General features: G+C 43.4%; 2 protein-coding genes across 3 annotated transcripts; one reads left to right on the forward strand and one right to left on the reverse strand.

Moving 5' to 3' along the window:
* The first annotated feature begins 6,591 nt into the window (after positions 1–6,591).
* TMEM243 (transmembrane protein 243) lies at positions 6,592–13,178 on the forward strand. The gene is made up of 4 exons (XM_042872305.1): positions 6,592–6,723; positions 9,639–9,689; positions 10,655–10,759; positions 12,660–13,178. Exons 1-4 carry the CDS (start codon positions 6,646–6,648, stop codon positions 12,780–12,782), a joined length of 357 nt encoding a protein of 118 aa, XP_042728239.1. The 5' UTR covers positions 6,592–6,645; the 3' UTR covers positions 12,783–13,178.
* DMTF1 (cyclin D binding myb like transcription factor 1) lies at positions 13,170–41,150 on the reverse strand. Of its 2 annotated transcripts, XM_042872304.1 has the most exons (18): positions 41,033–41,150; positions 36,759–36,900; positions 36,099–36,215; positions 35,469–35,588; positions 34,544–34,638; positions 33,671–33,785; positions 30,728–30,804; positions 29,367–29,524; positions 28,538–28,570; positions 27,280–27,389; positions 26,107–26,335; positions 24,273–24,424; positions 22,531–22,746; positions 19,905–19,990; positions 19,080–19,238; positions 18,042–18,428; positions 15,295–15,442; positions 13,170–14,482 (listed from the first exon to the last, which is right to left on the reverse strand). In XM_042872304.1, exons 3-18 carry the CDS (start codon positions 36,205–36,207, stop codon positions 14,373–14,375), a joined length of 2,304 nt encoding a protein of 767 aa, XP_042728238.1. In that variant the 5' UTR covers positions 36,208–36,215; positions 36,759–36,900; positions 41,033–41,150; the 3' UTR covers positions 13,170–14,372. The 2 variants fall into 2 exon arrangements, with proteins under 2 accessions (XP_042728238.1, XP_042728237.1); XM_042872303.1 differs by lacking the exon at positions 36,759–36,900.
* Between the last annotated feature and the right edge of the window lie 30,713 nt (positions 41,151–71,863).

Consider the following 71,863-nt stretch of genomic DNA (forward strand, 5'->3'; position numbering starts at 1 on the left):
TCAGTTGAGATTTCATGATGGGAAGAAGCAGATGGCAAAGCCAGCGAGGGATGCCATGGGATGGGGCTGCGTGCTGGATCTGTGAGCCCACGTCTCCCTCTGCTGACTGCCTCCTGGCTCCTGCAGCCCCTTCCTTTATTGTAGAGGATAAAAAAGCGGTGATTTTTGTTACTGTTTTTTCTATTGCTGACGGATGAACGCCCTCCCCACATCCCAGCTGCTGACCACAGCACATGTGCAGAAAGGAGCTCCTCACATCAGCCTGCAGCACCGGGTGCCAGTGTGTGTCACCTTAGCAATGCTGAGCTCACTTTGGATCTCAGTGCACTGGATCTTTCCATTCACCGTGAAACAATGCATGAATCCTCAGCTACAGCAAGATGTCCACTTACAGTAAGGAAGAGACTCAAGGCAAGCTGCTATAAGCCAGGGGAAGCAAGAAAGAACCCTTTGCTGGGTTATTGCATTTAAGATGGATTATGCTAGAAATGCCCATGCGGAATTTGGAATTTGTTTTCTTTTTCAGTCTGAAGGTGTCTGCGATTCCACTCAGCGCCAGTTTAGAGACCCCTCAGTCCTTACATGCATCCATGAGTGCAGCTAGCCCTGGTAACTGCTCTACAAAAAGGATCTAGCCCCTGCTTTTCCCCACAGCTAACCTTCAGAAACCCTCAGCAGGGCACTGTGCAGCACATGCAAAATCAAACGTACAGCCTCAACGTGGACAAAATCACATCCCTCACCATGCAGGGGACACCAGTGATGCTGCCAGCCCTTCTGCTGGTGGCAGAACCACAGAATCATGCAATGGCTCATCTTGGAAGGGACCTTAAAGCCCATCCAGCTCTGAGCACCAGCCAGGGGCTGGGTTGCCAACCACTATATCAAGCACCAGCTCAGGCTTGAGCACCTCCAGAGATGGAGTACCCACAGCTTCTTCGCATTTGGAGCACCAGGTTCCTTGGAAGGACCTGCAGAGACCACAGCTCAGTGATGAGTTCAGGACAGAACTATGCAGACATGGCACAGACCTCCGGCAGATGGGGTTGTGCAGGCAGCATCACTGATGAGGATATATAATTAGCCTTGGGATTTAATAAGATTTTCATGTGTGTGCTGAATGAAGTCTTCACCCAGAAAGGAGAAAAAGCCACACGATGGCCTTCAGAATAAATAAAACATTAAAGGAGAGATTATGCATACTATTTATGAATTTGCGGTGCTGATGTTCTGAACAGAATCCAAAGCTCTCTGTGATTTATGGGCCCAATCTATTTGTTGGGAGCAATGCCAGGGCTGTTTTTGAGCAAGGAGAGCTCAAGCGCAGTGAGTAAACCTTGAAACAGCGCAGGCACTTCGACACAGCCAGTTGTGATAGAACCATAGAATGGCCTGGGTTGGAACTTAAACCCAGCTCCAGCCCCTGCCATGGGCTGGGTGCCCCCACCAGCTCAGGCTGCCCAGGGCCCATCCAACCTGGCCTTGAGCACCTCCAGGGATGGGGCACCACAGCTCCTCTGGGCACCTGTGCCAGAGCCTCACTGCCTGATAGATGAGAGATGTAATGCATCCCAAACAGGAGCAAGGGAAGAGAAATTGCATCCAACTTGATCACAGCAAACCATGAGAAACCACCTGAGATGTCTTTTTGTATTATTTTACCATTAAAACACAGTCAGCCTTTTACTGCAGAGAAGCTTTCCTACTCTTCACTGAAAATTGATGTATGTTCTTTAAATTGTACAAAGCGGTGACTCAGTGTTATGGGGCAATGAAATTGTGGCAGTCACAAACATGCTTGTTTTGAACTTGATGGTGACAGTTTGTTTTTATTTTTTTTATATATTTGGCTTGATTCAGTTTTTGCAAATGGGACAAATCATTCAATGGCTGGACTAGATGACCTTAGTGGTCTTTTCCAACCTTAATGATTCTGTGATTCTATTATTTTATAGTTAGTTCTATTCTGCCATGTAGGGGTGCCCTGAGCTTAGAGATGTGACAAAAAATCTGAAACCACAGCTTTTCTGAGTGATGTTGCATCAGTGATCATTGGTGGAAATGCCCATGTTCATCATCATCCTACCACATCAGGTATGGGATACACACTAAGGGTATTTCTAGCATTTGTTCTGTGGATGAGGTGTATTTCGAGTGCTAACACAAATGTTAGGCTAGATTAAATGTTAAGGAGTTTAACCCCATATGCCAGTGCTGGAGGCATGATCCCACTTTCCAGGGGAGACTTCATGTTTGGCAGACATTGAAAGATGAGCTCAGAAGGTAAGGGTAGAGAGAAAACTAAACCCATAGCACAGGTTGAGCCTGCGCTCACATTCATGATGCCGGTGGGATCTGTGATGCTGGAGCTCTGGCTGTGGGAGTGAGGCCACACCAAATGCATTTAAGTGTGAGAGTATCTGCTGCCAAATCATCTTTTTGCTAAGCTTGGATTTGTGGAAAGCAGACTTATTGCTGAAAAGGACATCTGATTTCCAGTGCTGATTCTTACCTCATTTTATTTCTCATAAGCCAACCAAACTTCATCCTTTAAGCAGTTTTGTTTTCTGCTCCCACAGCTCCATCTGAAGGGCTGTCCTGAGCTTCCCTCCTTTGACAGGCTGAAATCTCCCAGTTTGAACATCATTCACAGCCATTTGCTTCCATGCCAGCAAAACCCATTAGCTTAAATATTTCGCTTGTTCCCTAGCATTTACTCCTTCTCATGTGTAGAATAAACCCACAAAATCTCTTCTTGGCTGCTCAGCAGCCAAACTGAGCTTTCCAGTCTTGTCATGTGAGACAGCCCCTGCCTGGTCATACACCCTGCTACCAACCAGTGTCCTCCCCTGCAGACTCCTGCTACAAAGAGTTATTTATCTCCAGCCTCCAGAGGGATTCAGCTGTGTGTGCAACTCGTGGATGGGGCCACGTGCAACAGCCCAGAGGTCCCACTGAGGTACATGCTGCCATGCTCCTGCAAAATCAGACTCACGGGACGTTGCTTGCGTAATGATCCAAACATGTCCTGTTGGGAAAGAAGACACAGCTCAGTGAGACGCTGCATTTGCCAAACAAGTGTTGCCATCCAGTGAAAGAGACGTAATTTATCATAGAATCACAACCATAGAGGCCCAGGGAGCCTTGAACTGAGCTGTACAAGTGAATCCAATGTTGAAACACCAGGTATCTACAGGGGGGCTATAAGGAAGAAGGGGACAGACTCTTTATCAGAGTCGGCTGGGACAGGATAAGGGGAAATGGTTTCAAACTAAAAGAGGGCAGAATTAGATATAAGAAAAAAGTTTTTTTACAATAAGGGTAGTGAAACACTGAAACAAGTTGCTCAGAGATGTGGTGGATGCCCCATCCCTGGAGGTACACAAGGTCAGGCTGGATGAGGCTCTGTGCACCCAATGGAGCTGTAGATGTGCCTGTTCGTTGCAGGGGAGTTGGACCAGATGACCTCTAAAGGACCTCTCCCAACTCAAAGAATTCCATGATTCCAAATGGTTGTACTGGTCTAATGAAACCAAACCACTGTAGAGTGAGCTTAAGTGCAATGGTTGGTGTCATCAGCATTTCAGATGCTATGCATGTTCAGTGAGGGTTGGTGCTTTCATCAGGTTGTGGCTGGATTTTCTATCTGTTCTTAATTATTAATATTTAATTGGGTGGCGGAGAAAGTTGTTCCCATTTTTAGCCATAACTCCACGACTAAATGCAGCACACAACACTGGGGCAGCCACAACCCCTGTCCTCCAGCAATGAGGTGCATCCCTGGCTCCAGCCAGACCTGCCCAACCCTTGGAACTGATCTGGGCAGAGCTCGGGCATACAGGCAAGAGCTGAAACACCAATGCAAAACTAACTGTAACATTTTCATAGGTCAAGAGTACTTGCTCAACCTATGGGATTTATCTTCTGAGCAGATCAAGATGACGTGAAGAGCCCTTCATGAGACCCTTCTTCACCAACCAGTGAGCGTGGGAGCAAACGCCTGAGGGCTGGAGGAGATTTTCTGACTTCCACCCAGCACTTCAGCAGGGACAAAGGCGGGCTCAGAGAACCCTTCATCATGTAATTGAACTTCTCTTTCATCTCTGAAGCTGGTCTTCAAATGCGGTGACTGGGAGAGGGGAGAGGCCAAGTGGGGATGAAGAGCACTTGGGCGCTGTGTACACAGTGCGTGCCCCAAAGCTGAGGGCCCAGCATCCCCTCCACCTCGCATAGCTGAGATATTTTGCAATAGAAGTGCCCGGTTCCCCGGGTAAGGAGCTGGGGAGCTCCCATGAGTGGTGACCTCTGGCCCAAAGGGGACTTGGGATGGTTGGGTTCATCCAAATTGGAGTCTCAAGCAAATGAATGCAAATCATTAGTGGGGGGGTTTGTTCATTTCTCATCTGCTATTGTTTTATTTTCATCCTAAAATGCAGTTGGAGAAATGCTGCCATGATGGTCTGGGGTAACCATGAGGAAACATATTTTGTGAGACAAACTGAGAGAGCTACAAACAGTAAGAAAAACAATCAGGATTTCATGCACCCAAACCCACTGTCAGAGGTGAAGAAGCTGCTGCAAATTATATGGTAAATGGGGCCGGGAAGGTCTGTGCTGGAGTTCAGCTGGCAAACATGAGAGATGCATAGAGCACAATGTTCCACTGCCACAAATCTCTGCTCTAGCAATAACCACTCCCTTGTAGCTATTTCATGTACTAAGCCCAGGGGAAAAGGAAAACCCCAACAGCTCATTTCCAAGCTCATCAGATGTTTTTAAAGAAACAATAATAAATGTTTTAATCTGTTGTAATCACAGTATCTGCTTCAGTAATGAGATCTGCTTAAAGAACAGGATCAGTGCAGTGACGTTCACCTGCACTGTGCTGCCAACCTGGGCAACGTGAGCTGAAAACTTTCAGAAAGGAGAACGATGAGTTGGGATGGGATGGGATGGGAAGGAATGGGATGGAATGGGATGAGGTGGAATGGAATAGGATAGGGTCCATATGGTGACATTCAGCTGCATTGTGCTGCCAAGTTGGGCAGGTTCCTTCTACAACACGAGCTGAAAACTTTCAGAAAAGAAAATGATAGGATGAGATGAGACAGAGTGGGATCGAATGAGATGAGATGAGATCATAGAATCATAGAATCACCAAGGTTGGAAAAGACCCACAGGATCACCCAGTCCAACCATCCCCCTATCACCAATAGTTCTCACAAACCCATGTCCCTCAATACAAAATCCAAATGTTCTTTGAACACCTCCAGGGTTGGTGACTCCACCACCTTTCTGGGCAGCCCATTCCACTGCCTGACCACTCTTTCAGAAAAGTAGTATTTCCTAACATCCAGCTTAAATCTCCCCTGGTGCAGCTCAAAGCCATTCCCTCTAGTTCTATCACCAGTTACACAAGAGGAGGCCAACCCCCAGCTCACTACAACCTCCCTTCAGGTAGTTATAGAGAGCAATAATGTCTCCCCTGAGCCTCCTCTTCTTCAGACTGAACAATCCCAGCTCCTTCAGCTGCTCCTCATAAGGCCTGTGCCCCAGACCCCTCACCAGATGATATGGGATGGGATGGGATGGGATGGGATGGGATGGGATGGGATGGGAGGGGGTGGGGTGGGGTGCAGGAAAAGAATTACATAACAGAAAACACTGGAATAGAATAGAATAGAATAGAATAGAATAGAATAGAATAGAATAGAATAGAATAGAATAGAACAGAGTAGAATAGAATATGAAGATGATCAGGGGACTGGAGCACCTCCCTTACGAAGACAGGCTGAGGGAGCTGGGCTTGTTCAGCCTGGAGGAAAGAAGGCTGCGGGTGACCTCATTGCAGCCTTTCAGTACCTAAAGGGAGCCTACAAACAGGAGGGGAATCAACACTTTGAAAAGGACAATACAAGGGAAAATGGTTTTAAGTTGAGGGAGGGAAGATTCAGGTTGGATGTCAGGGGGCAGTTCTTTACAGTGAGAGTGGTGAGGTGCTGGAACAGGCTGCCCAGAGAGGTTGTGGATGCCCCATCCCTGGAGGTGTTCAAGGCCAGGTTGGATGGGGCCCTGGGCAGCCTGGTCTGGTATTTAATGTGGAGGTTGGTGGCCCTGCCTGAGGCAGGGGGGTTGGAGATTCGTGATCCTTGAGGTCCCTTCCAACCCAGTGATTCTGTGATTCTGAGAACAGAACAGAACAGAAATGAAAGAAAAAAAAAAAAAAAAAAAAAGTAGAATAGAATAGGAATAAAATAGAATGGAGTGGAATGGAACAGAATGGAATAGAACAGTGATGTGAAACGAAATAAAAAAGAATAAAACAAATGGAATTATTTAAAAAATAACAAACCTGTAACACAACGGCGACAGTTCCTTCCCCTCCCCCCCCCCGCCCCTCCTCGTTCTTCCCCTCACCCTCCGGGCCCCGCGGTGGGGCCGTTCAGCACCTTCGCGTGTGTGTGTGCGTATATCTGTGTGTGTATCTGTGTGTGTGTGCGCAGAGCGGGGCCGGGCCGGCAGCGGGGGCGGCGCCGCGGGCGTCGGAGCGGAGCGGTGCGGAGCGGTGCGGGCGCGGAGCGGTGCGGCTTACGGAGCGCAGCATGAGGGCGCGCCCCCCCCGAGCTGCCCCAGCGCCCCCCCGCTATGGAGGGCTTCGCCGCCCGGAGTTACGGCACAGGAGGGCCGGACAACCGCCCGCTGTTCGGGGAGACCTCGACCAGGGTAAGGGTTGCGGCCGAGGAGGGGGGGGACGGGACGCGGATGGCTTTGCTGGAGGAGTACCTCGATAATGACGTCCCGCAGAGACAAACGGCCCCAACTAAGGGGGAGGATCTTCCCCCTGGCAGCCCCGGGACGGCAGCAGAAAGCAAAGAAATGACGGCGAAGCTGTCCGCAAAAGGAAGAAAAACAGAAAGACACTGCCGGATTGGGAGAAAAAAAACAGCAACACCCTTTGAATTTGTGGAATGGCAAAGCCAGTGTCCCTGCCAACGAAAATGCACTGCTCACACAGCAAAACCCCGACCCAGAAACTGATGTGTGGATGGACCCCAAAGCAAGGCTGCTCCCACTTGAAGAGGAGACTCTGGGCTCGCCCCTACAGCTCAAACTTCCACCTCTCCCTGTTCACTGCAGGGCAGTTGGACTGGATGGCCTTCAGAGGTCCCTTCCGACTCTAAGCTTCTATGATTCTGTGCGATGTTAACAGTGGGCACAGCCTGGCAGCACTGGGACACAGTGCAGTAGGACTGGGCAGGGCTTCTTCCAAATAGGCAACCCCCTAATTCATCATAGAATCATAGAGCCAAAGAACAGCTGGGGTTGGAAGGGACCTCAGCCCACCCAGCTCCAAGCCCTGCTGTGGGCTGGCTGCTCCATCCAGCCTGGCCTTGAGCATCTCCAGAGATGGGACACAACTCTCCATCCCTTGGCAGGCCTTTGTTCCCAGACTTCCCATCTGTCTCCTGTTGCTGCTCTGCGTGTGGTGGGGAGCAGTCAATAAGAACCACCAGGCGTTAATTTGAGTTCGTGTGCTGCACTGTGGATCCAGCACCCTGCACATCTCCCCCCTGCCCGTCTGCTGTGTTTGGTTTTTGGAAACCTGCGGCATGGGACAGGCAGAGGTCCACGTATCCGTGGCAGCGCCGGACAAAGGATCTCTGTGCTGGTGCTGAATGGTGCCTTGGGAATTCCCAGGGTTGCTTAGGAACAAATGCCGGAGGGGTCCGAGTGAGAGCTGACTGCGTCTCAAGATGGGAGCGGGTTTGGATGAGCACCAGGGCATGAATGGGGCTGGTGGGGATTTCTGGGTGGGTGGTGGGTGCCTGGATGTGCTGTAGAGATGGGGGTCAGGGCAGGGGAGGCCTTGGCAGTGATGGGACCTGAGGGAATGGCATGGAACTGCAGAAAGGAGGGGCAGGGGATGTTAGGAAAGGGTCTGCACCAAAGGGCGGTGGGCATGGAAAAAGCCTAGCCAGGGCAGCCTGAGCTCAGAGTTCACGGAGTGTTTGGCCAACGCTCGCAGGCATAGGGTTTGGATTTTGGGTGGGTGGCCCTGAGGAGCTGGGAGTTGGGCTTCATGATCCTAATGGGACACTTTCCAACCTGAGATGTTCTATAAATGTGGTGCTGCTGTGCTCTGGTGGGCTCAGAGCTGAGCTGGCGGAGCATCAGGGACCACGGAGGTCTGCAGAAAGGGCTTCGGGATGTGAGGGGCAGCCCCGAGGTGCAGCCATATGGAGGTTATCAGTATGGGGAGATGGAGATTCTGCTGCCGTTACTATGGCTGCAGCGCTGGGTAGCAAGCAGTGCAGAATGAAGGCAGGAGAGGCTATGTGACAATAGGCAAAGCATCACAGGTGTGGGATTTCTGGAGGATGAAGTTAAAAGTGGAAGCTGCTCATGTTGCTTTGTGGTGGGAACGTTTCAGTATAGCTGAGTGGGCACTAATTGCTGCGGGTGGGAGAAGAAAGCAGTAAGGAGGCTGAGCAGCACAGGGTGGTAATGAGGAGATGGTGAGGGCACAGCAGGCATGTGGCTGGAGGAGCTGAGCTTGGTTCCTGTAGTGTATAGGGTCACAGTGCGTGCAGTTCCGTGCAGTGTCACCTGGTTATAGGCTGAGGTGTCCTCTGTGGCTGCGGTAGGCTGCAGTCATGCTGGGAGTACTGCTGGCCATCTGGAGCTGTTGATGTGAGATGTGAAAATGGCTCTTCCATCATGCCTGCGGGTCACAGAATCATAGAACAGCTTGGGTTGGAAGGGACCTTAAACCCCACCCAGCTCCAACCCCTGCCATGGGTTGTTTGCCTCCCACCTGCTCAGGCTGCCCAGGGCCCATCCAACCTGACCTTGAGCACCTCCAGGGATGGGGCATCCCCTCATAAATGAGTCCCCATGTTCAGGCTGTGCTGGCACATGCAGTCTTGCAGTCTCATGGCTTGGATGTGCAAGTCTAATAATAAAGTGATGCAGATCCCGGAGCAAAGTCTCCCCAGGGCAGCGCATGGTGCTGCTTGTTGGAAATGGCCCATCACTGTCCCAGTCTGTGCTCTGGGACGTGGCCCAGAGGTGAAAGGCTCCATCATCTCCAATCCCCTTTAGCCGTCTCGGCCTCTGCTTGTGTATTTTTAACCTTTTTGCTGTGCTAAGCTGCCTGGAGCTGAAGTGGCTGCAGGGAACACAGCCTGTCAGTGCTCTGCCAAGCCTGGGATTTCAGGATCAGTGCCTCTAATCTCTGTAACCTGAAATACCTTGTTCCACCAGTGGCCTGCTTGGAAAATTTCAGCACTCACAGGAAACCCTGACCCACAGGGACTGGTGCCATGTGGCAGTGTTGTGCTGCTGGTGCCTGAATGCAGGTTCTGTTCCCCCTTTCCAACCTGAGACACTCAAGGTCAGGCTGGATGGAGCTCAGAGCAACCTGATGTAGCTGTGGATGTCCCTGTTCAGTGCAGGGGGTTGAACTAGATGGGCTTTAAGGGTCCCTCCCAACTTAAACAATTCTATGATCATGCTGTCACTCTCAGGCACTGAGGTTAAAGCACATTTTTTTGATAACAGGAATGCTCACTGATTCAGTGCTCTGTGTCTGGTTTATGTGCATTTGGTGTGTGCGTAATTCTCCTCTCTCTCTTTAGGACAGGATCATCAATCTAGTTGTTGGCAGCCTGACGTTCCTGTTGCTTGTAGTAAGTACCCCATGTCCTGTTCTGCATGTCTCCTGTAGGTGATCAGGTGAAAACGTGATGCCTCCCTTCTGCCAGTGCTGGTAATGCCCCCAGGAAACCCATCCTTGAGTTTTCGAGTGAAAGTGTCCCTTAGATGCCTGTGGCCTGGTTGCTACACAGCGTTCTGAACTTTTGCCAGCGTGACATTATAGGGCTGATTGTACTGAAGCAACCGCAGCTGATGATGCGGGAGCTTATGTCCGTGCCATGCCAACGTATGGAGGCCTTAATCCAGGAGATTGGTTGTCTTTACATCCTCCATGTACAGATACATACGTGTTTTCTCAAAGAAGTCACAAGGTCTCAAGCTGTGCCTTCCCCACACTTTCACGACAAACCAACCACCACCACAATTGGAGTGTTGGTTCTGTAGTGTATGAGAGGAGACAGGGATGGGCTGGGGAGAAACTATTAGAATGGCTTGCAGAACAAGGGGAAATGGTTTTAAGCTAAGGGAGGGGAGATTTAGGTTGGATGTCAGGGGGAAATTCTTTACAGTGAGAGTGGTGAGGTGCTGGAACAGGCTGCCCAGAGAGGTTGTGGATGTTGGGACCCCGTCCCTGGAGGTGTTCAAGGCCAGGTTGGATGGGGCCCTGGGCAGCCTGGTCTGGTATTAAATGTGGAGGTTGGTGGCCCTGCATGTGGCAGGGGGGTTGGAGATTCGTGATCCTTGAGGTCCCTTCAACCCTGTGATTCTGTGATGGGAAGGTTGGCTTCCACACATGGTCTGTGTGCACTGCTGTGCCCGCTGGCTTCCTTGGAGTTGACATCTCACCCTGGGGAGGCTGATGGTCTCTGGGTTTACAAGGGTTGATGAGAAACTGACAGGCAGCTGTGGTGCTCAGCCAATGTGGAGAACCTTGCATCTTCACAGAGATGAAGGTTGGAGAGATCAAACTTTTTCATCTGTGTTTTCCTCCTTACAGGTCACTCTGATCAGTGCTTTTGTCTTCCCACAACTACCTCCAAAACCTGTGAATATATTTTTTGCTATCTGCATCTTCTTGTGTTGCATTTCTGCTGGCATACTTGTAAGTACCTCATCTGCTCTGTATGCTTTCATGTGTCTCTGGGTGGAACATGAGTAAAAGCTTGTTTATGTGGTGCCTTTTACTTTCTTACACTCTTGAGAGACTGGTGGGATCTCACTGCCTCACAGGAAGCCTTGCTAATGCACCTTTTCCAAGGTCAGCTTTAGGTCACACTGCACAACCCAGATGTGTTTCCAGTTAATTTTCCACACTGCCCAGTTCCTCCTCCTACAAAGGGAAGAGGAGCAGAATGGGGACAGGCATGGACAGGTCACCTTTCCCCTTAAATTTGGATCTGTGTGTGTCAAAAACACCATTTCAGTCAGCCTCATTTTTTGGTAGCTTGAAGACCATTTATCCTTTTGCAGTCAGCTTACTGCCAGTTTTATTTTCAGTTTGCAGAACAAGTGCACTCCTGCTAATTAGCAGCTGCTTGAGGAAGGGCGCAGGCATGATCTGTAATTACTGTTGTGAAACTTTGGTGGCAGCTGTTTTTGTGAGTTGTGGCATTGCATCGTTAGCAATCTTACACTGCAGCAACATGGATTCTGCTATTCCTCGAATCAGTGTTGCTCAGCCCCAGATGACCGTCTGTATTTCTGTGGTCTTGAAAACAGCTTCTAGTTTGGGGAGGACCCTCCCTGTGAGTCATTCAGCAGAAAAATCCCCATGTAATTCACAAGATTTTCTGTAATACCACTGTAGGGAAAAGAAGGGAAGGACATTGAAATGCTTCGGTCTGTGGCTGGTTGTCACTCCAAAACAAATTGTGCTGGACGTAACCTTCCATTTGTCTTTGCTGACTTGGCTGCAGACAGGTGGGAGTGCCTAAAAACCAACCAACCAAACACTCTCAAGCAAGAAGAGGCTGGATATAAGGAAAAAGACTGGATGTAAGCAGAAAGTTTTTCACAGGAAGGGCATTGAAGCACTAGAACAGTTAGCTACTGAGGTGGTGGAGAATCCATCCAAGGAGATATCCAGGGTCAGGTTGGATGGGGCTCTGAACACCTGATCTAGCTGTAGGTGTTCCTGTACTTTCTAGGGGGGTTGGGCTAGATGACCTTTAAGCATCCTTTCCAACTCATACGATTTTATGATTCTGTGAAAACAAAATCTCTTCAAGAAATGTGAGAAGACAACCCATGTCTTCATAGAATCATAGAATGGCCTGGGCTGAAAAGGACCACAATGATCATCTGGTTTCAACTGCCCTGCTATGTGCAGGGTCACCAACCAGCAGACCAGGCTGCTCAGAGCCACATCCAGCCTGGCCTTGAATGCCTCCAGGGATGGGGCATCCACAGCCTCCTGGGGCAACATGTTCCAGTGCTTCACCACCCTCTGGGTGAAGAACTTCCTCCTAATATCCAACCTAAACCTCCCCTGTCTCAGTTTAAGACCATTCTCCCTTATCCTATCACTGTCTACACTTGTAATCAGCCGTTCCCCTCCTGTTTATGTGCTCCCTTCAAGTACTGGAAGGCCACAATGAGGTCTCCCTGGAGCCTTCTCTTCTCCAAGCTAAACAAGCCCAGTTCCCCCAACCTTTCCTCATAGGAGAGGTGCTCCAGCCCTCTGATCATCTCAGTGGCCCTCCTTCTGGACTCCTTCCAAGAGTTCATGGCCAACCTGATACCTCGGTTTCACTGACAGCCTTGTTTCGGAGGAAACCACCTTGCCAAATTCTTGTTTGCATATTCCATAAGTATTCAAGGAAAAGGAAAATGCTGCATCTTAACTATTTTCTCTGGTTGGATAAAGCTAGGTTGTTTAAGAAAAAAAACAAACAAAAAACAAAACCTACCCAATTCTAGAAGATGCCAGTTCAGTTTCTGCAGAAAGTTTCCTAGGAAGAAATACGACATTTTAGCTAATCTAAACTCATTCTTTCTTCTAGATCTACTGGTATCGACAGGGAGACCTGGAACCTAAATTCAGGAACCTAATTTACTATGTATTATTCTCTATTGTCATGTTATGTATATGTGCCAACCTGTACTTCCATGAAGTGGGCAAATGACAGTCATTGGGAATTCCAGCGATGACGCTGCTGTGTCAGACTGCTTTCAGCTCAGCTCTCGGCTCTGCCTGAGACATACAAACGAGTACAGTTAGCCTGAAAGAAGTGGATTGTGCAAGGACAAATCAGTACATGATTTTCATGTAAATGTATATGTAATGTCCCTCTTGTTGGGGAGAATTATTGCCATAAGATGTGACATCCTGCTTTTTTTTGAAGAGCTACTGTTGCACTTAATGAACATTCCAGTTGTACTGATGTTTCTGAATGGCACAAGCTTTTTCATTTTGGAAAAAAAAAAAAAAAGCATTTTTTATTACTGTACAAATAAACTGCAGCATTGCAAGGATCTGTAGCAGTATAAATAAATGGCATCTTACAGTTACATAAGACAAATACTCTTTATTTTGTTTAAACTGAATATACAATTACTTCTGTTCCCTAGGCAACCATTTGAAACTACAACTTATTTTTCACGTTAACAAAAACACAGACTGAAAAAGACCCACTCTTGATTATGAAGAGCTAATTACAGAAATAAATAAAATAATTTATACACGAGTCTTTAGTCTCTATAGCTTTTACTCTCAGTCCCTAGCTAACAGGCTGCTGCTCAGCCTAGTGTCTGTTGCAACCCTTGAGCGTAGGAATTAATTGGCTTCCTTTGCCTCAGGGCTCTGTGCCCAAATTCTCACAGACCTATTTCTCCACGACTTTGCCACCTCCACACCAACCTCCCATATACTCCCTTGCTGCATAAATCACCTCTAGAGGTGGCTGGTACTGTCATGTAAACAGTGAGACCAAATGTTCCAGCATACTCACAACAACCTTCAAAACAGTTCAGAGAGAGGCTGGCGGGTACCAGTAGCTTCCCTTTCTCATAGGCCTTCCCTTTTTATTCAGCTTAATGTAGTGATGAAGAAGGAAAACAAAAAAGATTTTCCACAAATGATCTGAGTTCCATCCGTTGCCAGCAACGGATGCTCAGAACAAGCAGACCCGACAAATCCCATAAGCACCTGTCTGAAGTCCTATGCTGTAGACACAGTAATGATGAGGTGGGAAGACAGACCATTTCTTTGTGATGCTACCCATGCTCCCTGAAGTCTTTGATGGAACACATTTCTTCCTGAAATGTAACAGTCTTGCTCCACATATTGCAAGAGTCAGTAAGTGCAGAAATCATCACCCATTCTTCATGAAACATGTGCAAACTATTTCTTGCTGTGGCACTAAGAGGCTACAGTCCGCAATCGCTGCCTTCTGTCCAGTTTTTGAGATGTGCAGTTCAACACAAGTCAGATCAGAATTGACCACGTGGCTCCTGGCAGTGAGCACTGCCAACAGGGAAACACTGGAACACCCTGGTTGGGTCATAGTACATCAGGCTTCTATTGGCTGCTCTGTAACCCTTCACAAATGAGGTAAATGGCCTGAGCAGAGAAAGTGCACCGTCGTCATTTCGAACTGTAAGTTTCTTTTTAAAGACATGGACTGACTGCTTTCTTTGGAAACGTGGCACAGGGTTGTAACTAATTTCACAATGCAAACACAGTCAATACAAAATGGACATGATTACTGCTTCTCTCAGTGACAGCTCACTAGATCTTCAACGTCTTTCGAATCTTCTGAGTCAGGACTGCCCAGTGATGAGCCAATAATGTGGGACCCATCTCCATGATGCTGTAGGATAGGATCTGCCAAGAGACACAGTAAATTACAACTCACCCATTATTTAGTGTTCCATTATAACAAAATGTTAAATACGACACAGAAAATGCACTCTGAGCTTTGGAACAATTTTAGGCAATGTTAACTCCAGTGCAACTAGTTCTCAATTTCTAGTTCCAAGCAAAGCCATGACTAATACAGACGCAACTAGCGTGACCCAGGTTTGGACTCCCCAGGTGTTAATGCACCAGGGCTAAGGCTGACCCTAAGATGGCTACGCAAGGAGATCCTTCCTCCAGAAAGGATTATTTGTTAGCTGCAGCACTGGGAGAATATTCCTATGCTGTTTCCAAGTATGAGATTACTGCTGGCACTGGAAAGTGTGGCATAAGCTACCAAGCCCTTCCAGGTGAGCACTGTGCAAACATCCCAAAGAGCCCAGCCTCTCACTATGAGAGGTAACAAGTGGCAAATTGCATTTCAGATGTCTCCAGTGTTCTCTCAAATGGGAAACCAATATAACTCTATCAGCAGGCATGAAGAAATGTGCAATAAACAGTTACTCATTAGCCTATGTGTACTAATTCAAGGCTCAAGGACAACGGGAACAGCTCAGCAAGTCAGGAAGCACCTGCAGTTCTACTGCTTTTCCCAGGAGGTTAAGTGAGACTTTCTTCCACTTATACTGATGTAAGTGTAATCAAATTGGTTAAAGTTTCATAGCAATAATAAGGAAAACAACTCTAGAGAAAATAAGGATCTGGATCTATGAAGCACGGTTTGAGGAACTCAAAAGTGCTATTCTGATGTAGTGAATCCTACAAAGGGACTGTCCTACCTGTTAGAGTTGTCAAGGGCAACACTGATTCACTGTCTATATCATCTGATGTCTGTATAAAACCATGGGAAGAAGGAACAATAAGCACAGTCTCATCATCTATTGTAGGCTGATCAACTTGTTCTTCTATTGTTGGAGAACCCAAGTCCTGAAAAACACAGAAGGAAAGGATGTGGGGTATTATTCTGGGTAGCAAAACAGAACAACTTGTTTTGGCCTGCCATACTTCAGAAGAAGGAACAGACTCCCCAGATGAATTTTATCTCTGTCAGTTGAAATGTCAACATCTGAGCTACTTACTTCAGCATTCGCAGGGTACATTTCATCCTAGGATAGGCATTCAAAAGAGAATTCTACCCTGTGAACAGCATCGAGGACATGGGGAGAGGAAATGAGAGACTGCACAGTAGTGATAAAACCTTCCCGTGTAAGTAACAAATTCTGTCTATTAACAGGAATAATTAATCCATTCCTCTACTTGCTCCCTAGATGTTCTGAGAGACTGAAGCAATACCTTTATAGCACGTCCCAACTCCACAGATGTGATAGGTTTACCTGAGCTTAATAACTTCGTCTCGTAACTCCTGCTTCTGTGACAAGTCTTAACCAATGGACACACAGCTCAGAAGACCAATTTTAAATGTTGTGCCTTGTCCTATAAGTCGCTGACTGAAGGGTGGCTCAGAACTTTTTTGGTTGAACCACATTATATCAAAATAATTGGCAACACACTCATTCCTTCCAGGTGCAAGCTGTCAATATCCCTACTTTCTTCTCGTCCCACAGCTGCTGTTGCTGCCTCTTTCCTGGTAGTGCTGGCACTGATAGGAAATAACACACTTGGCTTACTTGGTGTCACAGCACACTCCGGTGGACTCCTGGTTCTGCATGTGCACTGGAAGACATCCTAGTTAATACTGACAGAGTAACCAGACATTTGAATCCCAGTTTGTGTGTGCAACGTGCATAAGGTTCATTCTGCCTTCAGGAATTACTGATGCAGAATGACAGCAAATGTAGCTGGCAGAGTGAAAATACAGGGATTTATCCCTGTTTTCAGAGGGTACAGGAAATGTTTGTAGAGATAACTTTTCTGCTCAAGAAAATCTCCATGTTTGTTATAGGAAACCTGTTTCCTTATATAGTTTCCACAGTGTTTTTGCACAGGCAGCATCTTGTGCAGTCTTTGCACTGTGCAGCACCCTTTGTGTGGTGCTGCTGAAGATGAGCTGACTACCTGTGCTGCAGCTCAGTGATTTAAGCTCACCCCAGATGTGCACCCATTCATGCAAGGCACCGTGTGCCGGAGCTGCAAAAGTCAATTTCTGCAGAGAACACAGATAAAAACCCACCCATGAAAAGCATGATGTGGCGAAGCTTAAAACTGAGAAAAGGAGGTGTGAAAAAAACCTGGAAATGCCATTGTGACAAATGGGCACCTTTGTCACAATTTGTCATTTATCAGAAATAACAACTCTCTGCAGCACAACTGAGTACTTCCCACTGCCCATACTCACAGCAACAGCACAATGCTCACAAGTGCAGAAGAATAACACTGGCTTAAAGTAAGCAGAATTTAGATCTGTCTTTGTAGAGTAACATTTCATTTAGAAACCCACACTCTCTGCTTCCCGGAACTTATGCACACGCAAACTTGAATTTAATTAAAGGATAAAGCAAATAAGAATTATAAAGAAGAACAAATTTTATAACTGTTTCTACCATGAGACAAGAAAGAAGAACACAGAACAATAATCTCCACCTTTGGATGTAATAGCAGACCTTTGAGAAATACAAGGATCCTCCTCTTAGTGCGACCACAACGGATATGCAATGCCTATTCAGTTTTGCAAAGCCAAAGTCTAACAAAGTCCAGATATACTAACAATGGATTTTTCAACAGGGATATAAAGCAGAATTACAGCAACTGTAAAGCTTTCTGTTTTGGAGAACAGGAGGCAGTATTTGAGTCTAACTCATTGCTTGTCACTGTCTAACCTAATCCAGCTTCTAAAGACTTATTTTCTACCCACTAAATATCACTCTCTTTTTCTATGTCCACTCTCCTTCCCTTAGTCTCTGTGATAGGTTCAGTGAGAGATGGAAGAATTCTATATAAACACTCCAAATGCCTGAAATAATTTGGATACATTTGTTTTTACATCAGAGGCATCTGAGCTGAATGAGATGGAAGCAACAGACCTAGATGGTTTAAATGCTTCTCATTCCTACATAACAGATACTTAACTGGAGTACACTGTTTAAAGGAAGTCCTCAAAAATGGAAACCAAGCTAAGTGGTGCACATAGAAATACACTATTAAATTCATAGAGCAAAAGCTGTCTCTCTCTCATCTCCTTTGCTCAGCAGTCTACCTACCTGTAAAATACACACATCAAAATTTCACAGCCTGGTTTAAACAGCATCAAATGGTAATGAAGACAGCTGTTCCATGCCACTACCTTCTACAGTCACCACTCTAAAGTACCCTGAGTGGTGAAGCAACTCCACAGCTAGGGAAGTATTCAAGTCAAATTTAAGCCCAAGTTCCAAATTAAACCATACCACTTTCACATTCATAACATATTAATGATAGAGGATTTAAAAATAAAGCCCTCAGAATTACAATATGCACTAAATCACTGACATACTGATATGAATAGACTAGCATAAAGGTCAAAGACGCAAGGAAATCATTCTCAATATAGAAGCAGGGAAAAAAAATCAGGTATTATCCACTTGATTACCTCAGTGACGTATGTGCTGGGTAAATCAGAGTGAGAATCCTCTTCCTGCTTCAGACTGGCACCTGAAATCTCCTCTTCAGTTCTTACCATAACTCCATCCATCAGTTCACTACTATTCCTGCTGCTGAATTTTGAGGCATCATCTTCATTATACGCTGAATGCTCTTCATCACTCAGCTTGGACTGATGGATATCATCAGGGAAGCTGTTTGTTTCCAGGCTATCAGGTGGATCTGTCAGGTCAGCTGCCTGAATGTCTGAATCAACAGTAAGTTCTGCCTGAGTGACAGAGGAGGAGATATCTTCAGCAGCGACGGTGCGGATGATGACACTTGGTGTGTGGCACTGCACTGTGACGTTGTCACTTGTATTCAACAAGTGCTCTGGCTGTAAGGATATTTGGGGAAAAATAGAAAAGGAGACACAAAAACCTCTCAGGTATCTTCACATCTTTCAGCAAACAGAAAAGCAGCATTACTAATGTAACTGAGGTCTACACACACAGTGCATCAACACAGATCACATGCTGACCCTGTGCTAACTGTGTAAAGTACACACATATTACGAAACAAAAGCAACTGTTCAGGTGAGGATTGCCCCAGACTTTTAAAAGATTAGAGATTTTTTTCTTTTCCTGACTTTTACATTGCATTTGTTATTCAATTTTCAGTCTCTTCTCTTTCTCTCCCTCTAATAAAGACCAGAACTCCCGCTGTAAGTTTTGTGAACATGAGTATTTGCTTGTTAGAATAAATGAAACATCAGGAAACTGTCGTTCTGCTGGGACAAACCACTAGATGGAGACATCATGTTCAGCCACAGTAAGAACTTATCTAAGCCAAATTTTCAAGCAACATAAAGAGACTTAAAAGACAATACAAAAAGATACACACTCACATTTTAGTATTTTAAGTAAAGTAACTGTGCTATGTCTTAAGAACTGCTTTACAAATTTAACATGCAAATACACAGATGCCTGCACTGTTAAACTTCCCTCCCTGCCCACACTTCAGTCATTTCATTGCTCAGAATACGTACAGATAAGGCATGAACTATGATCTGTTCTGGGGAGGCTGGAGCAGCAGCAGCTGTTAGGGTCATGGTAGGACTAGTTGTCAGTGTTAAAGGAAGACCTTGGCTTGAGCTTGTCTGTAGCAAGTATGTACCTGGTGTTCCTGTAGGCTGGAGATGGAAAGACTAAAAGAGACAACACAAATTTAATGCCCAAACACACCGCCTTCCTGGGCCACACTCAGCACCCAAAGCATGCTTATTTACATCAACTAGTCTAACTGTAATGCCCCCTGAAAAAAGAAAACAACCCAAAACTAAACCAAACCCCAATCCCTGCTGCACCAACTGCTTTACTGTATTCAAGAAAGTAAAAACAATCTCATCTACAGCCTTAGGCTACAGAGACAAATATTAAGTCACGTAGAACTGTATTATGAGGTACAACAGCAGGTAGAAAGTGAATACATTCCACTTACTGTCAACACTGAAATGAGACAAAGTGCTACAAATCACAGCACAATGGAACTAAAAGAATCTCTACTTGCTGGGAGCTTCCTCTGCCTGTTATGTCAGATTTCGACAAGACATCAGCATAAAGAAAAACTTCATAGCATTAAAGCATTAAGATAGATTTAAAGCATGTAACTGTAATTCACACTGTGTCCATAGACCTAACAAATTAAAGCTCTGGAAATACACTTCGCTTACAACCTTCAGAAGTTTTATATCTGTTAAATTCCTCTTTCCATTTGAGACTTCTTTTTCTGAAAACACCAGTTCCAGTCTCAGAAATAGCTGTGCTGAAGAGAAAAAAAAACCCTAACTAACCACCAGTTCTCTGTTACTTACTGGAAGAATCTCAAAGGTCTGCAGTGTTCCACTGTTCAGTGTTATTGTCTCAGAGTCAACTGTAGCAGCAGGGGAATCTGTTGAGGCTGCAAAAGGAAGAAAAAAAAGGGTAAGTGTGTAAACCAAAATGTTTCAGTGCTGCAGAGTGCATTACACACTACAATTGCTACACAGCAGAAAATTGTTAATTCTAGTAATATGGCAAAGAAAACTGACTGTAATCCTAATGACAAGGCTCTCTAATTGGTACTTAAGATGCTATATCATGTACAGAAAGCTCCAAAGGAGCAAAATAAAGTATGCACAGTGATAAAAGTAAACACAGTACACCTGACATCATAGAATCACAGAATGGCCTGGGTTGAAAAGGACCACAATGATCAATCAGTTCCAAGCCCCTGCTGTGTGCAGGGTCACCAACCACCAAACCAGGCTGCCCAGAGCCACATCCAGCCTGGCCTTGAATGCCTCCAGGGATGGGGCATACACAGCCTCTTTGGGCAACCTGTTCCAGTGCTTCACTGCCCTCTGTCATCTATTTATTTAAACATCATCTAAGTACTTAAGATGTGTATGAAATTTTTAAGTTCTGGTGTAATGATATCTTAGGAATTGAGTATTGTTTTTTAAAACCACTGTCAGATGTAATATTGAGATGCTTATTTTTGTATTACTTTTTTATTTTCATTTTTGGTTTTAACTCTTTCTGCTCTCCACAGTACGTCAGCCACTGATGACAGATCAGACACTCCCAGAGGTATTTTGTGTGTTGTGACTGAAGTGTAGAAAAGCTACAGTAAGTATTCTCATCACTCTTACCATTCTTATCATGTCTTACCTTATGATTCTATCACTCTATGACTACAAGCATTTAAGTAATTACTTCCATTCGTGCTAGCAGTAGCTATGAAAAGCAAAACATATAGTTAATGTGTCAGACATTTAAGGATCACCATGCCTAAACAAATAGTACTCCAGACTTTGAAAGGTATCAAAAACTCTGCTTAGAACCAGAATTAAGAACTTTACTCTTGAAAAACTCAGAAGTTTCAGGTAGCTGCAGACAAATTGGTACTTTGTCTGAGATTATACAGTAATTCCATACTTACAGGGCAAAAGATATGACAACAGCAATGCTACAAGCACTGAAAGCTTAACCATCTCAGAGTCTGTGCTTTCAAAGTAGACTAATTTTGGTTGCTGACAGGAGCTCTGAGTTTGAATCTTTTATTACTGCAGTGGCACGCCAAGGTTTCCTGCTGCAGATTTCCTGGCACCCAGCAGCAGATAGCTGTGAGATGTGGCCTGTCTGTTACCTAGCCAGTTGTGTCTGAATTGCTTATAGGAATTACCCCTTTGAAACACTGAGCCTGCTATCATACACAGCTGCAATTGTCTAATAGGTTTATCTCTCATGGCATAGAGAAACAGAACAGACATGATAAAAAATTCACTTTGATTACACAAGCAAAACTCTTCTAGAAAGCAGATTAGCATGGGGAGGAGGCTTGTTAAGCAGAGAGGTGAGTGACATCACAAAATAATCACTACAGAACTCCGAGAAGGGTTACAGAATACCAGCTGCCTCATCAAAAACCAGTAGCTTTGACCAAGATGGGTAGAACTTACGACACTACTGATGTTGTACTACAGGTAAAACATTCTAAGCATGGTACTGCATAGCATTCTAAGAAATAAACTAAATAAAATGAAGATGGCACTTAAGTAGATTAAGACAGATTAATCTAATGAAATTATAAACAGAAAATTATTTACCAAAGGCCTGACTACTCATACTCTGAAGAATCAGTTCTTAGCCTAACTAACTAACTTTTTAATCAGTAAGCCAACTAAATTGAAGAATGGTAGCCAATGGAGATGACAGGCTGCTTAGGGGGTCACAGGATTGGAGTAACTAGAGTTACCTAATCCGATTAGCTACAAAAGCAAACAGTAAGAATGACCGTCAGGGTAGAGCTGGTAATAAACTTTTGCTAATGAGTAAAGCTCTTCCTTAAGAGGATGGGAAGCACCAATTTAAAAAAAATGGTTAGAGAAGATCATCAGCTGAACTCATGAGTGTGAATCAGCAGCTAACGCTTTCCAGAAATTCCACTGCCTAGAAATAACTGCATAAAATGGAGCAGGACTGGAAAAACTATTGCATACCTTCTTGTTTCAATGCTCCTTATCAGAAGTTAGGCACAGCAGTGTAACGTATTTCACAAAAGATCTTGTAGATTATATTCCATATTGTGGACAAGAGTTACCAGAAAAAACTTGAAGATTAAACATATCTACTGCATTTTCCTTAAGAGGCTTCTGCATGCTCTCAAAAGGCCTTTTCAAAAGACACTTTTCCAACTAACATGTTATACAGCACGCTCTTCTATCCATGAAGAGAGAGACCAAGTGTGCAGGCACTCCAATTGCCATGTCTAGCTCCTATTGTCACAGCTGTAGCTAAATATGCCTAACGAAGATAGAAATGGGTAAACGGAACCCAGGAATTCTTATCTGAAATTATGTCATGACCAAAGCAGAATTAACTCCTCTTTCACCTTCTTAACATAAGAAAGCTTTAGTTTCATTAGAGGACAGCAAGTCGTGCATTTCAGCTACTTACAGACATGTGTAATCTGGACTGGGATCTGCAAAGCTGTCACAGGGCCTGGTGTGTTCCCTGCATTCTCCTCCAAGCGAGCCACTCGAATCTGCACGTGCTGAACCCCTGAACTGGAGTTACTGTTTGGTAATCCACCTCCAGATTTGTTCTCTGAAAGCTGATGCCCTGGATTGTTTTTCTGGTTCTCATGCAGTTGTTTAAGACCCTTTATCAGCACTGAAAGAAAGAATATTCATGCTCGAGTATGTTGAAGAAGGGCATTTGAAATGCTGCATGTGACATTTATCGAAGATGAAAAAAAAACAGAACAAAACAACCAAATCCTTCTGAAGTTGGAACCTAAATCATTCAGAGAGATTTTAAACTAGAAAGTTAGCACATACATACAACTCATTTATAGTTACCTACTGGGGTAAGCCTGAATTTCTCAAGGAACCTAGATATTTTAGCATGCGTGGAAAAGGAAGAAATGCTCGTAATATTTTAGACCTCTTCAAAAGCTTTCACAGTACCTTGCCAAGTTACAGTTAAATGTTGTACCACTAGTTGGGCAATGTTTCTGTGAAGAAGTAAACCTCCAATCTTGCAAAAGATTGGATTGGATTTATTCATGTAGTTGACAGACCTGTCACTGGCAATAGGGATCATGAGTCAGAATTAATCTCTCAGCAGCTTCACTACAATCTGCATACAAAGTGGCCCATTACTCCAATAAAACCACCCACCTATCTTCCCTTACTATCACTGTGGTCCCTCTGCAGTTGACATAAACAAAGTGACAAAGCTGTGGTCTTTGTTTTTCTAGCATGCAACAGAGGGAAATGCTACTCATCTTCCATTCTTGACAGCACAAGCATTTTTCATCTAGGAAATAGGAATAGATCTTGTGGATTCAGTCATGTATTTATATTATCCACTATTTGATACAACTATCTACTAACATACGTTTTGTACCATACTAAGTGTAACAGGGACACCCTCTCAACTGCATCCTCCCATCATGTTACACCTTTCATTACAATATGACTAATTTCTATGTTTCTCTGACCTTCTTCTTCTCCCTGCAACAGAAAAGAAGGACAGAAGGGAAGTTCACAGCAACTGAGATATGCTTTGGCGCTAGTTTCTTTGACCAAGAGTGAAAGTGATGAGTGAGACATTTAGAGAGCTTTATAATTCCAATTCTTCCACTCTTCACAGAATCGTGGGGGTTGGAAGGGACCTCCAGAGATCATCGAGACCAACCTTGACGAGCCTTTCTCACTGTACAGCTAGTAACTGATTTGCCTTTCGCTGCAGTCAACACAGAGCCAACATTTAACCTCACACAGATTACCTTTAAAATGACAAACGCAACAGACCTAATCTGAGGTGACACTGCTAGGCTGCAAATCTATATCCTCCTGAAACTGAAGGGGCCGCTGCCCTACATACCAAAGACTGTCATCAGCTGTGACCTGCCAGCTGATCTGCTCATCTATGTGCTCTCACTTAAAACGAAGATAAGGGACTTGGCAAAATCTACAGTTGTATACAACTATTTGGCTTGTTTCAACAGAAACACTCAAGGGACTGGATGTGGATGCAATTTAGCCAGTAGATGGCAAGGAGCTGGTAACTTCCAGCTTAAAAAGCAATGTGCTCTTCAGCCTGCAACGCTTTAAGTAGACAAAAAAATCCAGCCTTATTCCTTTGATGCTTGTGAAAGAAGTTTTCAGGAAAGTGCACAACTAGTACATTACCAGGGAATGAAACATCCTTGTGGTTTGCAATCTGCCTTTTGATGGTCCACCATTTACTCCGAAGCCACTGCGGTGAGCGGACACTACTCCATCCTTCAGCGAGTAAATCCCAGTTGATGTCGTTCTCATCAGAAACTTCAAGTTCCGCTATCCTGACAGGATACAGAAAACATTCACCTGTTAGAAACCACTCTCTGGACCACAAGGGGTGTTGCACATCTCTGGTCTTGTCACATGTAACAGAGGCAAAATGGCATGCTAGTGAATAGTCTGCCAGAGCTCATGTATCGACATACGCTTCCAAGGCTCCACGCTGCCAGAGGTCAAGCAAAATCATGAACAACAGAAAATGGACTAGACCTGTTAGATGATCCAGTCCATCTCCTTGCCATGCAGGATTATTCTCCTTATTACATACACATTAGGGCTTCATTCAGATTATTGTTAGGCATTACAAACAATGGCATTTGTGTCTTTTATTCTTTGGAAGATCATTCCTCAAACACATCTCCATAGCGGGAAATATTTCCTGAGATTCACTCTAAACTCTTAATTAATTTCATGTTATATTTACATCTGTTTTCTCCTAAATAACACTCATCCATCCTTAATTTTTTTTTTTTTTGCCTCCTCTCAAATGCTTCTTAGCCAAAGTAGATAAAGATGAAATTAGCTACAATATTAAATGGTTCCTCATAAATTAATCCCATCAGGCTCTCCAGGAAAGGAGCAGTCTCCACACAGTTCTGGCAGACGTTACGCACAACACTGGATTCTACCAGAACCTGTCTGAATACTGTTAACATCTCTGAAGTGCCTCCTGCTCATCTGTACCTGGAGCACATGAAAGAGAGGTGAAAAGCAAGAAGGGAAAGGATTTTTTGTAAAAGTTAAATTCTCTTCACAAATCAAGCAATGATACTGAATATTGATAGCTAAAAGAAACAACAAAAAAAAAAAAAAAAAAGGGAAAAAGGTACCAAAACCAATCCTGAAGGATGACTGCACTGCAGAGTTAAAAAGATACCATTTGTGCATAAATACTAGGAATTATAGCCAGCACATACTGAAATGCAGAATCAGGTTACTCATTTTGAGATCAGGTCAAACAGATTCAGGAAATCAGTGAATAGTGCTCTGTAAATAATTTTCAGATTCCCTTATATGCCCAGGATTTTTATTCCCACCCCCAATTATGAACCCATAAAAATCCACTGGCTAAAAAGCCTGAGTTAAAGGCATTTGAAATGGGAGGAGGACTGGAGAGAGCAAAAGATTTCCAAAGTTACTGAGCTTTTCACTACCAGGTTGCCAGTTCAAATAGAGTCATCAAAAATGCTGAAATCCAATCAATGTTTGTCAGCCTACATGAAATTAATTTGCAGTCTCAGTTTAGTTCTTTGTAGACGAGATGTCCACATCACAGAAACCACCACCACACTTGACCCTTGTTGGTCATCTCATCAGAGAGGCCAAGGACTGAATGGGCAGGGAGACTGAACTACCCTCCAGTTAAGGGTTAAAGCGCATTGGTGGGGCAATGTGTGGGAAGCTTGCATGGTCGCTGCCTGTGCTGTACCTGTTCTGTGGAATAAAGAAGACTTCAGTCTCCAGGGTTTTCAATCTGACACCTTTCACGAGCACTAAAATTCACTAAAAAAACAAAAAACAAAAAATATGTTCAATAATAAATCTCTGGGAACTGTAAATGCAGCAGTGACTTTTGGAAGCTTCTAAAATTTTTAAGACTCTAAGAGACCAGCAAAAGGGACCCCAATGGAATCCTGCTAGCATCACATATTCCGAACCGTTAAAAGCAACTAAAATAACAAACCTTAAGATCAGATTTATTTCATCTTCCTTGGTCCACTCAGTGCCCCCACTTTGTTTCCAGTTGAGATAGTTGAGCCATTTAGAGCGGCACTGTTTTTCAGAGCGTGTTCCGACCCGTTCTGCTACAGCAGCCCATGATACACCTTGCGTGACAATGTCACCTGGTTCTGTGCTAGTTAGCTCATGAACTACTTCTGCTAGTCTCTTTTCTTCTTCTTCTGTCCACTTTCCTGAAAGAGAAAAAAGCCCTCCAGCTTAACCAGCAACAGCTGACCTCTGTTCTGATCTGTGACATCACCTAACATCGTATTCCACATCCAAGTATGGACTTGTGAAGAAGGTATGATTGTTCTCATTTACCAACAATTTACAGTATAATCCATTCTTAACTAATAGGGTTAGGGTTCATCATTCATTTTTGCCAGGCTATTGTCAAGTTGTATCCTCTCTTCTTGTGGATGAATGAAGCCACACAGAACTTATCAAAATATCAGAGCAAATTGGTCCAAACTACACGACTTATATGAGTTGAAGTAAATTGAACACGTAAAACTCCAGCTTACAATGATTACATGAGGTCTGATGAAGTTTTTTCTTCTTCGTTTAAATATATAAATTACAAAATAAACAATACTTTACTCCTTAAGTGCTCCTGTCTCTTAACTGACATAAAGACATAAAGTGTATGTCTATAAACACTCAATACAAGGCAAAGTATTTTTAATCCACTTCAATAAAATACGCTCTAGTGGCATAAACATGATGGATAACTGGCTGCAGAACTGATATTTAAGATGATAAACAGCAGAAACTTATACTAAATGCATTCTAAAAAGGTCCCCAGATTTCACACCTTACTCACTCAGCCCAGACTCACACATCTGAAAACAGGATCACAGAATGCTTTGGGTTGGAAGGAACCAAGATAATCCAATACCAAACCTCCTAACACCAGCAGGAATGCCATCCAGAGGATCAGGTTGCCAAAGCCCCATCCAACCTGGCTCTGAACCCTTCCAGAGATGGGGCACCTGCAATTTCCACGGGCAGCCCCTTCTGGTATCTCACCACCCTCATAACGAAGAATTTCTTCCTTGTATCTAATCAGTTACTGACAGAGGCAGAGACGGGACAGCTCTAACTGGAATGTGTCACTGACTGGCATTTACCTCACCTGTGTTGCAGGTATCCTTCATCAATCTACATCGATCTTTTACAGAAGAAGCACTTCTCCCCAGTGCAGCTCCTATTGTGGCCCAGTCATTGCCGTGCTTTATTCTCAGTCTGAAGAGAAACATGCCTATTAGCACTATATCCGTTTACAGACCAAAGTAACTGTCTACAAAAGTAGGAAAAATGTGCACCTCGCAGACTTAAAAACAGAATGAGAAGTCACTTTGTTACTACTGTACAGATTTTTTAATATATTTTCTGTTATCACTGATAATTTTTCTGTACATCACTAGAAATCTTTTCAGCAGTACAGCTCAGCCTCAGGATACTTGCTTTTAAAAGAAGTATCTATAACTTATTATCTATTTGTCATTCAGGTGTGTTGTGAAGCATAATTATTGCATAAGCGCAGTATGAACATTTAGACAAACATGCAATATCCCTTCTACACAGGTTCCCTGATTTCTTTTGTAGTGGTATAGAGACTGCTTGAGAAATCTAAGTAATGCCTAATCAAAATCCAGGCAAGCTACAAGTTAAATGAGGCAAAATGCTGCAAAATCATACTCATAATTTTAACTATTATTTTCCTGCCACACACAATATAGGGTTACTTAACATGTTGAGCCATGAGTGTTCCAGACACCACTGGAGCCACAGGCATCTTGTGAGTGACAAACCAGCTAAATTGACCTAAACAAATCTATCAACACAATGTAATGAACCCTCTGCCTTCCTTCAGCCCAGCACGGTTTCTTCAAACTGGTTTCTTCAAGCTCTAAGAGGAGATAAAGCCTGTTGCCCTTCTCTCTTCATCTAATGACAAAACCAAAAAAGCCTTATTGACAATTTATGTCTCTCTCATACTTTATAGGGAAATCCTACCCGTGACCAGTAAATTTCTTCACAAACAACCTTTGCAGGAGTTTCGTGAAGAAAAGGATCGCTGTTTTTCACAAACACAACCACAACTGAGCTTCACTGTGCTTGTAAAAATCTGAAACATGACTCATTTCAGCAGAAGGCTTATTTCAGGCTTTGCTGCATGTTACTTAAGTCCTGAATATACACTAAAAAATAATCAAAATATATATATATTTGATTTCTCTTCAGATTAATTTAGCAGCCACAACCTTCTGATAGGTGAAGAACTCAAATTTACACCTGACTTCATAAGCGACTCCAAGTGATTTCATACAACAAAACAACCTGTTACAACCACTCAAGGTACTCAATATGACCCTGTTAATAAGACTTACTCTTTAAGCCTTTCAATTTCCTCAGGTGTATACCTAGAAAACAGGTAAACAAAAAGACATCATTTTAAACAGAAAGCATACAACACAAATATTTTTGTTTTACTAACCACACAGTAAATTTTAATTACCATGAAGATTAAAGAATTTCAACTCTAAGAAACAATGACAGAATGCCTGGAGAAAACTCAAAGAACAATTGTCATTTACCACGACAGGGCATTTCTAAGGCAATCTGGTCTAAAATTTCTCTCATTTGCCACTGAAAATCTCCATTCTCAGTGAAGTCACTTTAAAAAACACAATTAGAACATCATCTGTTCATCTCTGAAGCAATCAACTACTTTCTTTCCTTTCGGTCTCAGTATACAACCAGCATAAGGCAGGAACCAATTAAAAAAAAACCACCACTGGGATAATATTTTACTTCCCAATCATCTTTAAAAACTGAAACCACACGTCCTTAGCAGCACTTCCAGATGGCCCCATACCCACTGCTTTACAGACAGGGAAACTAAGGGCAGACGGATTAAGAGCAATTAGCTCAAGGTCACAGTTCTAGGAAGAAACTATACCTCAGCAGATCCATGCTTGTGTCAAAGTCTTCTAATTGCATCAGAATCCCCTCTGCAGTCTGCCTTTTAAGTTGTGGATACCATCAACTTAACTATTATCACGGTTGTTCAAGCAGAATTCAGCAGAGGTCACTTATGATCAGGAAGAGCTGGGTCTGTTTGGCTAGTATCTTCTGTGTCATGCGTAACATGTCAAACATTAAACAAATGACTCTACTCATACCAATAAAACCATGCAGCATTAGAGGTTTTCATACTTTCCAACATGGTTTCTGTCATCATACATGCGAAGAACTCTTCTATAAACAGCAAAGAGAGGCCGATTCAGACCCCAAGCTATTGTCCTGTAGAAATCTTTTCTTTCATCTTTTGACATTTCAAATATAATTTCAGTGGCATCTTTTATTCCACGGGCCTAGAGGAAAGTATTTAAAAAAAAGCTTAGATGAAGACTCCTACAGCTCAAGCAGAACATTTAAGAACTGAAGCTTCGCATACCATTATGAAGTTTTCTAGGTATTCCAAACAAGGAAGCCCATGATTTTAACTGAGTATTTATAAATCAGCTGCTTTAAATAAAAATCTTGAACATTTGGCTTTTAACACTGAAACTTGGGCAGAAACTGAAGCTCTAACCTTCCTCCACATAAAATCTGCCCGACATATTTTATTATCAGAAGTTGAACATCGTAATAGAATTAGCTCGGTGTCACACAAGGCAAAGCTGTCAAAGTTCTCTAACAACTTGTTACTTAACTTCAGATATTCTTGATGTAAAACCTACTCTTCTTCTTCTAATGGTAACTGCAAGCAGATTTTAATACAAAAAAGCCAATGGAATTAAGTATAAAAGGAAAGCTTTTGCTTCATCTCAGCTTCAACAAAAAAACCATAACAGTTTATTTATTCAAAGTACTACATTTCCAAAAAACAAGAAGCAAGATAAATGGGAAGGTATCAATCAGACAAATTAGCAGTAACTCAGTTACCTAAGAGGCTTAAAAACATTCATTTAGATTTAGAAAAGTATTGCTCACTATGAACGATTTAGTGGCAGAAATTCTAATACAGATGTGGGTAGGCACAAGTTGCTAGATCCAGCAGCAAGGATTTCTATGCCAATGAAAACTGAATTCAGAGATATTCTAATCCACAAATAAAGGATAGTGAACCTGTAATATCCAGCCTACAGATCTGTAGCTGCACATACTAAGTAAGCTCAAATATTCTCAGCTGTAAGCCAACCACAAATGTGACTCACTGGCAATTATCACTGTTGGCATGTTAACTGCATGCCTATTTCTATACTGAATTATGATGCTGGTATATTAAGGGTAAGAAAGCAGACAGATATCCTGTTAGCATTGTAAAAACAGGTAAGACATGGTATCAAGTCTGGAAGTTAACACTTAGTAAGGAAAATTATCTTTGCAATGTTCATTCTGTAGTCTTAAATGTTGGGTACAACTATCTTACGTATTTCAAATAGGTAATGACAGTTTCTACTATGTACTGATGGGAATCATGTAGAGCACATTCTGTAAAGTGCTGAAGGAAATTGATTTCTAGTAGCAGTATAGCTACACCAACAGGCAGATAACATACTCTTAACACATACCTTTAAGTAACGTTCAATGTTACTCATCAAAATGTCGATTTCTTCCTTGGACCACATCCCTTGCTTCCACTTATGGCCTTAAAATAGAAATGAAACTGAAGTGAAAGTCAGCAAAGCAATGTATCAGAAAACACATCCCTCATTTCTGCAAACGAATTAAGAAAGAAAAAGGAGTAGTAATTTTAGGTATTTTAACTAGAATTGGTTTCAAACAGATGTTATTTCAGAACTGATAAATGATGCTTAGTGACTTGTCAACTGCCAAGAAATATTTACATCAAGCAAGTCAGACGCCTCGTCCAAACCATTATTTTTTGAAAATAACACTGATTTCTTTATGTGCTGTCAGCTCATGTTTTCAGGGTCTCTCTTCAAACAAAACTATCACAGGATCATTAAGGTTGGAAAAGACCACTATGACCATCAACCATCAACCCACCCCCACCATGCCCACTAACCACATCCCTCTGTGCCACATCTCCACCCTTCTTGAATACCTCCAGGGATGGTGACTCCACCACCCCCCTGAGCAGTCTGTGCCAATGCATTACCATTCTTTCTGAGAAGAAATTTTTTCTAATACCCAACTTGAAAAACAAAAACAAAAAAAAAGTAGACACGTGAAAACCTGGAATGTGAAAAACTAGAAAGATTCTGTCTTGAAATTGATAGAAATTACTATGCACTCAGATGATTCTAAAAGCTGGAACTTAAAATGTAACTCGTAATATTACTTTGGGAACTGGCAGCAGTGTGGACTTCTCTTACATGCCCTATTGCTCCCCAGCACGTGAGCAGTGCTATCCACCAGTGCCTTCCAGAGAGGCATTCTTTTTTTTTTCCATTGGAATAGTAATCCAGTGGCCACAGACAAAAGAAAGACTCATGTCGAGTGTTTTATTTTCCAAATAAAAGTGGCAAATCAATAAAAATAGATGTTATGCTTCCTGTCTATGCCCTTAGTCAGCTAAGCTCTGAAAGTAAAAACAATTCACATTATTCAAAGAAGAAATTCCAAAGATTGGTTTCAATAAAACATTAAGACATTCCTCCCTTGAATTTATGCAGAGCTTCTTCTTCTTCCCCTCATAACATACTTAATAGCAATGATCACTTCTAATTAAGATTATGCTGGTGACCCAGTTTACATCCTGGTGAGTGCTGGCTACCTGCCCATCTCTGCTCAGAGAAATCATGGTACTTCCTTCTCAGATTGCTAATTACCAGAGCTGAGAAGCAGTACACACCAAAAGACTATTTACTTAAATTCAAAGTACAGGCATTTTTACTAATTCTGTTCAAACTGATGAGAGAAAACTCTTGCCTGTGCATGACGATTTCAAACTGCTCTTCCAAAGCTACAGAGGCACAACTTACTACTCCAGCTGTGATTCATGCCATTATCAAAGCACCGGAACTGACCTCTGAAGGGACACAGTACTTCTTTACATGGAATAACCTTTAACACCCTACTATTTTAGGAAAGGAAGTCTATTTTTGTACTTCATGTTTGTACATTTAGAGCCAAGCTCATCATGCTTTCTTTTCTCCAAGACCTGTGGGCGTTCTTAACAAGGGAGACTGTTATAAGCTGAAGCAACACGTCAAACTTCCAGCTCGTGTAAGAGGAGGTAAGCAGTGAGATTCCTCCACAGCTGATCTCATGGAGACCTCAGAAGAGTCTCAGCTAGTATAGTTTCACAATATTTCGTTGGAAAGGTCTTCCCCGTGCTATTTCTCTTAATTAAAATCACTACATTTAGTGCCCTCATTCATCCACAACTGTAAGATGCCACTTGTGATGTCAGTTTATGTAGCTGTGAGAAAGCTACAGAAAAAAAGGACCAAACACAGTTTCTGACATGTTCTGCAAGATACTCATCAAATATAAGGTCACCAAGCCACATGCAGCAATTTTTCTGCCAGATCACCAGTATTTGCTCCCTCAGTCAGAGCTGAGAGTGTGCTACTCTCCATTCATTCACCATTAGCTACTGAAAAGATGGTAATCTCTGTTCTCTCTCATCCCAGAGCACAGAAATGTAGTAACGTGCTTGTAACATTATTTGCAGTAACATGACAGTGAGTATAACAGACATGGACAGAACTGCTTGGCTCCCTTCCTCTTAATTTTCCATATCCAACACCAGGACTTTTCATGCCTCATCCATATTTTTTCACAGACTCAGCACGCTCTGGAGTAGAAATCACTGTGTAAGGGACCGTTTGCTTCTGTGAGAGAAAACCATTGTCTTCCCCTCAAGTTTATTAACAATAAGGGATTTTGCTTTGAACTAATATAAGAGAGGTTTTTTTCTGCAAAGCAGTAAGGTCAGGATAAGACAAACAGTGGAAAGACTGAGGAATTTGGAGAGGTGTATTCATCCGACATGATATAAGTTGCTTAGGCAACAACAAAAAAAAGAATCAACATCAAAACTCTGAAGCTCAGCAACTGCTGAACTGCTACATGCATTTGGAAAGGGAAGAATATTGTCAGCTGGTAGTTTTAGGAGTAGCAGTGTTTATTTCAGAATCAATCTGTGCACAAGTTCAGAAACTCATTTTTTCACAAGTACCTACCCTGTGACTGGTGCTTCTCATCTCCCAACCAAGCAAATGGAGCCAACACACAGCCACGTGCCCCATCTGTGCTGAGACACATTACCCACAGCAGTTCTCTACACGGCCACTAGAAGCACTTTGATCACTTCAAGGATAGCCTCTCTTCCCTTCCAAGTGTATCTGGAGTCCCAGCTTTCTTGCATACAAAGTGTAAGAGAGATGGTGAAGACTTAATGCATTACATTTCTCTGCAGTTTTAGAACTGGTCTTCTCAAGTATCTACACTAAAAAACCCAGAGATTACTTTATGCAACCTGCAAAATGTTCTCAAGGGCATTTGAACAGCTTACATTCCCATAGAGAATTTAAGTGCCCTACCTTTATTTGTCAGGGAATCCTTATCCTCTTTGGTTGTGAACCAGGCTTGACTAACAGCTGACACTTCTTCATTGCCCATTGGAGAGATTTCATCCAGCTGTTCATTCTGAAGAATCTTGAAAAGACAAGAACGAAATGGCATGAAATCTTCCATTCTTTCTATCACTTCCCATCTAACATGGAGGCATAACTTGAAGGAAAAGGAAACCATCACATCTAGTTACCCTGTTGAATGCTCAGAAAGTACCAGATATAGCACTAAAAGTAAATTCACTTCTTGAAAGACGTAAACTAAGATTTAGCATCTTAATGGACAAATGCTGTGGGAATTAAGTATACAGCAGTCTTCATACTGTTTAAATTATAGTGAATAGAAAGAGTATCATGGGCTTTGGTGGAAAGAGGACTGTAACCAAGTTCTCCAATATAGACTTTTTAAACATGGTACACTCACAACGAAAACAGAGCATGACCAATAGGACTGGTGTCAAACCTGCTTAACTCTTCATAAAGTTAAATTTATAACTAAAAAAAAAAACCAACAAAACAGCAGAAATAACAGATAATCTTGTCTTACTTCTGTGTTGATTACTACAGAGCAAATAATTAGCCATGCAGGTTTACATCTATCACTGTTTACTGTAGTGCTTTTAAGGAGGGCAGTCATACGTGAATAACCTCTTACATACATAAAATGATCCAACTGCACTGTTACGTAATGTTTACAAGCAAGGCCTGCTCTCAAATGCATCAGTTTCATACTAAAAGTAACCTTATTCATCTAGTAAGACTTTTCTGCTTGTTGTTTCCATTTTCATTTCCATTTCTGTAACGATATACACAAAACAGGTCAATTCTGAAGTTTTACTCTACCTGAATCTGAGTAACAGTTCCTTCGTTAATCTCATCTTCAGCTACCTCAGCAGTAGCAGTCATGGTCACCTCAAAGCTCTGATCATTTTCTGAAACTTCAGAATAGGAAAGTCAGTCATATACCTTACTTCTGTAACCTTTTTATGCATGCTATATGGGTCTGACCAATTCCCACCTTAATTATGAAAAATTTTAAAGAGGCCTTACTTGGTATTTAATTGTTGATCGCAATGATTATCAACTCTTTCTGTTCATAAAACTTAAATATGGGCACAGAAACCTTCAGCTTTTCACATGAATACAACCAAAAAACTAATTGGAAACATGTAAATACAACATTTATTGTATTAATGCTTCCTTTCCTGCCCTATCTTCAGGATTCTCCAATTACTCAGAGACACCATTCAAACTTTTTGGTAGCATTCTTATCCTGGCACTTAAACAATACATTTGTAACTGCAGTCCTCCATCTATAAGGCAGATTTTTCTTGCCAGTATCACAGAATCATAGAATCACAGAATGGCCTGGGTTGAAAAGGACCACAATGATCATCCAACCCCCTGCTATGTGCAGGGTCGCCAACCAGCAGACCAGGCTGCCCAGAGCCACATCCAGCCTGGCCTTGAATGCCTCCAGGGATGGAGCATCCACAGCCTCCTTGGGCAACCTGTGCCAGTGTGTCACCACCCTCTGTGTGAAAAACTTCCTCCTAATATCTAACCTAAACCTCCCGTCTCAGCTTAAAACCATTCCCCATTCTACTGTAGATAAAAGTTGCTGCAAAACATCCAAGACTCTAAGAGGCAAAAAATATAAACATGTATTAACAGAATTTGTAAACTGGACACAAGATACTCAGCTTACAATACAAAGAGTTAACTTTCTTACCAACAGAAACAACTGCTTCAACTTAAAACAACTTACTTGGAACTGCAACAACAGAAATGCAGGGAGCTGAGTCATCAAGGCTCTGGTCATCCTCTGACAAGCAAAGCCTTTTGTGGGGAGGTTCGGCGCTGTCTTCAGAGTTTACTTCATCAGTTTCTAGCAACAAAAACATACATGGGACCCTTTATGTCTGCAAAGTGAAGGTCTTGAGAAAAACTGGACAATAACCAAATCCAAAAGCAGAAGCAATTGTGAGAGGTTGGATGAGATGTTTATTACTGCCCAGGACCTTAACATCAGTTAGGGTAGTAACAGTTCACATACATATTCCATAGTTTTCTTCATAAATTCCACAGATCATTATCCTTCAAATCTCTGTTGTAGAACAAAACACTTAAGCCCATGGAACTCTGTGTGTGTGCTCAGTTCAAAGAACACATTTCCACTAAAATAAATGAGAGCAGCTATAGCCTTGTCAGGCACGTACCTACAAAATTTTGGGGTTTACGCTTTGTATGACACTTTATCCTTCTTCAAACTGAAACAGAATTAATCTCAGCACGATAAGCAGAATCCCAATAGCTTGTCTAATTTGGAGGCAGGCAAGAATCATAGAAAGATCAATGAAAAAAAGAAGAAATAATACCGTGCAATACAATTCAATACCGTTTTGAGGGCAATGAAGTATGAGGTTTCCTTCAGTGTCCTGAGTCAGAGTCACGGAGTTCACTGTTTCTACTGTCACTGTGTCAGACTCTTCTTCAACTGTGCTCATACTCAAACCTGAAAGATCAACGCACACGTTAGTTTCCTTCAGACTGCCACCTTGCCCATAATGCTGCTGCCTTTTTCTCAAACAGCCCATCAAAACCCAACACAGAATGACAAATCTCCATCTACTTTGTTGTTCTTTTTATTTTTGGAATAGAAACCTAAGCTGTTGCTTTTCAGCATCTTTTTATATATGCCCCTTTGTTATTTGTAACATTTATCATTTATTAATTTTACTGTTACATAACCTTGTAAAGCCAATCAACACTGAGAAATACTTCTGTACTCACACTGCTCATAGCTGAGCTCTTTATGGAGTGCTAAGGTGCAAAGTTTGATTCTCCTTCCACGCATACAAATAACTGCTAGTGCTTCCTCTGCACCAAAGAACAAACATAAGCACCAGAAAATCTGGCTGTAGATAATCACCAGCATGAAAGATCACAGAAGTATTGTAGTATTTTCTTAGAAGGACAAAGCCATGGCAGGCTAGTTGTGATGTTTGCTGCGTGGCCAAAGCACTGACTGTTAAGAAGCAGAAGAGGAAACCTTAACTTTAAAAGGTGAAGAACTCATGCTTCTGTAACCTTCTGCCATTCTGCCAAGAGTGGTTCATCCAATCAGCAGGTGCAGGCTCTCCAAGAAACAGAATCATGTTCTGTGTTTGATGCTCCATGTTTAGCATATGTCAACTTCCCTGAATAACACATGTAATTGGGCCTTGGTGAAAAGGGAGGAAGAGCCAAATTCTTCACTTAAGTGAAAAAAATCCAAATCAGCTTAAATAGATCAGCTGGAACCTCACAAAAAAACTCACTGTATAGAACATGAAGTCAAAGCCAAGTGGGTCTGTTGGACACTATTTTTTTATTGATTTAAATGCACAAATACAAGGTAAACTACTGGACACCAGCACTCATCTACAAGACAAGTGAACAGAAAACAGCCTGCAAATCTCCATGCTTCACAATAATCACTGGCTTCCAGCTGAGTAACAATAGAACTAGCACATATGCTGGAAACCCATCCAGTATGATATAGGAGGGGACCACCTGAAGCTTATGGGGTGTGCAGTGGAGAAAGCACAACACTGCTGCTGGTGACAGAGCCCTCATGTGGCTGCTTTGACCTCCAGGTTTGCCATTTCTTGCAGGTTGACAGCCGAGGCCATGCGAGATAATGCTGAACCACCAGAGAGACCTTCTGGGATGGGCCATGCAAATTCCTTTTGATTTGTACACCTGCACCACACATCCGCTAATGAAAGAGTCAGCAACAAAGTTAATGACAGCCAATTGTTTTTAAATAAGCGAGACTGTAACAAGCAGTCCCTTCATTTCCAGAAGTCACCTTATTTTCAGAACATCACTGAGAATACGTGAATACCATTTTGAAAACGCACTGCTTTCTATGTAAAAGAAGCTCTTTTACTGCAAATGTGTGGCCCAGGATGTTTCTTCGTCCTGGATTCCACTGCTTTCTTTAGACATACAAATCTATTATTAATTTTATGCTCTGGAAGAGGGCGTTAGCTTGTGGGGAAAGGGAACAGTGCTGAACACACGTGCATTAACAGTGCGGAAGGATATAATGAAATGCAGTGAAGACTGAAGATTCTTCTATTTCTAAGATAGCAGTTGAGAAATAAATGCAAATTTAATAAGCACCTTATAGTGCCTTGATAGATTGTTGGGTGTGCTTACCAAAGCTAACTTTACACAGTTCCTGACAACTTTAAATAGGTTTCAGCGCACAACTAAAGAGACATGAGAATATTTTGCCCACAAGAATCCTTTAATATAGAACACCAATGTTGATTTACACTACATAATACAGCAGTTCTTATCCGCTTTAAAAAACAAACAGCAGATCTAGGCAGAAAATAACAAAGTTTATTTTATATAATTGTATATATATCTTAATACATAATTTCTGCAATTCTTAATCATTTTCATCAGGCAGATGGGCTCAATTGTTCTGTGGGCTACGAAAATTAACTGCTTGTAAGAAACAATATTCTTCCATGCAGACAAGGTTCTGTCGCGATGCCTTGCTATTAACCAAACCTTATCTCTTCTGTGAACTGATGGGTATCTTTTAACATTTCAAAAAGCAATTGCATAAAAGGTTGTGCTCTTTACATCAGGCAAAAAGTATATTTCACTGAACTCCGAATGAAGCAAGAATTAAAGCACACTAAAGGAGGCTTCCAGCTTCTGAAGTGAGCGTTCCCACTGGTACAAAGGATGCGCTGGGATTTCAATGCATTCACTCAAGAGTGACACAATGGAAACAATGTCATTCCAGAACACCACACATCTTCTATTTAATAAAACCTGAATGTTTACTGTATTCCATAGCACAGCTTTTGTAAGGTCAACACTTCTGGTGCACAATCAGGAAATGTTGCTGTTTGACTAGAGCCAGTTCTCTTACGCTATTATGTGATGAAAAAAATAAATAATAATAATAAAACCCACAAAACTTTCTTCCCACACTGCATGGATTCCACTCTAATCTAAATCGAAGTCAAAGAGGAACTGACTTCAACAGCTGCAGCAAGAACCTAAGAAGGGGACCAAACTGCACAGATATCAAACACAAGGACCCAGAGACTGGAGTTCAACATACACAAAGATTTATTAAACTGTATCAACATGAGATTGCAGTCCTGCAAGAACAATTGAGTTCTACTCATTTGTGGTAACTAAGGAAGCAGGCCTTCACAAAAATGGGAATATGCTGTAGTCAATGGGACAAACTGTTCTCATTTACATCGATGCACACTGATTTACATTTGGCAGAACTCCATGAGTGCTAGCCTATCCATTGATATTTTCATAAAAAGCACTGAGCATGATTAAATGTCAAAAACACACAAAGTGAAGTTAGCACTGTTTCAAAAGGGAAGACAAAACAAAACAAGACAGTGCCTCCCCTTCTCAATAACAGGAAACAGCCCTGAGGCACAAATATGTGTATGGATAAGAATCTTCCTAAGACTGAGGTGTACTAAAAGAATTTCTTTTCTTTCATGTAAATCCAGTTTCATTTGAAGCATTAAGCAATCAACTTTTTCACCATTACAAAGAGGCAGGAATTTAGGATAACAATCAAATTTTGGATGCTAATTGTAGAAGGCATGAGATAAAACCACAGCTCTGCTGCTTTATGTTAGACAGGTGAACAAACACAGCACTAGTTTGCACAAATGGAGGGGCTGTTAGAAATGGTAAGAAACAGTACAGACACGTGGTAAATGTTTCATAAAATCATAGAAAGAAAGGACCTCAAAGCCCACCTAGGTCCAATTCCCTGACGTAGGCTGGTTGCCCCCATCACCATGGAGGTGTTCAAGGAACATCTGGATGTTATGTTGAGGGAAATGGTTTAGTGAGTACTATTGGTGATACGTGGATGGTTGGACTGGATGATCTTGTAGGTCTTTTCCAACCTTGGCATTTCTGTGATTATGTGATTAGACCAGGCAGCTCAGGGACCAATGCCTCCAGGGACAAGGCATACACAGCTTCACCACCCCCCCCTTAATAAAGAACCTCACATCTAATTCACACTTCCCCTCTTTCAGTTTAAAGCTATCCCCATAGAATATATGAAGTTGGAAGGGATCCTTTAAGATTGTGCCCAACAGTTCTATTAAACATCTAGAAAGCAAGCATGGAGTTGCTGCCGCTTCTGAAGTAGAAGCAACCACCTTCTTGCTAAGACATCTTCTATTTTTGCAGCTGGACTTTAACCATGCTATCAAGGAATTAATTGCATCTCTTGCCAGAGCAGCGCTGGCAAACAAAAAGGATTTTTTAGATTACTTTGGTGTATTACTTACAACAGCCAGGTGGATCTAAACTATGGTGAATAAAAGCACACAAATAGCGTGAGCCAAAGACCTGAAGTGTAACACGCTTCACTGTGCCTGAATACACACTCAAGAATACAGACATCTCAAAAGGAAAGGGGGGGGGGGGGGGGAAAAAAAAAAAAAAAAGGAAAAGCTCCTCTGGAATGGACACCGTGGTGTGTAACAGTGATACTGGGAAGCCTGGTCCTGCTCGTGGATGCAAACCCTGATCCTAGCAGAGTAACACATTTCAGAGCCCACTCAAAGCCTCGAGCAACTTCCTCACCTTCGCCGGACAAGAAATAACGAAATGAAGCAGATAAAAGCCACAAGCTTAGGCTCTGGGCAGCCCGGTCTGGTGGCTGGCGACGCTGCACACAGCAGGGGGCTTAGAACTAGACGCTCACCATGGTCCTTTTCAACGCAGGTCATTCTGCGATTCTACGATACCCCAACCATAGCCGAAGAGAGGGGAAACCGGGCGCTTTAAAGGCTTTCCCACAGGCTGTCCTTTATTACAGACGCCGAGATAAAGCGAAAGAAGTTTAACACCAAGCCCCTACCGCCCCCGTTCCCGACCCCCGCGCCATGGGGCTCCCCAGCTTCTCCTCACTTTCGCACCCCCGCCCCCAAACGCCGCCCGGCTTGGCAGAGAAGCGCGGTCCTAACCCCGGGCCCCACCGCCCGCCTCAGCGCCACCGCTCCGGCCGCCGGCGCCGCCATTTGGGCCCGGCCCGCAGCCGCCGCCATTTTCCCGTCCTCTCAGCGGGCGGCGGCGCCGGCTGAGGCCGGTCCGGCCCGACGCGGCCTTGCCCGTGCCGTGCCAGCCGCGGCCAAAGCGCGGGGTCAGAACGTGGCCGTCTCTCTCCTCCCGGCGCCCTCGGCTCGGCCCGCCCCGCGCACCGCCGCCACCTCCCCGCGGCCCGGCCGCTCCCGGCCTTTGGCAGCCCGCAGGCCCCCGCGCGCTTACTTCCTGTTTTGGGTCCGGGCACTTGAGAAACCAGGATGGAGACTCCGAAGTACCAGGATGGAGGCGCCGAGCGGCAGCGAGCGGCGGTGGGGGAGGAGGAGGCGGAGGAGGAGGAGGCGGCGGCGGGGCAAAGCGCAGGCAGCCAGCGAGCCCGCCGGAAGGGCCCGCCGCCCACCCGGCCCCGCTTCCGCCCCACCGCGGCGCCACAAAGCGCACGGCGCGGGGCTAACCGCCGTGGCGGCGCCACAAAGCGCACGGGGCTGCGGAGCGAAAAGCTCTCCGCGTTCGCGGCGCGGCGGGAAGGGCGCCATGGCTCGGCTCTGCGCGCCGCAGGAGGAACGCCTCCTGCTCCTCTGCTCTTTCCATCCACACTGCTTTTATTTCCTTTTTGCCTCATTACCTGAGAAAAAATATATGTATCGTCAAAAAACGAGTTTTAAAATTGAATAGAGGCACCTAGGAGTGTATGGCTCGTGGTGTCACCTCGCGAGCCAGGTACGTGGAGGTGGCCATTGGTAAATAGAGGTTGCCGAGAAAAGGCACTCAGGGATGTGGGTTAGTGGGCATGGTGATGTGTTCGTGGTAGGACTAGTGGTGGTATTTCCCGACCTTAATGATTCTATGATTGCATGCGAGTGAAAGGTGTCTCCTGTCTGTATTTTCCATGAAATCAACTCATTCCATTTCAGCGCAAAGCCTCTTTTTGGTTGCTTTGTCTTACTGCATCCTTTACCAGACCTTCTCAGAAGCTTTAAAACGTGCCCATGCCATTGACAAATTGCTGTTGTGCATGCCTTTCTCAGCGTGATCCCGAAGATCACCTTTGGGTCATCCCAAATAATCTGTCTTTTTTTTAATCATAAATCCAACTTTGCTAGCAATACTTTTATAGTAGGTCCAGCAGTAGTTCTCAAGGCCAAATCAAATATTTTAGGAATATTTCAGTGAAAATGCTAAGAGTGATTTTAATTGCTCAAGGTTTCATCTGCTGTGAGAAGGCATTACTAGATATTTATAGTACAGGATATCCTGAGTTGGAAGGGACCCATAAGGATAATTGGGTCCAATTCCTGACTCCAATCAGCAACACTCCATAATCAGACCATGTGTCTGAGAGCTTTGTCCAAATGCTTCTTGAATTCTGGCAAGCTCACTGCCATGACCACTGCTGTGGAAAGACTGCTCCAGTGCTTGAACACCCTCCGGTGAAGAAGCTTTTCCTGATGTCTACCCTGAACCTTCTCTGTTTGAGCTCCTTGCCATTCCCTCCAGTTCTATCATTGGTCACTAGAAAGGGGAGATCAGCTTCTTCCCCTCTGCTCCTCCACGTGAAGAAGCCATAGACTGTTGAAATTTTCCCTCAGTCTCCTCCAGGTTGAACAAACCAAGGGACTTAACAGCTGTACCTCGTATGTCTTCCTCTCTAGACCCTTCACCATCTTTGTAGCTCTTTGTTAGTGCAGTGCTGTGGGGACAAAACAGTGGGGAGACATCATTGGAAATCCCACCCAGATTTAACCACACTGGGAGCCTCTAAAAATCACAACCTGTGCTATCAGGAGGGATGCAGTTTTCCTTGACATCTGGTGGCCCTTCATACTTTGAAACCTCAAAGTCATGAAGGTGCCTACCTGGAACTGTTGAGCATGACCAGGGAAACTGCACACTTCTGAACCAGCAGTGGGAGGGAGGCTAGGCTGGAGAGAGACCTCATCTAGTCTAGGATATCTCAGTGTCCGTGGTTCAGCAACTGCATCTTGCCCATCAGGTTTGAATTCACTGTGTGTGTCCTGAACATGCTACAGCTTCACGATCCAGGGGTGAATAGGGTCCTCTCTGCACTTTTTTTTCTGTAGAAGAGAACACATTAAAATGTAGTCATAAAGAAAAGCTGGAGGCTTTCATCTGTAAAACCAGGTTTTGTATTTGGTTCATGGAAGCAGAGGGGTGAGAACGGAATTTTAATAGTGACACAGGAAAGGATAGGGCGGAGATGTTGCCCATAGAATTATGGTGGTGAAAGATGGGGAAGAAATGTATGGCTGGGACAAGAAGGTAACTGGAGTAAATTGCTGAAAGCTGTTCAGAATGTACAGAAAGCAATAATGTTGACATTTCTTATACCTCATTCTTCATCAAGTGAGAAGTTCTATGAAGACCTCATATAGTAAGCAGCAAACACGAAGACTCTGCATACCAGGCTTCTTATTCTGTGTTATCACCTGAATAAAATGCAGTCTTTATCGTATGTATCTAAATGTACCTTGTAGAAAACAATATTTTAACAGAAAAATCTTCGGCTGCTTTTATGTAGTGATGTTTTTCTGCGATGTGTTGTTGTGAGATGTGATGATGATAAACATTGCTGTCAGGCCACACTGAAGTGCTTAGTGGGCTGAGGAATGAATGGTATAAACCATATTCAGAAACATTTACTTTATAATGAGTTCGATGCAGACCTATGTGGAAGAAACAATGGCTTCAGTTCTCTGTTGTTTCATGAACAGGATGAAATCTCTGTAACAGGCTCTTATTCTGTGAAACAAATGAGATTTGTGCATCCTGATTTGTTTTGTGCTAAAGAAACAATTATAAGTATACATACTTACTTAAGTTGATGAAAGAATCAAACATAGACTTTGCTATGGACCTCACAATTTCTTTTTTAAGCAGCAGTTATTTTTTTGAAACCACTCGTACTGTTATTTACTTTCATAAGGCCAATTTTCCTGGTGGCCACCAGGTGTCTCTACTGCAAGGTGCTCTGGACCCACCGGTTGCATACAAGAGACACAACCTTCCTCCCTTTGCTGTGCTGAAATTAAAACTAAATTGGCATTACTCTGCAGGTACAGTCCTCTCACTCCTCATTAGGGAAGAAGTGAGGCTGTAGCCATGCTAGGATAATATAATTATGTTGGCTAAGATATGCATACGTTGCTTAATGTCTTTTGCCTCGTGGTTTAGGGAGAACAGCATCTCAACATAGACGATGTGCAAGCTGAGGGCTTGGAGGGAATAAAGGCTCCTGGGACAGTTGCAGATGGGGTAGCGGAGATGAGCTGACATAAGGATCACCCTAATGCCATGTCAGAACAATTAGCAGAGGTGATGGAGATATTTTGTGCGGCTCTTTATTTCTTCCTTTCTCATGTTGGCTGTCTGGGATCAGCATGCCTGAAACCTAGTTAAATTGATTTAAACATTGAACTCCCACACATGCAAGTAAGCAAACCAGCCTGCACCCCTGTCTGGGAAGTTATTTTATCTCCTAACTTCAGTTTCCCAGGGATATCTGGAGTACATTTGTTCTGAGATGAATGGCCACCTCCTGCTCAGCTCCACTGAGATCCACTTTCAGAAGGAGGTTTTGCTCCTTCTCTTCGGTTCTGAGAGCACCAACATCCTGGTAGGTTACTACTGCAGAATTCATCTGTAGACAGATATGGGACAATCCCCTTCAAAGCACTTCAGTGCTGTGGGAAAAATGATCTCAAATTTTGGGAATTTTTTGCTTAGTTTAATTAATTAGAGACCATTTAAGACCAACTTCTGATTACTGATTTGGATATCAGAAAGGAACATTGACAGTCAAAAAAGCACTTGAAGACATTCCCACCTTCTTCTGCAGGCTCAGTTCCCCTTAGCCACCCTATGGGTTACACTCAGGTTGTCCCAGTTCCTTTGGTAAGGTAAAAATGCCAGTTGTGCCTCCTGCTTCTGAAGCAACAAGGTTTTCCATTCTCTATGATGCAGAAAGGATTGGGATCCCAGGTGTTTTGACTTGTACAAGTTCACATTGCACATTCAATAATTAAATGCAGAATGAACTGCTCATTTAAGTGGCCTGGTTCTGTCCATGGAGGTCTTCAGTTGCACACCTCTGTGCTGACAGTAGGACTTTCAGTGCTTACAGAGTAATGAACCTTACGTTCCACATTCGTTGGCACACTACATATGCCTTGTTTTAATGAAGCCTATTGTGCTGATAACTACTTTTTGGCTGTAGTTTCATGGAAACATGCCGGCAAAAATCATACCTTTTCCCCAGCTTCCTGCAATCCACAGTTTCAGATGAGCCTTATTTGGCTGCATGTGTTTGTGTTTTGTGTCGTGTCTGCTTAGTGCAAGACATTCCCACTGGCACTTTGAACTTGTAGAGCAAAGCCACAAATTTAAACCACCAAACATCCACCACTGTTCTCGGTGGCTATGACAGGCATCAGGAGTGCTGAGCAGTGGCTTAGGATTCATATTCCAAAAATGCATCTTTGTGTCAGTCATAATAATTTTGCTCTGGGAAAAAGGCAAGTCCACAGAGAAGATCTAGGCTATTTCACAGAATTGTAGAATCAGAATCTGTGGCTGAGGAGAGAAGGGATCACTTGGGATCATTTAGTCCAACCCTCCTGCTTCAAACAGGGTCACCTACACCACACTGCCCAGGTTCACCTCCAGGTGGAAAACAGCCTGGCCCCATCCTGTTGATCCCTTTAAGATACTTGTATGCATCAGTAAGATCCCCTCTTGGTCTTCTCCAGGCTAAACAGGCCTCTCTCAGCCTTTTTTTTTGTCAAAGAGTTGCCCCAACCCCTTAGTCATCTTTTCAGCCCTTTGTTGGACTCGCTCAAGGAGCTCAAGTCTTTCTTGTAATGGGGAGCCCAGAACTGCACAGAGTCCTCTAAATGTGGCTACAGCAAATCTGGGTAGAGGGGAGGATGGGCTCCCTCAATCTACTGGTAACACTCTTTCTAATGCAGTCTAATCCAGGATACCATTGGCCTTCTTGACCCCAAGGGCACGCTGCTGGCTCACAGCCTGCTGTCCACCAAGTCCTTAACTGCAGGGCTGCTTTCCAGTAGATCATTTTCCACAGATTATCCCGTCTAAGCTTTTGTATGTGGGTTCTTCCATCCTTCCCTGAGGAACTGCATCTTGCTTTCACAGACATGGAGATGTAACTCCTGAGGGCAGGGAATTTTTGTGTGGAGGTGGAAGCTGGCACAAGCTGGAGGGAAAATACAGCTCTCCTCACTGTAGCATCCAGCAGTCTGCCTCCTGTTTGTGTATGAGATTAGTCATATTTACATGGATTTCACTCTGTATATATGTGTATATAATTATGTGTGAGTTTAGGAAATATGTTCATTACTTATTTACAAAAAAAATGTATTTATGTACACATAAAGAATCTACTATTTCTAAAACACTTGATCATCTATCATGAACTACATGATCCTTGGGGTCCCTTCCAACCCGGGTGATTCTGTGATTCTGTGATTCTGTGATCTATATGCTCAGAATTTGTTAAGAGCTGGCTGTTGTGGATTGCTGAGGCTCTGAAGAGACGCCATGAAAGAAAGAGATCGCAGAGAAAGAGTAATGGAGCATGACATGAACTTGCATGGCTTCTCCACTGCAGAGTGAACGTGTTTCTGTAGGATGGGTGCATGAGGAGAAGAGGAGAAAGAATGAGGCTTCACAGAATTGCTGGTGAAATTGATGGTAGAGAAAAGGACAGAGCAGATGGGAGGAGCAGATGGATCCCAGTTGGGAAGCGGCTTACTGTGTGACACCGGCATCAGAGGTGCTGATTGCAGGAGGAGACAAGGCACTGCTTGAGGAGAGAGTGGCAAAATTTAGTTCTTGCTGTAGGAGGAACAGTCCAAAGTGGACAGGCCCTTTCTGCACGGTATCTTACAGAGATGATATGCATGGGCTATGGGTGGGCAAGGGAGCTGCAGCTATGTAGGAAGGGGAGGGACATGAGGACAAGAGCTGGTCCCAGAACCCATGTCAGCTATGAAATTCCAGTAACTGGGGCTGGTATGACACCAATCCTGAGCTCTCTGAGGAGCTGAGAGGAAGAAAATGATGTATTACGTAGTGGAAGAACGTGACCTGTTTTGGAGCTGAAAGTTGATTTAGCTTTCATGTAGGGTCAGCATTTCGGCAGTGTTTGGCAAATCCTGGTTACCATGAAAATACTGACAAATCTCCCGATCCTTTGAAGGGGACAATTTTTTTTTTTTTAAGCAAAATGTACTATTTGTCATGTAATTCTACTCTCTGCAGACAGATGGTGCTGCAATATATCCTAGAACTGGGAAACTGCTTTTTCAGCTCACAGAGGGGGATATCAAGCAGAATCCACTTTATATTTTCATTCTAGTTTGTTCCTAAATTTGCTTTACTCACTACAAAATGAAATTCTTTGCTTCTTTGTTGTTCTGCTTCCTTTGTGTATATTATCAGGTCGGCAAATTTTCTTATAGTTTTGTTGGATTATCACAGAGCTGGCTGGCAGATCTCAATTTCAAACTCAAATCTTTGCACTGGAATAAAAGCTATCCATGTTGTTATTCTCATGATGCAGGATTTTCTTGTATTTAAAAAACCTGCATTTTGGGCCCAAGCAGATCTTGCAGCCTCTCTTTAACAGCAGTTTGGAGCTTCTGTCAGCTTCTTTTGTGTACCAGATATACAACCTAAGCAATCTCTCACAGCACTTCTGCCCCAATTTTTGTTTCCTTTTATCTCTCTTCTTGATGCTGTGGCATGTTACTGATGGGTTGTCTTGCAAAGTACAGTGTGATTAAAGATTTCTCTCAATGCTTTATTTCTGGGAAACAACAACAACAACAACAAAACCTTTTTTTTTCTCAAAAAAAGTGCATGTAAGGGGGATTAGTGAAGGGTAGGATCAGTTTGTTCAATTTCTAAATTTGAAGAACTAAAAAGCTGCTGAAAAAGCAGTGATAGATCTAATCTGCTTTCCAGAATCCCCTTGAGGTGTTTAAAGTTTTCATATCTCCTTGGTTTGCTTGAGGTGTCCCCAGCATTCCTGCTCCCATATTCTTGAAGAGTGTCTGAAAACACTGGAGCTGAAGAGTAGGAATGACAAGAAGAAAGAAAGATGCTATTCTAACAACCAGTGCACCTGGAAGGTAAATGAACTTCTGTCATTCGTTTCAAGTGTATCTGGTAAGACTTTAATGTGAAAACCCTTTTTTTAGTGTGCTGGATGTGAGAGCTCTGTTTTTTCCTGCCCAGCTAAGCATCAGGCTTCCTACCCTGGGCTTGTCATATGGCTCTGTGTCAGGATACAGAGCAGCTTTCCCTGCTTTTACTGTCTGCCAGAATGCAGCACGACCAAAATGGTCCAGAATAACTTTTTTGTTGTTGTTTTTGTGCTTTTCCCTGGATCTTTTCAGTGATACAAACCTGTGAGCAAAGCCACAGGAGAAGGCTACAGGACATGTGAGCAGAACTGGCTACAAGTGGAGTACTTCAGGAATCTCCTCAGATGATTTTACCACTGAGAAGAACATACCTATGGGCTCGTGCCCCATGCTGAGTAAGAGCTTGGATTGATCCCTGCCAACTTCTGGGAGTGAGACTTTGCCAGCAACTTCTATTAAAAAATACATAAGCACCATTTCTCTTCTCACAATCTTTCCTTTTAACAAGAAACCAGACAAGTAGAGAAGTATTCTGAGGTGATGACCAGGTGGATGAGTTCTTTTAGGTTTCTAACCTTCTCTCTGGATGCTTCAGAGTCAAGCAGAAAAGACAGAAACTGACTTCTCCAGAAGTCCTCCATGCGTCTCCAGGGACACTCTTCCCTCCACTCAGACATTTCAAGAAATGTCTGCATTTACCACAGAAGGACCAAAGGGGAGGCTTCTGAGTAATCTTCAAACACTTCATAAATAACATCAAAAGCATCAGCCCAATCCTGCATGATTCTGAGTTCTCCAGATACATTTATCTTACCAATTGCAACACCAAATGAAGCAAAAAACTACTGAGGAGCCTCAGTGTCCCCAGCGCTAGTGCCCAGTTTCAATGAAGTTCTTATGTTGCTTTTCTTGAGCTTTCTGATGTGTTCAGAGCAAGCCTCAGTGCTCTACAGAATTGTCTTCTGTGCCCATATGCTGATTCACTGATGTCAGAGGGATTGTACCTGGTGCGAGAAGTTCATCTCTTTGAAAATTCATTGAAGATTAGGGTTTGAAACCTGAGCCATAATCAATCTGTCTTTTCCTACTGGAGATGTAAACAAATTGGTGAGAATAATCTTCAGAAGCAATTTACAGGGCAGTGGCTGGGATAACACTATCCATTTCCAGAAGTGTCAGACTGATGTGTTTCTGAACCTTAAACAAGTCTGCACTTCCATGGGACTTAGTAAAATATGCTTCACATTCTAATCTGATTTCCTGGGCTAGAGAAAAAGTGACTAAATGAGCTGGTAATACTACATGGCAGCTGTCAAATGACTTTTTGTCAAGAGAGAAAACGGAAGGACATATATTCTGAACTCCTGCTACTTATGATAGAGGATGAAAGACATAGAAGGGGTTTAAGTTGGAAATAAGATCATGCATCATGCCCTTTGGACAGCATGTAATCTAGCTAATGGCATCAAGTAGCTATATAAATAACTTCATTAAAATGAACTTGTTTTAAATGAGCTAAATAAATCAGACTCGTTTGTCAAAGAGCTGGGATGAAATAATCGGGTTAATTTAAAACTGTGCACTGGGAGTATGATTCCCGAATTTCTTCTGCTGGTGAAACTGCTGTCAGTAGAGTCAGGCACCAGTAGGAGACCTGAGCCCAGCAGGAAAATGGAGAAGGGGCTTCTGCATCTCCCAGGAACCCCTCTCTTGTGTTTGTAACACAGTCTCCAAAGTTCCACGGCTGAAAGTATTTGTTCCAGGGCATTTAAAGGATCATTCAAAGACCACTAGGTCTTTTCCTTTTGGGGTTGATGTAAAGCCACCATGCTCCACTGAAGTTAGTTGAGCTGAACAAATTTAGACCAACTATGTATATGATTCCTGGGACAGCAAATGTGAAAATTGTCCTTTCACATTGCAAGCCATCTGTCTGTCTGCCTGCACACTCTTATTCAAACCTCAGTTCTGAATTGCTTGGATTGTGGAGCAATAGCTGCGTGTACCGTCATCAGACATTGATGTGTGACCAGTTTTCCTTTTTGTTGTGAATGAAAACATGGATCTCACAGAAGATGAGTTTAAAATTAGCATTTACGGACAGCTGCCTTTCAAACAAAGGGCTGAGAAATTGATTCTTCACTTTTATATCTGCCGAGAGCGGAGTTGGGGGCATGGCATGTTGTGCTCTTACGCAACGGATCTGCCCTGCAGTGTCTGTAGCTAACAGCTATGGATTTATCAAATGAGAAACTGGACCATGAATAAAGCTCTCAGCAATAAAAAGCCTTTCAGCTTTTTAATACTTCTCGGTCCCGCCCTTTGGTTTTGCTCCTGCTGTGATCCCTCAGCCCAGGTAAAGGGCTGTGCAAATGACTTCAGGCTATGGGAGAAATTTCTCATTCTCAGGGCTCTGGTTTATCCAGCTTGGTTGCTGATAGCAACCTCTGGGCTGCTTTAGCCCACAGCTTTAAGGATCTGTTCACCAAGGTATGGTGAGTATTCCAACATTTTCATCTCTGTCCTCATCATAGCTTTCCAGCCCATTCTGTACCTGTAGGGAGGTACAGAGCTGCTTTCCTCTGCTTTCCTGTGGAGCACTCTGGCCCTGTAGGATTTGGTTTGTTATTTTAGTTCAGTGATTTACAGTTTTAGAGCTTTTGGACCTCGCTTCATTATCAAGATTTTCCCATTGGCTGAGATTCCCCCTTCCTGCTCTGAGCTACAGGGAGGCCTTCCCCTCTGATAGACATTAACAAACACAGCAGCTAACCTGGGGGCTGACACAGCTGCAGCATTTATGCAAGTCACATTGACATCAAATAGCAGCCATATGCACGGGGCCAGAGGTTATACTTCTGTGGCAAATTTGATGCGACGCGGAATGAAGTGCTAATCCGTTAGTGCTGTCAGCATGCTGTCTGCAGTGGAAATCGGATCATGTCCAAGCAGAAAACTTTGCTTCGACTATGAAAATGGTTTGTGATATTATGAGTTTCATCATTGTGTTTCATCATGTTGATAGCGGCAGTTTCCCTCTGTAGGACTGAAACACATGATTTTATGAGCAGGAAGGAGTGATCCTCAGGGATCTGGATGCATCTGGAAGACCTTCTCATTATGTGCTTATTTTTTCTCGTGCCAGGTGTGTCATATCCTCCCTACTTACAGAGCTGGGTGTATTCCAATGGCACGCGCTCATCAGACAGTCAAAACTGTCAGTTAGCTGATAGAACTACTTGTACTAGTGAAGTGAGCAGGATTTACACTTCAGATATCGTACTAAGTCATATAACTCTCTTGTAAAATCTTTCTAACTGCCTTGAGAAAATGTCAATTAAAATAAAGTACAAAATTCTACTCTCATGAACATATGTTTGCTTTCCTGTATTGTAGCGATGAGTTCTGTACTGTGACCTGCATCCTGGTTCCTGTTATAATTTCTCTTTTCATCTGCTCACTTGTTTTATGGATGACTTTTTTTGTTTTTAAATTACATCTGCAGTGTAATGAAAATTGTTGTGGGTCAAAGGGAAGAGTATATTCTATGGATGGAGTATGACTGCGGCTTTCAGTGCAACTCAGTGTCTAGGAGAAGGATGCAGAGGGTGATGGCAGTGGCCGTTCAGTGACAACAAAGGGTTTAGAGGGGACATTTCAGCCAGGAGCAAAACCTTCTCCTGTATTTCCATCTCCTTTCATTAAATCAAAAATATTTCTGCAACTTGGAAACACAACCTTGTCAAACACTGACAACAAGGTAGAGCTACCAGCAGAAAATGAGTCATTATATCATTAAATTAGCAATCAATTTAACAAACAGTGAAAGGCTGTCTGGCCTATCTTTAACAGGTGGATTTGTTATCTGAGTAAGAAATCCTTTTTTTATCTCTGCAGCTGATGAGGCATGGCAGCAGGGATCAGAAGAATCTATGTTCAGGAAAGAAAGGAATCTCTGCAACAGGACTGACAAGGAGAAAAAGGAATTACAAGATAGCTCAAATGAACAGTAAGCCAGTTAAAATATTCTATCATCAGTTAGTTTGGAAAGAAAGTAGAAAGTAGTCAATGTTAAGGTTGAAATCTCAAGATCCTCTTCTTATATAGAAGAGGATTTTTACTGCAGTGTGGTTGTCATTATAAGCAGAATTAAGCATGTATATTCAGCATCTGCAGAATCTTCACCTATTTCAGCACAGTCCAAATGCGAGAGTAAGGATGTCAGCTCTGAGGTTCCCTAGCATGTAAATATTGCAGTGTATGGTTAACTACGTATCATGGAAGGTTTTGTGAACTTACAAGAGGAGCCTAATGTTTTGGGAGTCAGAGCCATCCATGGTTTTTAGGTAATATTTAAGCACTTAGGACCCTATTCAGAACCACTGATATCCAGGAAGTTAGGGCCAAGTTATTGCAAATCCCTTTTAGACTTTTTTTTTTTTTTTTTTTTTTTTTTGCCTCTCACTGAGGAATATTGCTCATTATATCTTGGACAGCTGTGGCAAGTAGCCTTGAGATTGGAAAGCAGAAAGCATGGCAACTCCTTGGTCTTTTAGCAGAAAAGTCAGTTCTGGTTACATACATGAAAAACCCAGAAAAATATCGAACCTGATTGCAAGGTTACATGAATGCTGTGTGTAACTTCAACCCTTTCAAATATCTTGCAGCACCTCAGCCTTCAAAGGCCTTAAATAAGTATTGCATGTATGTGTGCAGAGATGTGTCTCTAATCATTGGTCTAATTTTTTTTTCTTTTTTTCTTGCTTTTTTGCTTTTCTGGACTGTGCCTTTAATCTCAGAGCTGTTTGCAGTCACTGTGGCAGCAGCTGGGATCCAGGCCAGTCTGTTTTCCAGGCGTGATGCACCCCAGGCCCTGCCTTTTTTCCCTGTCCTTCCCTTTCTAGTAGGGATTCAGCAATAGAAGTCCTAACTGACACTATGGAAGATCTTGCCTGTTAACAACCTTGTACCTGGGTCACAGCAATGCAACTATCAGTGCAAGCTGGGGGATGAAAGGATGGAGCACAGCCCTGCCAAAAAAGACATCATGGTACTGGTGGATGGCAAGCTGTACATGAGCAGCAACATGCCCTTGCAGTTCAGAAAGCCAACCATATGCTGGGCTGCAACAAAAGAAACATGGCAGCAGGGCGAGGGAGGTGATCCTGCCCTACTGCTCTGTGCTGGTGAGGCCTCACCTGGAGTGCTGCATCCAGATGGGGAGTCCTCAGTACAGGAGAGATGTGGACCTGTTGGAGTGCATCCAGACGAGGGCCATGAAAATGATCCAAGGAGTGGAACATCTCTCCTATGAGGACAGGCTAAAAGAGCTGAGAATGTTCAGCGTGGAGAAGAGAAAGCTATGAGATGACCTGAGAGTGGCCTTTCAGTATCTAAAGGGGGACTGTAAGAAAGAAGGGGACAGGTCTTTAGCGGGGTCTGTGATGATAGGACAAGGGGAAATGGTTTCAAACTAAAAGAGGTAGATTTAGATATAAGAAAAAAGTCTTTTACGATAAGGGTAGTGAAGCACTGGCACTGGTTGTCCAGAGAAGTGGTGGACGTCCCATCCCTGGATACACTCAAGGTTGGGTTGAACAAGGCTCTGAGCACCTGATCTAGCTGTAGGTGTCCCTGTTCATTGTAACAGAGTTGGGTTAAATGACCTTTACAGGTCCCTTCCAACTAAAACAATTCTATGATTCCATGATCCTACTCTCTCAGGCTAGTGGAATTGCCTTAGCTTTAGGAAACTATTTATTTGCAAGAAGAAAGTCAGACGTCATCTATAAAAATTATATGCATATTTCCAGAGTGCTCCAAAGCTCTGATTTTTTTCTAAATTGAAAAATGCTCATAGCTGAAGTAAAGGCTGAGAGGCAGAAAAGGCCAATTGTAGAGACTGCATCTACATCCAGACTTCACCCAGACCTGGTTTTATCCAGATCCAGGAGTTGGGATGTTACTCCTGCCTAGATCCATCAGGTTAAGCTGTGTACCTGAGTGCTGTGCGACACTGAGTGAAGTCCCCAGCCCTGTAACATTCCTGGAGTCAGCCAGTCAAATCCAGTTTTTTTCTATGCAGCTATTCTTTATCTTTGCAGTGTGTAATAGCTCAATTATGTGCACAGAGCTGAGAGACTCATGAATACAGCACTGAAAGAGTGACAGAAACATAATGTGCTTTCCCAGGAATTTTCTATACAGCTTCATTGCATTGCTTGCTCTCAAAAAATGGCAAAGAGAATTAACTTATTGGCAAATTAACAAATAAATAAATAAATAAATAAAAATCAATTTTGTGCTCTAACCATGAGAAAAAGGTGAGTCAAGTTTACATACTTGTCACAAAGAAAAGAAAATGTTTCAAATAGGCTGCAACAGCCAGCAATATATATGATAGACAGATGAGTTTAGGAATGTCTGTTTACCATTGGCTCATGGCAGGTAATTATTGCTTTTCAATTTGAACAGCTCTATGCAAATTCATTGCAACAATCAACTGGATGTGAGAAACTCATGGTTGCTGTAAATATATGTGAAGAATGGCAGTATAGAGATAGGGTCACTCGTCCTGGTCAAAAATTAGTGCTGCTCAGTTTTCAATTCACTCTTCAAAAAATGATGGCTTTCTCAAAAATACAGCAATAAAGCCATTATTAGTGACAATATTTGAATTTGATCACACAGAAGAAGTTCCAAAATGAAACCTTTTCAATTTTACTGACAGTAAAATAACCCTAAACATAAAAATATCTTTCCTTATTGTGAGTTTGGCAGGTTTTCCATTTCAGGTGACATTATCTATTGTCTCAACATGCTGTGAAGTCTGATTAACACTGATGTAATAGCCCCAAACTATGTAACTGGAAAACGTTGGTATTAATTTGTTTCTTGAATTTGAAATTACTTCTTCAATTTTGCATTCTAGTGTGAGCATTTAAATAGCCACTGCCAGTCTGATGTCTTTTGTAGGGCTGAACGGCATGTGGATTGCTGTGTGGAGGTTCAGCCCCTTGTCCATTGCAATTTGGGAAGTGCAAACCTTATTCAGGCATGGGAAGCTGGATATAGGGCTCAAAGTTTCAGAAGCAGAAGTTTCCAATGGTACACGCAGAGCAGAGATGGCAGATGTAGGAGGTGTGCACCAGGCTTGGCCCTGACCCACAGCAGTGAGCTCAGTCTGCCTCCTGCACACCCCAGGCACTGTGAGTGCTGGCTCATGGCATGATTCTCAGTGAGATCTTTTCTGCTTTGTCTAAGCAATTAAATAACCCTTGGGACAGTCAGGGATTGCTCTGCCTTGGAAGCAGACAGCTTCAAGGATGTCTGGATGCAAAGGTGTATTCTCCCAGCCCAAATGAACACATCTAATACAGAGTTCTTGGCTAGTCTGCTGGAAAACAAGATGACAGTAGACTCCAAATGTCATGTGTTGGAAATAAATATTTCCAGGCTGTCAGTGTTCAGGATATGGAACTGGCAAACAATGAAGTAAATATGAAAAATGAAATTAAGGATAGTAGGACAATTACGGAATTTTTCTTGTGATAAGCAGGAAATCTGGTCATTGTTACATCCAGCTGTCTGAGGGCTAATGCTTCACCTGACAAACCTGACAATCAGGAGCCAAACTGACATCCATGTTGTCCAGGATGCACAGCTGCATCCGAAATCTCACATGAGCAGATGTGGAAGAACCAACTACAGTAATGATCTCACCTTCTCTGCATGTTGACATTTTGTAAACGAACATCCTCATGGTCTGTTTAACTGTTGAAGTTCTTCCCTAAACATCAGTGATGGGATAGCAGTGCACATTCTTCTATTTATTATCAGGGGCTCTGCACACAATAGAGATTAAGGAGGAAGTGATCATTACTTACAACTCATTGCATCGATTCACAGTGTCAAAGTCAATACTATAACCTCATGTGTTGCCCAATGCATAAGGGGAAAAAAAGAAGATGCTTTTTGCACCTGACAATTTGTGATCTGTTTATCAAAGAAAACAAAATATGTTGCTAAAAAGCAAGATTTGATCTTTGTTCTCTCTCTCTGTTAGCATCCATGGTTTCAGCCTGTTGCTTCTGACCAGCACCTGAAATTCACTGCTGAGCCAGATGCTATTTGCTTTGGCTCTTGTTTGCCCTTTTTCTCTACTAACAAAGTTGGCAGTGGAGGTTTTATGGGCTTCCCTTTCCCTTTGCTCAGAGGGAGAGGCAGAGACAAAAACTCTCTGTACAGTGTGGATGAAGGCAGACATCCACCATAACACACAGAACCCACTGTGCTGAAAACAGCAATTGTTGGTAGGTTTCTTGTTCTCACATTATGTCTTCCATTTCCAGAGGGAAAAATGGTGCTCAGAGTATCATCAAAGAGAGTTGATGAATTAGGCTTGGAGACCTCATGTTCCTGTTGGCAGTGGCATCCACGTCTACTTTCAGCAGAGTCACAAAATTAGATTTCAGCTCAAAGGGTCTGCTGTTGCCTCCAACTCTGCTCTTGTATAATACAAACCCCCAGATGACACCCAGTAATTTCTGCATGGAGTGAGAAATTCTGTTTCAGCTGTGGCAAGGCTGTCAGAATGATATCCAGCTGTGATTTAAAGATTTCATGGTAATATACAATCCACACAGCTCTCCATGTGCTGTTCCGTGACTCACCTTTCCTGTCACCTTTCTATGCCTTATCTTATTTTCAGTGTGAAATTATTTAGCATCAGCTTCCAGCTGGAGCCGATGCTCATGATGTTTATTTTTTGGGGTGGTGGGGAGGGGAAGAAAACATCATGAATTCAAAATATTTTTGTTATTCAGGCAGTGAACAAAGCACCTTTTAACTTTATTTGAATAAACATGGAAAAAATTGGCTCCTTTTTCCTCTTCCTGTGAGATGTGCATCCCAGACTAATTTAGATTAATGACATGTCTAATGCTTTTCATTTGCAGATATGATTGGGCTCTTAGGTGCCTGCATTTTGTTTCTGCCATTTCACAACCTTAGCAAATGTGGCTGAGCTGACAGCCTTACCCTACGAATATTCTGTGAAATGCAGAAACTGTAGATGCACATCTATTTACTCCTCAGGAGTAAATAACCTCAGGAGGTTACATGGAGCCATAAGTTACACATATGGCTCCACATAAGTTACAAATAGATGTGTAGATACACATCTATTTACTCCTCTGAGCCTCATCTTCTCCAGATGAAACAACACAAGCATCCTCAACCTCTCCTCATAGAATACACCTTCCAGCCCTTTGTTGCCCTCCCCTGTGTGCTTTCAAGAGCCCAGAACTGCACGTAGTGTTCAAAGAGAGGCTGCACAAACACTATATTTGGTGGGAGAATTGTAGACTGGTAGAATGGCTTGGGTTGGAAGGGACCTTGAAGATAATCTAGCTCCCACCCCTGCTGTGGGCTGCTTGCCTCCCATCAGCTCAGGCTGCCCAGGGCTCCAACCAACTCTTTTGACCAGCTGTTCATGCTGTGTTCAGTGCACTCCACAGTACACACTGCTGGCTTACTTTGAGCTTCTGGCACCAGCACCCCCAGGCCCCTTCCTGGTGAGCTGCTCTCAGCCATTTGTCTCAGTCTGTACCTGTGTCCAGTGTTACTCCATCCCAGGTGCAGCACCCAGCATTTAACTTTGTTGAGTTTCATTCTGATGATCATTGTCCAGTTCATCACCCATGCACTGTGACTCTGTAGTTTTGGGATTCATCCCTGCTGAATCAATGTGATGCGGCTCAGGCTTAATTTGAGTGAGCAAGCTGGGACTGGCAGGGCTGCAGGAGAATCATACGATCTTTAAGGTTGGAAAAGACCACTAAGATCTAGTCCAACCATCCACCTATCACTAACATTGCCCCCTAAACCATGAGCCACATCTACACATTTCTTGAGCAGTTCTAGGGATGGTGACTCCACCACCTCCCTGAGCATCCTGTTCCAGCATCCAACCATTCTTTCGGGCAATTTTTTCCTAATATCCAACCTAACCTTCCCCTGGTGCAACTTGAGGCCATTCCCTTTCATCCTATTGCTAGTTACATGGGAGAAGAGGCCAACTCCCACTTCTCCACAACCTCCTTTCAGGCAGCTGTAGAGAGCAATAAGGTCTTCCCTGAGCCTCCTCTTCCCCAGACCAAACAATCCCAGTTCCCTCAGCCACTCCCCATAAGACTTGTGCTCTAGACTCCTCACAGCTTCACTGCCCTTCTATGAAGATGCTGCAGGGCCAACATGTCTTTCTTGCAGTGAGGGGCCCAAAACTGAACACAGTACTCAAGGTGCAGCCTCACCAGGGCTGAGTACAGAGGGATGACCACCTCCCTGGACCTGATGACTGAACAATTCTGATACAAAGCAGGCTGCCCATTGGCCTTCTTGGCCACCTGGGCACACTGCTGGCTCATGTTCAGCCAAGTGTCAACCAACATCTTCAGATCTTTTTCTCAGCAGATCTGACTGGGAGAGAGGGAGATGAGGAGATGAGGTAGGCCCACAGCAGCAGTAAATATTTTTGAAAAAAAAAAAAAAAAAAAAAAAGGATGTATTGTGACTCTATTGCTAGGAGATGAAATAGCTTGATTCTCTGGCAAACCCTCAAGGGAGTGCTGAATTATAGTCCAGTTGTTTATATTCCATTTGGAGTGTTAGGAATTTAGATGGAAACAGAGGGAGGAAGGATGGATAGGGAAAGGAGGAAGAGAAATGCAAGTTTGTGTTCAGATCTGACCTTTGAGCAAGAGCTCTGACGTGCTTAAAGGATATTAGAGAAATGGCAGAGAACTCAATCTCTACTTGTGTTTATCTGTCATGGGTCTTTTAATAACATTGGGATGTTCTATGGGGCCAAAATGTTAATGCAGTCTCAGCTTCTATCTTTCAGAAAATCTCTGAGAGCCTGAGTTGACGTGAAAAGACATGGAATACTTCAGCTTTGTGACTTTAAAATCACCCCTGCACAAAAGCACATAGACTTGATTTTCAGTTGTGTTCTTTTGATTTTAAATGAAGAAGATTCCAATGTAATCAATGTAATTCCACTTAACTAAGACTAGAACTTGGAACAGAAGGTCATTTTCAGTGTTCTGTAACTCCACTAACATCAGGAGGACTGCACAGAGCTGTGGGCTGTCCACAAAGCCATTGCTCTGCTGCAGGATGTGTCATCAGAAGACCGAATCACCCAGCTCCCATCAGTGATGCTACAAGGAGCAGAGCTGGGCAGGAGAGCTTTCTGAACAGATGCTCCCTCTACACAAATTAGCTTTCATACCAAACATAAATTTCATGCCTGGCATGCTGCTATTGCAAGCCTGGTGCTCAGCTTTGTGCCTTATTCCCAGAGAAGCAAATGGTTTAAGGCTTTATATTGCCAAGTGGGAAGCTTGTGCAGTTGGGAGCTCCAGGATGACACACACAGAGGCCAAGGGGGACAATTCAGCACTATCTGCTTCCTGACTTTGCTTGCATTGATTTTCATGGGCACCCAAAATGGAAAAGAAATGAAGAACCTAACAGGGAGTTTACTCTCACCTTTCCTCTCTCTCCAGTGGAAGCATTCACTTGTGTCTTTATTAGTAACTATCTGTGTGTCCTTTGAGCTTCGCTACTTTACAATGCTCTCCTGAATTTCTGTCGGTGTTTGCAAAGGAAATTGGTTATTTCAGTGCAAACTTTGCTAGAAAATTTGCATCTTCCAGACTGTAATTGCAAACCATCACCATGAATACTCATTTCTGTAATTAAAAAAAAAAAAAAAAAAAAAAGCTGATGGGAATGATTTATTAGGCAGATTCCAAATTAATTCTTTAGCCAGCACAAATGAAAAGAGAGAATTTGCCTTCATGAGGCTACAATCATTTCCAGATTGAAATAACTTCATCGTTTTCCATCTGTTCCCTGAGGCCTTTAGGGGAAGGCATTCAGTGTATCAGAAAACCCAAAGGTATATTTCACAGGAATTAAAGATGGCATTCTTTCAAATTTCATGATTTCATCTGATCAGTGTATTTGTCTTTGAGGACATACAAGCACATCCAGGAGCTAAGCACACCTGGCATAACTGTTATTTCTGAACAAACTATCTGCTGAGTGGACAACACCAAGAGTTCTCAGCACACACATTCAGGAGGACAGACACAAAGAATCAGAGCAAACCTTGTTTGGTCTGATTTGGTCTATTTTGGTATGTTAGCATCAACTGCCTTAGTAGCTGTTTGCTTCAGAAAGGTTTTTTTTAGCCTTTGATAGCCTATACATATCATATTAATGATTATGACTGAAAATTACTGCATTTGGGGTGGAACATTAGGAAAACTAGGATGGATGTTCAGCATAATTTCTTCTCTGAAGAAAAAAAAAGAGTGGTGAGACATTGGAGTCACCATCCCTGGAGGAACTGAAGAAACGTGTAGATGTGGCACTGAGGGACATGGGTTCATGGGATCATGGGTTCATGAAGGGCATGGGTTCATGAAGGGCAGGTCCTGTTTGACCAACCTGATCTCCTTCTATGATCTAGTGACCCATCTGGTGGATGAAGGAAAGGTTGTTGATGTGGTCTACCTAGACTTCAGCAAAGCCTTTGACACTGTCTCCCACAGCATTCTCCTGCAGAAGCTGGCAGCCCGAGGCTTGGATGGGTACACTCTTGGCTGGGTAAGGAGCTGGCTGGAGGGCCGGGCACAGAGAGTGGTGGTGAATGGAGTCAAATCCAGCTGGCGACCGGTCACGAGTGGTGTTCCCCAGGGGTCGGTGCTGGGGCCTGTCCTCTTCAATATCTTTATTGATGACCTGGATGAGGGCATCGAGTGCACCCTCAGTAAATTCACAGGTGACACCAAACTGGCTGGAAGTGTGGATCTGCCTGGGGGTAGCGAGGCCCTACAGAGGGATCTGGACAGGCTGGAGAGCTGGGCTGGAGCCAATGGGATGAGTTTCAACAAGGCCAAATGCCGGGTCCTGCACTTTGGTCACAACAACCCCAGGCGACGCTACAGGCTTGGGGAGGTGTGGCTGGAGGACTGCGTAGAGGAAATGGACCTGGGGGTATTGATTGATGCTCGGCTGAACATGAGCCGACAGTGTGCCCAGGTGGCCAAGAAGGCCAATGGCATCCTGGCTTGCATCAGAAACAGCGTTGCAAGCAGGAGCAGAGAGGTGATTGTTCCCCTATATTCAGCACTCGTGAGGCCGCACCTCGAGTACTGTGTCCAGTTTTGAGCCCCTCACTGCAAGAAAGATATTGAGGCCCTGGAACATGTTCAAAGGAGGGCAACAAAGCTGGTGAGGGGTCTGGAACACAGGCCATATGAGGAGAGGCTGAAGGAGCTGGGAATGTTCAGCCTGGAGAAGAGGAGGCTCAGGGGAGACCTTATTGCTCTCTATAACTTCCTGAAGGGAGGTTGTAGTGAGCTGGGGGTCGGCCTCTTCTCTCGTGTCATTAGTGATAGGACCAGAGGGAATGGCTTCAAGCTACGGCAGGGGAGATTCAGGCTGGACATGAGGAAGTATTACTTTTCAGAAAGGGTGGTCAGGCACTGGAATGGACTGCCAAGGGAGGTGGTGGAATCACCGAGCCTGGGGGTGTTCAAGGAAAGGCTGGATGTTGTGTTGAGGGACGTGGTTTAGTAGGAGCTATTGGGAATAGGTGAACGGTTGGACTGGATGATCTTTTAGGTCTTTTCCAACCTTGGTGATTCTATGATTCTATGGCATGGTTTACTGGGCAATATTGGTGGTAAATGGATGACTGGATTAGAGGTCAGATTAGAGGTTAGATTATATTAGAGGTCTTTTCCAAACTGAATGATTTTATGATCCTATGAAATAGTACTGGGTTGGAGATGAGATTTGAAGGTGGGAACTGGATGCCTTATTTCCATTGTAACCTAAGGGAGTGACCATTTCTTCCTTGTTACACACAGGAGTTTGTAGGGTGAAAGGGAAGGACTGCTATTACGTTTGAGAATTTAAAACATACTCATATCCATATGCTTTTAAAATAACATAGCTGGAATTATCTAAAAGTAATCTGATTTCAATTATCACTAAATATAGGTTAACAAATTCTAAGCAAAACCGTATGGCATTGCTTTTCACTGTAGCTCATCTAAAAATGAATTTAATTTAGCTTTTCCATAACTTGCTTTGGCTGGGTAAAGGTAATAAATTGCATTGTCTTCTTTTCTTTTACTTTTAGAAGCTTTATTTGTCCCAGAGTTGATTAGGAAACAAATGTTTGATTTTAACTCCTTATTTTTTCAGACAGCTACAGAAAAGCATATGAAAAAGGAACAATGGAGTTTTGGGAACCTGGGATTTTGGTAATTCAGAGTGTGTTTTCTGAATCCTTTCACATTTCAAATAAGGCATATAACCAGAATTTACAGGACTTACTGAAGAAAAGAAGCTGTTTTCAAGAGTAACAGAGAGGAATTCATTGTTTTGACAAAAAGAGACAGAGATGTTCCCAGTTTCTATGGTACTCTACTGCTTTAATATATTTCTGCGTACACAGGAAAACTTGAATACGTACAAATCTTGCCATTTTTTAGTGGATACTTTGAACAGAGCTCACCTGTATTGTTCCAGTAGAACTGAGATAAGCAAGATTACATGGAAATGCGTGCCATTTTTGCAAGAATACTTTTTGGTACTTAAAATTTTGTTAGCTTTTCTGCCCATTGCTCTGTTCTTTCGGGGGTGTAAGTAGGGGATTTCTTGTTAGTAGTGGATTTTTAAAACCTGTATTTCTCCTGTTAAAGGACTACCCCTGACCAGAAAGGTCAAGGAAATCTGCCTGTTTCAGAAAACTGAGCTGTATTCCTGCCCACACAGTAGAGACTTCCCATCTTTATGAGCTGGAGAAGTTTAGAAAGCTGCAATCAAAGTTTCATTTCAGAAGTTCTGCTCCTAGAAATATGGTTTGGTTTTTGGATGGTTGTATGTGAAGCCAGAGCTGGAATCAATGATTCCTGTAGCTCCCTTCCAACTTGAGATTTTCTGTGGTTCTATGTTAGTCTGCCTCACCTTCCTGCCCCTGCTGAAGTACTGCCTCAGCTTTCTGAGTTGACCCTGACACGTCTATCGACATGGCCCAGCCTCAAGAAACACCTTGTTTGTTCTCTGCTCCTCTGACTAAACCCTACCAAGGCTGGAGAAATTCCTACACAGTCACAGCAGTGCTTCTGCAGTCAAGCATTGTCATTTATTTTGAAATTATTCAAATGGTATCTTAGATTCCTAATTTTTTTTTTTTTGTTGTTGTATTTCTGCTGTTTTAACTTTCCACTCAATCTTCATTTTGCAGGGTATTCATTTTGCAGTCCTACTATTTGGGATATTAACTTCCAATTTGCAGTCTATAGGAAGAGACTCTTAAACACTCCTCAAATAGACAGTTCAGAGCAAGAGCCATTTCTCTGGATCTGACCCATATCTGCTCTTTGTAACTGAGTCACTGAATACACTTCAGGGTTTTCTTCTGTGCTGGTAACAAACTCATCCCATTTGTGGGGAAGTCTCTTTTTATTGCTCTGAAAGAATGAAATATTGTGGGTATTTTTTTTTCCTTCTCAGTTACTATGGGAAAGAACTGAGAAGCAATTCTGGAGCTGACAGCTTTTTGTAAGGCTGATCTGGATTCCTAATTCAAAACTCTTAAAGTCACATTAAACATCTGATCAAAGTGTTTTGGGTTCCATTATCATGGATTTCTTAAACAGAAACAGATGGCACTTTACTGTGTGGAAGCATTGAGATTGCTTGCAGTTCTGTTTTTTTACCTAGGGGAAATACTGTGCATATGAATTCTTATGTAATTCCTAAAAAAAATCCAAACAAACAAGAAAAAAATCCAACAAAACAACAACCCCCCAAACCCACTCTAGCTTTGCAGATCTCTTCCTACTATGATAAATCATCCATCTCTGAATTACTCTTTATTGCATCTTCCAAAACAGAGCTTGGACGCCTCTGACTCCCTGTGATTAAAACACTAACCTTTATGAAGATTTCATACAATTTCTATCTTTTGGTCCAGCAGTGTTCTCCTTACAACAGAATTTGAGCAAGAAATTACGGCTGTTCTTAAGCACTGCTATAGAGAGAAAGTAGGTAGGAAGCAAGACACAGCTACCAAGGTCCTGCTGAAGTCCATTCTCTTATAATTTTAATGATCACGTGAAATTAACCCCCTGAATTCTATGGAAATTTGGGCTTCACCCCAATTCCAAGCTCTGCCTGCGCAATCAGCTTGCTGAGAGAAGACTTAAGTTCAATGTGTCTGCATTTTCCTCCCGTAAAACACTCTTTTTTTAAATCAGACACAGGAACAACACTGGTCCCTCCCCACCAACTCTGCTTCTGCTTTATTTATTCCTTAACATTGTGGTTCACAGAACTACAAGCTTTGCAGGTCTACAGGTTTGCTTCTCTATTTTATGAAGGAATGTGTGCTGTGGGATTACAGTGCAGACTGAGAGCAATTTATGCCATTCTCTGTCCAAAGCCTCTCTCTAAGGCAGTGCAGGGCAGCCCCATGTTACCGCAGATCTGTGAGGTGACTCTTGTAGTGCTGTGATTAAAGACAGAACTTCAGCGGGTGACAGAAGTGGAATGTCAGGGTAAGAATTTGAGTTAAGCAGGCAGGACTTGTTCTGTAAGCTAGGATTTGTCCCACCTGCTCTAAATTTGAATGAAAACAGAATATTTTTGCTGTACAGAATAATTAGGACTTCAGGAGTGCCAGACTATCACCACGAGGATGTAAAGTGAATCCTGGCTCTTGATGCTCTGTTTCTATGCATTTTGTGTAGAGGTTAAGAAAGATAATGCTCTTAGATAACCATCTTTGTAAAAGCAGCTCCCAGAACCACATAGCATGAGGCTGAGTGTCAGTGCCTGGAATGTGGATGAGGACCCTGTGCTCTGGAGGTTGCCTTCGTAAGATTAGCAAGGGTTCTGCTTTGGCTATCCTGCAAAATGGCATTGTGTCAATGGGACATGTTACTTTAATATAATTGTACATAACAGTTTTGAATAAAAACAGAAGGGGCAATTTGTGGCCAAAAATCAAAGTGCTGTAAAGAATTGAAAAGTATTTTAAATTCAACTTATTGTGGGTAAAGGTGCAGATTTTGCACCATCTCTGCTGAAGATGTTTTTCAGCTGCTTCAGTAATACCCTGTTCTATGGGTGGACCCTGATTTGGAGAAGTAATATCATGTTTGGACAGTCTTGGTGAACACCACAGTCTTCATATGGCTCAATTATCCAAAGATTTTTTAGGAGTTTGTAGGGTTAATAGCTATGAAATAGAAGTGGAAATAAGCTTAGCAATGTCAGTGATTTTCAATTATCCTCTGAAACTAGCACTAGTTTGGGATTCACCTCAGCAAGCATACATCTACAGCTCAGACACCTGCATTCCAGCTAGCTGCCAGGCTCTTCCAGTGGAGAGAGAGTGGCATTTACTGGACATCGCTCATCCCATTTTAGTCCAGATGTCTCAAACAAGCCGAGTGAATCGGAATATGTACAGCAAATGACTCTGAAATGTTTGATATTCAGGCTGTTCCACCTTAAAAATCATAGACAGCTTTAGTCTATTTTTAGTAAATCACTGTAATGGGACAAAAATCCTTAGGAAACTCAACGCATAATAATCATCCCACGATCTTTTTCAATCAAAACGATGGTTGACGTAAAACACTTGTCTTGCATAGTAAATATCTGTTATAATCTCAGTGTTACCATTGCATGGAGACCCCCCCACTCCTCTGCACTCTCCCCGTGCAGCCTCGTTGAATATTACAGCAGCTTTGGTTGACACTGCTGATGAGAGTCCTTTCTCCATCAGCTCAGCTGCCAGCTTTGCAGCAGCTCTGCCAGTGCCAGCTTGGGGACTCCTGACACTGCTTCGGAATTTTTGGCATGGAAAGCTGGCTTTATTTAATATTGCTCTTCCTTGGGTGATGCTCTGCCAAGAATTTTTCAGATCTTTCTGAAATGATTAAGGAAGATTTAAGGTAAGAGTGAAATGAGCAGCACTAAAATGCAAAATAAGAAATCTGTTGTTAGATTTAGTCATATAAATCGTAGTTACCTATGTGCTAGCAATGGGACGTCTGAGTACTAGGTGGCAGAGTTTAGAGGCAGATAAAGTCCTGTTCAGCTGGCCTGATCCAAAGCTTACAGTCTATTAGCATAAAACCCCGCACTTGTAGGCCTGCAAAATGTGGCATTAGACTTCATGGTGGCTGTGAGCTCTCTCTGTGATACATTAAACCTTTGGGGGATTTTCAAGCTTGTTGTGCTTCTGCTGCCTCCAGATACCTGGGTTTGGTTGTTACTTTATTGATGTCTCACTCACCTGTGTTTGAGGGAGTTTGCTGGAGACAAACACACATAAAGGGATGCCCACAGAGTTGTCTTTGGGGAATGTGGGTTTTGTGTAGATGTCCAGGTAGTGAGAAGAGCTTAAAACTGCCCAGCTACAACTGGAATAGGAGGAAGGATGCAGTTCCTCTTCAATAAATGCCAACAAAATCTTTGTATTGCCTTTCTGTCAGAGGGCTCAGTGACCTGAGGCTGGTTTTCCTTGTTTTCTTTCCAATGGGAATTAATTATTTTTCTGAGACTTCCTGAGTAGAAGACAGGGAAAGCCAGATGCAGTGACTAGATGGGTACATTGCATTTGGAAATGAATTAAGCTTTCCTCATCCAATATATCTGACATCAGGCTTCATGGTTTGGCTTCACACATTTTTAACTCCTGTGCTTCCATCGTGCTTAGCACAGCAGAAACCCATCGTCATCAGCCTCAAGCACTATTGGATTCCCCACACAATAGCACAGTCAACCCAACCCATGCATCTGGAGGTGTTGTCTTTCTCAGCTGAGCTGCTGGATGAGGACTGAGTCATTCCTGTTGTCACTGATTCTTGAAGGATATTAGGATATTAGGCAAAATTTCTTCTCAGAAAGAGCAGTGAGTCATTGGCACAGGCTGCAAAGGGAGGTGGTGGAGTCACCATTCCTGAAGGTCTACAAGAAAAAGGGTAAATGTGGCACTGATGGACATGGTTAGTGGGCATGGTGGTGGTGGTTTAACAGATGGACTAGATGATTTTAGGGGGCTTTTCCAACCTCCATGATTCTATGATCTTTGTTTGCCAGATTGTCTGGAGCATTTGGGGGTCAGGTGGGCTGCTTCCATTTCTTCAGCCACTTCAGCCACCAGAAAAATGGAAGGCAATTTTTATGGAGATTGTGTTAAAAGCATGTACCCAAAGAAAGCCCTCATCCTCTAGGCTGATTGCTTTTCTGTATATTTGTTTTAAAAAAAAGAACCAAACCACATATATACAGGTGTATGTTGTATAGTATGTGTATATATATATGTGTGTGTGTGTTAATTAAAAATAAATAAAAAATATTTCTGTGTAGTTAATTAATGCTGACATTTAGCTGAGATATGCTTGGAAATAAGAACCATCAGTGTTCAGGATTCGTTCCTTTTAAGTTTTAAGTGAAGTTTTAAGTGAGTTTTAAGTGAATTGTCCAGCTACTGCAAAAACATCCAGTGATTACTATGTGTGAGCTGAGCACAACCTCCCATCAGCTTTTGAAAATGCCTGTAGTATTTTCATTACTTTGATAAATATCAAGGGTCACTTTGAATCTGAAAACAGAGATTGCTTCAGCAAAGCTTTTAACTTAAGGCTGACATTTTACTGTACCTGAACGGTAAAGCACATTTTCAGAGATTAATTCAAATGCGCAATTCACTTTGCAAGGTTAATTTCAAATTCACTCAGGCTGATCTCTTTCAGGTCTGGTGGGTTTCTAATGATGCTAATATTTGTATTTGTTAAAGCCAGAGGTACTAAAGATTCACCTTGCCCTCATCTTCACCATTTCTCTGTAATATCTAGGGATGAGTTAATACATGACCTCACAGAGGGGTTAAAAAACCTTTCAAGCCCTCAATAAGTAATGGAATAGAAGTAAAACAGAGGCATAAATCTGCTATCTCTTCTGTTGGAGATGGCCACATTCTGGCTGTCTTCATCCCACCACAAAATGCTTTGTCCTTCCCAAGGACCTGAGGTCTGGGGAGCTTTCACCAGTGTATAACCAAGATGTTATAATTGCAATATAATCAAAAGAGTAAGGCAAAGCAAACAGGGATCACAAAAGAGAATAAGTAGAAGAGCTTACCCTTGGGTTGAGCTCACTAGAAGATATCAAAGAGGAGGATCTCCAGAAGAGATCCTTCCCCTCTGGTAGCCAGCTCTTAAATAGGTCCAGGAGGGGTGGAGCCTGGCTCCACCCCTTCCGGTAGCACAGGTGAATTGCCTTCACCTGTGCTCCTCTGGCTGACTCATGGCTCACCTCAGGTGATCAATCAGAGGTTCAGGCCGTGACTCAGCAGTTGCCATACACTCCACCCCTTCACGGCGTGAACCAATGATCAGGTTAACAAAAGGGTAAGCTTTCCCTAATACAGAGATCCGGTATATCGCGACGCTTATACAATTTTATCGCGACGTATGTTGGTACAGTTCAAGACAAGTGATGATTAGTGGATGTCCATACTCTTCTATGGGCCAGTGCTCGATGATGTGCCTGGAGGCATGAGGTCCTGAGGTGCAAGTCCATTCTATGTTCCATCAGTCCCATGCAGACCATCACCGGGTGTTGTACGTGATCTGACAGCAACACTGGAACGCTTGATGGCATTTTGTTCCTTCCGGTGGTCCTGAAGGCTCACAGACTCACGGGGAGTAATACAGATGTTTTACAGGTACCAGGAGGGGAAGGTCTGCTCTCCAGGGCAAGATACAGGCCGTATTTCTGTCTTGGGTCAACACTTCCGCTTGTACTGGGGCACGTCCTGGCCGCCTGTACCACACCTTTTGGCCGGATATCTGCGGCTGCATAACGATATCAGGCACCAAAGGAGGTGTCCTGATCTGCCATAGGGACATAATGGGGGTCCCTTTAGCAATAAAGATCGGAGTGTTGACCATAATATCAGTAGGCCATGTACCTATTACTGGAGGGACTACTGAGCCTCCCACCTCCAATAGTCTCCCCCAAGGTGCAAGTAGGCCACACCACTTGGGTCCTACCTGCACCTTCCAGGGCCATTTTATTTTATGGGTACCTGGCTCTAAGTTTTCAGGGGCAGGGAGCAGAAGATTATTTTCATTACCAATTTGGGGTCTTACCTGATGATCAGTGCCCGTAATTTGGATCCTAAGCGGGGTGGCCCATGTCGTCTGCAACATTCTCAGGGCACTGGGTCTGCCATCTCGAGGTCTTTCATTCAGGTCCCGCAGGGTTTCATACAGTCTTTTTGTCCACCCCTGCAAGGACTGGGAGTCTGTCTTCAGGGCAGCCTTAAGAATACCATTATAACGTTCGATGAGGCCTGCCCCTGTTGGATTATATGGCAGGTGGAATCGCCATTCGATGTTATTTTCTTCTGCCCAGCGCTGTATCGTTGCACCAGTAAAATGAGTCCCTTGGTCACTCTCGATGACTTGAGGTGTCCCGTAGGCAGACATCAGTTTAGTGAGTGCCTTGATGGTCTATGCCTGGTTTGCTTTCGGTACTGGATAGGCCTGCAGTAGCCCACTTGCAGTGTCGACACAGGTCAGGGCATATCTTGCCCCTTCGGAACGAGGAAGGGGCCCGATGTAATCGACCTGCCATCGCTGGAGAGGATTGTGTCCCCTAGCAAGATGGGCTGTTGTTTCGGGCAACGATCTCGGTCTCATCTTGGAGCAAGCGGCGCAATCCTGGCATGCCTGGACGATATCAGATAGTTGTATGGGCAGTCCCCATGCTTTAGCAGCTGCCCACATTGTCTTTTGTCCAGCATGCCGTAGCTTCTGATGTAGCCAGCGGGCGATGTTCTCAGATGGTGAATTCTCAATCCATCGAACTCGGGCCAATGTGTCGGCTTCATCGTTTCCCGGTGACTGTAGGGGCTGATGACCAGAAACATGGTAGACACGTACAGTCCTGTGTTTGACCGTATTCCATATATCTAACCACATGTCTTTGCCCCAGATCGGTCGGGCGTGGATAGTCCATTCCTGGGTGGCCCACTGTGCAATCCAGAGAGTGAGCCCCCGGTACACAGCCCAACTATCTGTGCAGATGTTCAGGATACCATCACCGGGTTCCTTGGTTATAACCATCCACACGGCTCGCAGTTCTGCCCATTGGCTGCTCTGACCATCCCCCTCATCGAACCAGATTGTCTCGGTGGAAGGATGGTATGCTATTGCTCTCCACTTGCTCGGGTTGCCCTTGCTGGACCCATCTGTGTACCAGGCATCTTCAGGGATAGGATATTTTCCCTCGTGAACAGGACTCTTCTCTGGTGGAGCGACCAGTATTTCTTTTGGTGCATCACTGTGATATGTAACTGGGCCTAGGATCTTCTGAAGTTCTTCTTTCAAGGGGGATGAAGACAGACTGCTCCTTTGGCTGAGATAGGCGACCCATCGTGCCACTGTTTGTGCTTGGGCCACCCCTGTCTTAGGAAGGTGGGTCAGATCCTTCACCCACCCCTGAATTGGCAGAGTGGTCTTGACTATAACTGCAGCTGTCTGAGTTATTGGCTCTACTGCCTGTAATGCCGAATAGGCAGCCAATAACTGTTTTTCAATCATACTGTATCTTTCTTCTGCTCCGTGCCAAACCTGAGACCAGAAACCAATGGGGGTCCGAACAGAACTCTGGCGCTGCCACAGGCCCCAACCGAAGCCGTCTTGAGTAACATGAACGTCCAACTCGGCTGGGAGGGTAGGATCGAATATACCCAATGCCTGAGCTTGTTTAACTGCCAGTTTTGCTTGTTGGAAAGCATCCTGTTCGGTTTTCCCCCAGTCCCATAGCTGCCCCTTTTTTGTGAGTCTGTATAATGGCCTTAGCAGCTGCGCTAGGTGAGGTATAAAGGAACGCCAATAACCCAATATACCTAGAAACTCTTGCAGCTGCTTTGATGTTGTAGGGACTGGAAATGCCTGAACCTTATCTATAACAGCACTGGGTAGCACTTTGGTCTTTCCTGACCAAACCACCCCCAGGAATTTTACGGACAGGCCTGGACCTTGCACCTTTTGGGGATTTATAGCCCATCCCCTTTGTTGCAAATAGGCAGTTAATGAATCAGCTGCCTGTCCTACTACCTCCAGTGAGTCGGATGTCAACAGGAGATCATCAATATAATGATATAGGTTAACATCATCAGGTTTTCTCCAGTCAGCCAGGTCACGCGCCACTAGATTATGACAATACGTTGGTGAATGCACGTACCCCTGTGGCAGGACCTGAAAGGTCCACTGCCTGCCTCCCCACGTAAACGCAAACTGATCTTGCGATTCCTCAGCAATTGGGATACTGAAGAATGCATTTGCTAGATCTAGGACACAATGATAGGTTTTTATCTCCCTACTCAATGTGTCCATTAGGGAAGCAATATTGGGTACGGCCGCATGAATAGGCGGCGTGACCTTATTTAATTCTCTGTAATCTACTGTCATCCTCCATGTGCCATCCGACTTTCGCACTGGCCATATGGGGGAGTTATACGGGCTGTGTGCAGGTCTTATAATGCCCACTTTTTCTAATTCCTGCACCGTTCTCGATATTTCATCTTGCCCACCCGGGAGTCTATACTGTCTAACATTAGTAATCCGGCGCGGTTTCGGCAGGCAAACAGGCTCATGTTTCGCATGGCCTCTTAATATTGCCTGCACCGCCCGGATACTGATACATCTTTGTCGAAGTCTGAACTCTCCCACAGTTGTTTGGAGAGCCAGACCCC

This window comes from Lagopus leucura, unplaced genomic scaffold, assembly GCF_019238085.1.
Source record: "Lagopus leucura isolate 7727_CA_CO unplaced genomic scaffold, USGS_WTPT01 Super-Scaffold_100008, whole genome shotgun sequence".
NCBI lineage: Eukaryota > Metazoa > Chordata > Aves > Galliformes > Phasianidae > Lagopus > Lagopus leucura.

Excerpts from the sequence above, each read along its gene's own strand:
- TMEM243 (XM_042872305.1), top strand. The coding sequence starts at position 6,646 with ATGGAGGGCTTCGCCGCCCGGAGTTACGGCACAGGAGGGCCGGACAAC. Across the intron at positions 6,724-9,638 it reads TCGGGGAGACCTCGACCAGG|GACAGGATCATCAATCTAGT; the intron begins GTAAGGGTTGCG and ends CTCTCTCTTTAG. Across the intron at positions 10,760-12,659 it reads GCATTTCTGCTGGCATACTT|ATCTACTGGTATCGACAGGG; the intron begins GTAAGTACCTCA and ends TCTTTCTTCTAG.
- DMTF1 (XM_042872303.1), bottom strand. The coding sequence starts at position 36,207 with ATGAGCACAGTTGAAGAAGAGTCTGACACAGTGACAGTAGAAACAGTG. Across the intron at positions 34,639-35,468 it reads TTCTGTTGTTGCAGTTCCAA|TTTCAGAAAATGATCAGAGC; the intron begins GTAAGTTGTTTT and ends CCTATTCTGAAG. Across the intron at positions 30,805-33,670 it reads GGATTCCCTGACAAATAAAG|GCCATAAGTGGAAGCAAGGG; the intron begins GTAGGGCACTTA and ends TTCTATTTTAAG.